The 72,089-nt window shown below is 36.3% G+C and overlaps 1 long non-coding RNA gene across 1 annotated transcript; it reads right to left on the bottom strand.

Annotated features, from left to right (window-relative positions):
• Nucleotides 1-28,412: 28,412 nt before the first annotated feature.
• On the bottom strand, nt 28,413-70,422 carry LOC136026483 (uncharacterized). The gene is made up of 3 exons (XR_010617303.1): nt 70,292-70,422; nt 50,035-50,191; nt 28,413-33,770 (listed from the first exon to the last, which is right to left on the bottom strand). It is a non-coding gene; the product is annotated as an uncharacterized LOC136026483 (long non-coding RNA).
• Nucleotides 70,423-72,089: the final 1,667 nt, after the last annotated feature.

Here is a 72,089-nt window from a genome sequence, read left to right as displayed (position 1 = left end):
TTTTCTAATTTTTCCTCTCCCTTCAGACCCCCAGAGGGTTGAATCAGGGAAAACGACTTTATCAAGTCAATTTGTGCAGTTCCCTGACACGCCTACCAATTTTCATCATCCTAGCATGTCCAGAAGCACCGAATTTGCCAAACCACAGAACCCCCCTAATTCCCCCAAAGTTAACGGATCCAATCCGATTATATCAATCATTTATCTACGTTATTGTCGTATTCTATCCACCAGGTTTCATTCCAATTCCTCCACTCTAAGCGTTTTCCAAGATTTCCGGTTCCCCCCTCTAACTCCCCCCAATGTCACCATATCTGGTCGGGATTTAAAATAAGTGCTCTAAGACATGAATTTCTCTTATTAATCAATTTTTATTAAGATTCGGTCACCTGTTCGTAAGTTAAAAATACCTTTCCAATAACTTTTCCAAATTAACAACCCCTCCCCCAACTCCCCCAAAAAGAGCGGATTCAATCCAGGTATGTCCTTCACGTATGTGGTTATTATATCTAGGACTTGAGCTTATTCTTCCCATCAAGTTTCATCCTGATCTCTCCACTCTAAGCGTTTTCCAAAATTTCCCGTTTCCCCCTCGATCTTCCCCAATATTTCCGGATACGGTTGGGATTTAAAATAAGAGCTATGAGACACAAGATCCTTCTAAATATTAAATTTTATTAGGATCCGATCACTAATTAGTAAGTTAAAAATACCTCTTTTTTCAAAATTTCTCTTCCTCCAGCCCCCTAGATAGTCGAATCGGGGAAACGACTGTTATCAAGTCAATTTGTGCAGGTTCCTGACATGCCTACCAATTTTCATCGTCCCAGCACACCCAGAAGCACCGAACTCAACAAAGCACTGGAAATCCCCCCATCCCCCCAAAGAGAGTGGATTCGTTTCAAGTATGTCTATCACACATCTGAACTTATGCTTATTCTTTCCATCAAGTTTCATCCCGATCTCTCCACTCTAAGCGTTTTCCTAGATTTCCGGTTTTCAAGATTTCTGTTTCCCCCCTCCAGCCCCCTATGTTCCCAGATCCAATTCCAATTGAAAACGGAACAACTAAGACATAAGATCTTTCTATATATCAAGTTTCATTACGGTTCGATCACCCAATCGTAAGATAAAGATATCTCAATTTAAAGTTTTCCAAGATTTCTGGTTTCCCCTCCAACTCATCCCAATGTCACCGGATCTGTTAGAGATTTAAAATAAGAGTTTTGAAGCAAAAGATCTTTTAATATAAAATTTTATAAAGATCTGATCATCCATTCATTTGTTAAAAATACCTCATTTCTTTTAATTTTTCGGAATTATCCCCCCCCCAATTCCCCCAAAAAGAGCTAATTCATTCTAACTATGCCAGCCACGTATCTTGGACTTGTGCTTATTCTTCCCGCCAAGTTTCATCCTGATCTCTCCACTCCAAGCGTTTTCCAAGATTTCCGGTCCCCCCAACTCTCCCCATTGACGCTAGATCAGACCGAGATTTAAAATAATAGATCTGTATTACGGGGTCCTTTAAATATGAAATTTCATTAAAATCAGATCACTCCTTCGTAAGTTAAAAATATCTCATTTTTTCTAATTTTTCAGAACCAACCCTCCCTTCAAATCCCCCAAAGACAGCAAATCTGTTCCAATTATGTCAATCATGTATATAGGACTTGTGCTTATTTTTCCGACCAAGTTTCATCCCGATCCCTCCCCTCTAAGCGTTTTCCAAGATTTTAGGTTTCCCCCTCCATCTCCCTCTAATGTCATCAGATCTGGTCGAGGTTTAAAATAAGATATCTGAGACACGATATCCTTCTTAATATTAAATTTCATTAAGATTCGATCACCCATGCGAGATTTAAAAATACCTCATTTTTTCTAATTTTTTCGAATTAACCGTCCCCCACTCCCCCCTCCAGATGGCCGAATCAAGAAAACGAATATTTCTTATTTAATCTGTTATGGTCCTTGGTGCGCCTGCAAAATTCCATCGTCCTAGCTCATCTGGAAGTGCCTAAACTAGCAAAACCGGGACAGACAGACCGACAGAGTTTGCGATCGCTATATGTCACATGATGTTCCTTATTAATGGCCTTATTATTGGCGGGCAACACACATTTACCCATGGATTTTTCATATTCTGCTCTCTTTCCCATGGTTTTCTTATAATTACTTTATAGTTCGCAATTTTCAGAGGGGCCTTGCCCCTCCCGCTCCCTCCCGACACCCATGTGACAGATTGCCAAAGATTGTCCTTTTTGGCCAACCGTCTAAGGCTAAACGGAAAGCAGGTCGTCCTCGTCTTGGGCGGGAGGATGTCATAAAGAAACATTCAAAGGAAATGGGAATTTCCTGGGGGGTGTAAAGAGGGAGGCTTTGAATAAATTGGGTTGAAGGTGGAGCGTACGTTGCTGTGTTGGCCTCGGGCGGCTTGGTACTGCAGTAAGTTGCAGTAGCAGTAGAACTTTCCTGAAATTACAAAAGTACTAATCTGCAAGAACTTGTCATGGACAGATTGGAACAATATAGGAGAAAAGCAGGTAATATACACTAGGGATTATTTAAAGAGATGCAGTTGCTTATTTGTGACTAGTATGACATACCTGCATACAGGGAAGACATGTAGGAGCAGTCACATTGAGATTTGCCCGACAAAACCCCTCCGAAAATTGAGGCATGAAAATATACGTTTCATGTTTCGCACCATCACCCCCATATGTCAGACCCATGTGCATCAACATAATATTGGATGACAAAATAAATTCAAATGCCTCAAATTATTTATAAGAAGGAGCATAAAGATAGAATAAAGTAAATGCATGAAAGCAAGTATTTACAAAAAGGATATTTGGTTTTGCTCCGCTAAGCGTCTAAACATTATCTTCAAACCATGGGCGGAACCAGGCGGGCTTTAGGCCCCCCAATATTTTCCGTTCCGTTCCAAGATTTTCCACATTCGCATTCCGTTCCTGTTTCTTCTCTTTTTTAAGTAAACTAGTCAATTTGATCAATTATAATTTAATTGACAATCAGGATACAGGCGAAAAAGAGCAAAAAAGGGCTGTAGAATTGCAGTTAAAAACATAGTTGGTGATTTTTTAGTCAAAAAACACTTCCCTATTCAGTATAGATAAAACACTAAGTAACTATGTCTTTAAGTATGCAATGACGTTCTACAGTCTGTGAGAAGAGGCCTCTAAGTTTTAAAATGTGTCCATTAAACATTTATAGTATTGGCTATTGGTAAAAAAAATATTTTTTTCTGTGGGGGGGATGTTCTTAGGGTAAAGATCTATGGGGAGAATCTGCTTAGGGGAGAAAAATTTTTGATGGGACAATTTTCCAGGGGATCTGACACAATGGGAGGATTTGACAGAATTACTAATCGGAATTTTCATTACCTTTTTTTATATTCTCTTTTTTAAGTTTTGCATGTGGCGATTTTCCGGGGGAGCCATTTGGGGGTGCTGTTTTCCTCATGTTTCAATTTCCAAGAAATAATCTCCATGGAAGGATGTATTTCTGGTCTCAATTCAAAGTCTCATTCAAATGAAAGAACGCTAAGGAGAATTTTTCTGGGTGAATCGTTCGAAAGTAATTTTACGGGGATGGGGGATTTTAAGCGAGGGTAGCATTGTCTTGAGGGAATTAAATGGGGGAGTTGTACTATTTTTTCTGCTTAATTGCCTTACATTCGTTTTGCCAAATTGTAAAGGTGGAGAGGTTCCGGGGTCAATATTCGGGGGCTATTTTCTGGGTGGTTTGATTTCCTGGAAATAATTTTGCACGGAAGGGGGCATCTCTGGAGTAATCAAAAAACCGATTATAGACTAAAGTCTTATTCGAATGTAAGAACACTAAGGATAAATTTTCTGGCTGAATCGTCCGTGAGCAATTTTACGGGGAGGGGGATTTTCAGCGTGGGTGGAACTGTTTTGAGGAAATTTGATGGGGGTTGCACTCTACGCTGAATTACATTTCCACGGTGGAGTGTTCCTTTAGGGGGGGGGCACATTTCATAAGGGATGAGACAGATTCAGTGGTATTATTTTTGTAAAACGATCACAAATTAATTTTGAAAAAAAAGTTTTTCTCAACGAAAAGTGAGAAGAAACATTAAATCTAAAAACGAACAGAAATTATTCAATACATGAAGGATTGCCCCTTTCTCAATACCTTGCTCTTTGCGATAAAATTTGACTGATTATCTCAATTTTTATTAGAACAGCTACTTAAACATAGGGGCTGTTTTGTTAGAATAGGAAACAATTTAAAATTGCTAACATCTTTAGTGTAAAGAGCAAGGTATTGAGGATGCGGCAACCCTTCATATACAGTGTAAATCTACCAATTAATGTGCAAATTTTGTTTTAATTTTTATGTACGATGAGCCAAATTTGAACCTGCATTAGTTGAAAAACGTTCAGAAATTACATACAAAACAAGCTTTTTTTTTCACTGAAAGTAAGGAGCGATATTAAAACTTAAAACGAACAGAAATTACTCCCTATATAAAAAGGGCTGTCCCTTCTTTAATGCCTCGCTCTTTACGCTAAACCTTGAATATGTCACAACTCCACTTTTCAGAATAATAAAGAAAACTTTAGAGTAAAGAGAGAGGCTTTGAAAAGGGGACAGCCCCTTTGATATACGAAATAGTTTCAAGTTTTAATGTTGCTTCTCACTTTCAGAGAAAAACTTTTTTTCTTAATGTAATACCAAGAACAATCAGAGCTTTGCACAGGCAAAAATCCTTTGTTTCCGTAATTCGTCTATTTGCTTTTCATATGACTTAAATATGTTTTGAAGAAATTTATCTTGTGTTATTATCGGGTGAAAAACCATTTCCATACATAAATAACAGGGTTTGATATCAAATTACTACTCCGGAGTTCTTTTATTAAGATAAAATACTCGGCGTAAATAAAAAAAATTATGTCATAACAAATATATTCTCGCTGTTGGCTTCCTCCACTTATGAAACCTTAAACGATATGAAACAATTTTTGAATTTCTGATATATCTGAGGAAGTGTGAATTGGATGTTCAGCATATATAATATTGAGTTTGAATACTGTATCAGACTTGTACCAATAATCCTGGGTGTTACACACGAAAGATAGCAATGGATACGCTATCTAATACACACGCTCATAACACGCACCTGAAGCGCTTTGAATATTCAAGAGAATATCACAGCTTTGATTTATAATACAGTTATGAAGACTCGGTTTATTTTTGGGACATATGCGCGGTAGCGATCCTAGCGGCTGAAGACGGAAAAATGGCACTCTGAATCTAAAAGTCGGAGCAATTGGACAGGAATCGTGAATGGAACCGTAAAACTGTGATTCATTGCAATGTGAAAATTGTGCCGGTTGAAAACAAAACAAAATTGCGTTCCCGCCTATGATGTTGTAGTACGATCTGCAAGTCAGAGCACGGGCAAGGAGGAGGCACCGAGTCAAGAGTTCTGTACTAAAAGCTTCTCATGGGCAAGATAGGAGTCTTCATAACTGTATTGTATATCTAAGCTGTGGAGAATATTAATAGTGGTCACGTTTAATCCGATCTAAGCATAGCCAGAAATAATTATAAGGGTGTTGTAGCATAGTTTTAAATCCTGAGATGGAATATTCTGGGCCTTTGGACCTGTTTTTTATTTTACAGTTAAATACATTTTCAGTAATTATTTAAGAATTGGGAAATTGCCTACAAATTTGTGTGGCAGAAAGCTTAAGTGTAAGATTGCCAGTTGTGTCTTTTTATAGTCATTCTGTTCGAGTTACCCTGGATATTTATTATTGTTATAGATTGTCTTAATGCAAAAGGATAATATACAAGGAAAAGTATTTAAATTTTCTTAGGATTGGGAGCGTTTAATTAGGTTAATCTAAGTCCTTAATTAGCCAGGGAGGTGTTTCTAGACTAAAAAATCACCAATTATGTTTTAGCTACAATTCTACAGCCCTGTTTTTTTCTTTCTTTTTTCTCCCTTTCGTCTGTATCCAGTTCCTGATTGCCAATTAAATTATAATTGATCAAATTGACAAGTTTATTTAAAAAAGAGAAGAAAAAGGAACGGAATACGAATGTGGGGGCCAGAAAAATCTTGGGGGGCCTAAAGCCCGCCTGAATCCGCCCCTGGTTTGAAGAATAAGTTTAGACGTAAATACTTTTCGTAAATACTTGTTTTCATCCATTTACTTAATTCTATCGTTATGCTTCTTCTTATAAATAATCTGAGGCATTTCGAGTTTATTTAGCCATCCAATATTATGTTGGTGCACATGAGGGTGATAGTGCGAAACATGAAACGTATATTTTCGTGCCTCTATTTTTGGAGGGATTTTGTCGTGCCAATCTCTATGTGATTGCTCCTACATGTCTTCCCTGTATGCAGGTATGACATACTGGTCACAAATAAGAAACTGCATCTTATTAAATAATCATTAATGTAAATTACCCGTTTTTCTCCTACATTGTTCCAATCCGTCCAGGAAAAGTTCTTGCAAATTAGTACTTTTGTAATTTAGGGAAAGTTCTACTGCTACTACAACTCACTGCAGTAACAAGACAGTGTTTCCCACTGTCTTGAGAAATTCCCTATTGTTTCTTCTTGTTTTTGGTATTTTATGAGGCCATCACAGCTACGTAGGCTCCACCTTCATCCCAATTTATTCAAAACCTTCCTCATTACACCTCCTAGAAAGTTCCCATTTCCTTCAAATCTTTCTTTATGACATCCTTCCGCCTAAGACGAGGCCGATCTGCTTTCCGTTTAGCCCTAGACGGTTGCCCAAAAAGGACAATCTTTGGCAATTTGTCATATGGGTTCCTGGAGGGGGCAGGAGGGACACGCCCCCTCCTGAAAATTGGGAACTGTAAAGTAATTATAAGAAAACCATGGGAAAGAGAGCAGAATAGGCAAAAACCATGAGAAAAATATGTGTTGCCTGCCAATAATAAGGCCATTAATAAGGGAAATAAAAGTTCTAATTTGTGACCCAGTCACTCTTTCAATTTTTCCACAAACTTTCAATTATGTCAATTGAAAACTTAAATTATGTCACCAGATCCGGTCGGGAATAAATCCCGACCGGATCTGGAGACATTGGGGGGGAGTTGGGAGGGGGGAGCCTAAAATCTTGGAAAACACTTAAATTGGAGGGATCGGGATGAAACTTGGTGGGAAAAATAAGCAGAAGTCTTAGATACATGATTTACATAATTGGAACGGATTTGCTCTATTGGGAGGGGATTAATTCTGAAAAAATTAGAAAAATTTTGAAAATTGAAGTATTTGTAACTTACGAAAGGGTGACCAGATCTTAATAAAATTTGATACTTAGAAGGATCTTGTGCTTTAAAGCTCTAATTTTAAATTCCGACCAGATCATGTGACATTTGGGGGAGTTGGAGGGGGAAACCGGAATTCTAGGAAAACGTGAAAATTGGGGTATTTTTATCTTACGAATAGGTGATCGAATCTTAATGAAATTTGATATTTAGAAGAAATTCATGCCTCAGAGCTCTTATTTCAAATCCCGACCAGATCTTTTGACATTGAGGGGAGTTGGAGGGGGAAATCTTGGAAAACACTTGGAGTGGAGGAATTGGGATGAAGCTTGGTGGATAGAATAAGCAAATGTCCTTGATACGTGATTGACGTAACCTTAATGGATTCGCTCTCTTTTTGGAATTTGGGGGAGAGGTTCAGTGATTTGGCAAGTTTGGTGGTTCTGGACGTGCAAGGACGATGAAAATTGGTAGGCGTGTCAGGGAGCTGTAAAAATTGACTTGATAAAGTCGTTTTCCCCGATTTGACCATCTGGGGGGCTAAAGGGAGAGAAAAAATTAGAAAAAATTAGGTATTTATAACTTACGAGTGGGTGATCGGATCTTAATGAATTTAGATATTTAGAAGGACATCGTGACTCTGAGCTCTTATTCTAAATCCTGACCGGCATTAAGCCTCTGATTTTTCTTTTAAATCAATCTATTGATTCTTAGAATTTTGTTAGAGCTCATACCATATGAGCTCTTGGCTCTTAGCTCTTCTTGCCTCGTCACAAGTGCCATATGAGCTCTTAGCTCTTGTTTTCTTTGTGTATTACCAAGAACAAACAGAGCTTTGCATAGGCACAAATCCTTCGTTTCAGCTTTAATTATTCGACTATTTGATTTTTATATGACTCAAATATGCTTTGAAGAACTATATCTTATAATATTATGTAGTGAAAAACATTTTACTCACATGAGTAACAGTACTTGATATTAAATAACTACTCTGGAGCTCTTTTCTTTAGAAAAAATACTAGGCATAAATCTAAAAAAAGATTTACGTTATAGCACATATATTCTTGCTGTTTGTTTCTACATGTTAGCTGTTTAAAATTCAAATCTTTCGAATAATTTTTGAAATGTTGATATATCTGAGGATCGTAACTGTGAATCTGGTATATGAATCTGGTACACAATGTTTAGGTAGTGTTGCTAGATGTAGTAAAATATGTGGAACATAGCATAATTAGGAACAAAAATTATTTAAACATAATTCTCTTTTAGATAGCAAATTTAAATAAAGGGTCGCTTTGCTTTTCTGTTTCTCAAGGATTGGCAAAAAATGTCCGTTCTAAAAAAAAATGAGAAGCCGGCAATGTCATTTGCCTAGGCTTTCTATAAATTGAAAAAAGTGATAAACTACCTTTTCTGGATATCTTATTGATCAAAAGTGAGTTCCATTTACTTTTTTCAGTTTATAGAAAGCCTACCCACAATGATAGGTATTTGAACTTTCACTCTTGCCACCCTATCTCAGTGAAACGAGGGGTTGTGATTGCACTGGTGGATAGAGCTTTCAGAATTTGTTCCCGGGAGTTTTTAGATTCTGAATTGTTATATTTGAGGGATGTTTTATTTTGTAATAGTTACCCGATTAAATTCATTGATAAAATAATAAAAAAATAGACGCACTAAACACAACAATAGGGTTATTGGGGTTTCAAAGTGCACAGAATTAGACTTACCGAAACGTCTCATTTCTTTACCTTATGTACCTACTTTGTGGGAGATGCTTAAAAGAATTTTGGGTAAACATAACATTGATACTTGTTTCCAATCAGTGAGACCATTAGGTAGTTTTCTTAATTTTGGGAAGGATTTAACCCGGGGGGATTTAGTTAGTGGGGTATATAAAATTCCTTGTTCCTGTGGAAAGTTTTATATTGGTAGAACTCACCAACAATTTACTAAAAGATTTATTGAGCATCGCTACTCAATAGAAAAAATCCTACAACTAAGAAAGCCTCCCGAAACTTTTGTTTCGGCTCTAGCTGAACACACATTCTTTTATCCTGAACATTTTATACAATTTGATGAGGCTACAGCTATTCCTAATGATAGAGGTTTTTCTCAGTGGGCGAGGGAGGCTATAGAAATTAAAAAACATATATTTACTAATATTTCAATAAATAGAGACACAGGGAATTTAAATATTGACCCAATTTATGATATTCTTTTAAAAAATGAACCAATAGTCGATGGGGGAATTAAAATTTTACACAATCACCAGGGGACAAGATTACCCACTAGAACAAAAAGAGTTGCTTCAATGTTAGCTTACAAAAGGATAATTTCGCAACAGAATAATTAACTAAGTTTCAATTTTCATAAATTTTCCTCAGTTGCTCTTTGATTCTCATTGAAGTAACTCGCATAGCTGCTTTTCCCTACGCGGATAAGTAGCGACAATTGTATTTATTATATTTGGTGGTGGTTTTTTATTTGTTTTTAGATTAGTTTTCTTTTAATTTTCTATCTTGTGCTGAAGACGCCTTGTTTTATACAGGCGAAATATCCACGTTGTTTTAGTCTTTTAATTCTACTGGCCGTCATCTCGTTTGAAGTTTTCTTTTTTAGAGTTTTATCTCTCTTGATTGTTTATTGGTTGGACTAAAATTTTCTGAGATAGCCATTTTGTTCAGCATAGTCGAAAAACTTAATAATTATGCTTTTCGGGACTACTTAATCCCCCGCAGTCCCCGGGGGAGGGGCTGTAATTTTAAAAAACTTTGAGTATACGGCCTTTGTGATTCATGGGTCATTCTTAGAGATTTGAGACAAAATTCAAGCTGCAGTGTAAAAAGCAAAGTATTGAGGAGGGGGCGAACCCCCTCATGTACGTAATAAAAAATATACAAATATAGAAGTTCAACACGTGAGTTCATTCGTAAAGTTACGTATATTTATTTCTAATAAAAAGGTTCGTAAGAAAAATAAAAAGTTCTTGTTGCCTTCTTAAGTAACCAAAAATCGGAAGGCAGCTAGAACTCCTCCCCCACTCTTTTTTCATCAAAACGAAATATGCAAATTTCGTTTTAATAATTCATATACGTTGAGCCAAAATCAAAACAGACTTAGTTCAAAAACGTTCAGAAATTAAATAAAAAAAGGTTTTTTTTAACTGCAATTAAGGAGTGACACAAAAATATAAAAAGAAAAAAACTATTCCGTATACGTAAGGGTGATCCTCTCCTCAATTTCTCGCTCTTTACGCTAAAATTCTTCATTGTTTTAAGAAGTAGAGTTGAGGGACAGAGTCAAACTTTAGCGTAAAGAGTGGGGCGTTGAGGAGGGGACAACCCCTTTCTTATACGGAATAATTTCAGTCATAAAGAAACATTCAAAATTGTTTTCTTTTTTAATTAGGCATATTCTTAAGGCTATATTTGGTAGCATCCGGTGGAGGGGAGTGCACTGTCAGAAAAGTGGGCATAAGTCCAGAATTAGGGCTAAACGGTGGAAGGTTGAGGGTGGAGCGTACGTTGCTCTGTTGGCCTCGGGCGGCTTGGTACTGCAGTAAGTTGCAGTAGCAGTAGAACTTTCCTGAAATTACAAAAGTACTAATCTGCAAGAACTTGTCATGGACAGATTGGAACAATATAGGAGAAAAGCGGGTAATATACACTAGGGATTATTTAAAGAGATGCAGTTGCTTATTTGTGACTAGTATGACATACCTGCATACAGGGAAGACATGTAGGAGCAGTCACATTGAGATTTGCCCGACAAAACCCCTCCGAAAATTGAGGCATGAAAATATACGTTTCATGTTTCGCACCATCACCCCCATATGTCAGACCCATGTGCATCAACATAATATTGGATGACAAAATAAATTCAAATGCCTCAAATTATTTATAAGAAGGAGCATAAAGATAGAATAAAGTAAATGCATGAAAGCAAGTATTTACAAAAAGGATATTTGGTTTTGCTCCGCTAAGCGTCTAAACATATTCTTCAAACCATGGGCGGAACCAGGCGGGCTTTAGGCCCCCCAATATTTTCCGTTCCGTTCCAAGATTTTCCACATTCGCATTCCGTTCCTGTTTCTTCTCTTTTTTAAGTAAACTAGTCAATTTGATCAATTATAATTTAATTGACAATCAGGATACAGGCGAAAAAGAGCAAAAAAGGGCTGTAGAATTGCAATTAAAAACATAGTTGGTGATTTTTTAGTCAAAAAACACTTCCCTATTCAGTATAGATAAAACACTAAGTAACTATGTCTTTAAGTATGCAATGACGTTCTACAGTCTGTGAGAAGAGGCCTCTAAGTTTAAAAATGTGTCCATTAAACATTTATAGTATTGGCTATTGGTTAAAAAAAATATTTTTTTTGTGTGGGGGGGTGTTCTTAGGGTAAAGATCTATGGGGAGAATCTGCTTAAGGGAGAAAAATTTTTGATGGGACAATTTTCCAGGGGATCTGACACAATGGGAGGATTTGACAGAATTACTAATCGGAATTTTCATTACCTTTTTTTATATTCTCTTTTTTAAGTTTTGCATGTGGCGATTTTCCGGGGGAGCCATTTGGGGTTTCCTCATGTTTCAATTTCCAAGAAATAATCGCCATGGAAGGATGTATTTCTGGTCTCAATTCAAAGTCTCATTCAAATGAAAGAACGCTAAGGAGAATTTTTCTGGGTGAATCGTTCGAAAGTAATTTTACGGGGATGGGGGATTTTAAGCGAGGGTAGCATTGTCTTGAGGGAATTAAATGGGGGAGTTGTACTATTCTTTCTGCTTAATTGCCTTACATTCTTTTTGCCAAATTGTAAAGGTGGAGAGGTTCCGGGGTCAATATTCGGGGGCTATTTTCTGGGTGGTTTGATTTCCTGGAAATAATTTTGCACGGAAGGGGGCATCTCTGGAGTAATCAAAAAACCGATTATAGACTAAAGTCTTATTCGAATGTAAGAACACTAAGGATAAATTTTCTGGCTGAATCGTCCGTGAGCAATTTTACGGGGAGGGGGATTTTCAGCGTGGGTGGAACTGTTTTGAGGAAATTTGATGGGGTTTGCACTCTACGTTGAATTACATTTCCACGGTGGAGTGTTCCTTTAGGGGGGGGGCATATTTCATAAAGGATGAGACAGATTCAATGGCATTATTTTTGTAAAACGATCACAAATTAATTTTGAAAAAAAAGTTTTTCTCAACAAAAAGTGAGAAGAAACATTAAAACTAAAAACGAACAGAAATTATTCAATACATGAAGGATTGCCCCTTTCTCAATACCTTGCTCTTTGCGATAAAGTTTGACTGATTATCTCAATTTTTATTAGAACAGCTACTGAAACATAGGGGCTGTTTTGTTAGAATAGGAAACAATTTAAAATTGCTAACATCTTTAGTGTAAAGAGCAAGGTATTGAGGATGCGGCAACCCTTCATATACAGTGTAAATCAACCAATTAATGTGCAAATTTTGTTTTAATTTTTATGTACGATGAGCCAAATTTGAACCTGCATTAGTTGAAAAACGTTCAGAAATTACATACAAAACAAGCTTTTTTTTTCACTGAAAGTAGGGAGCGATATTAAAACTTAAAACGAACAGAAATTACTCCCTATATAAAAAGGGTTGTCCCTTCTTTAATGCCTCGCTCTTTACGCTAAACCTTGAATATGTCACAACTCCACTTTTCAGAATAATAAAGAAAACTTTAGAATAAAGAGAGAGGCTTTGAAAAGGGGACAGCCCCTTTGATATACGAAATAGTTTCAAGTTTTAATGTTGCTTCTCACTTTCAGAGAAAAACTTTTTTTCTTAATGTAATACCAAGAACAAACAGAGCTTTGCACAGGCAAAAATCCTTTGTTTCGGTAATTCGTCTATTTGCTTTTCATATGACTTAAATATGTTTTGAAGAAATTTATCTTGTGTTATTATCGGGTGAAAAACCATTTCCATACATAAATAACAGGGTTTGATATCAAATTACTACTCCGGAGTTCTTTTATTAAGATAAAATACTCAGCGTAAATAAAAAAAATTATGTCATAACAAATATATTTTCGCTGTTGGTTTCCTCCACTTATGAAACCTTAAGTGATATGAAACAATTTTTGAACTTCTGATATATCTGAGGAAGTGTGAATTGGATGTTCAGCATATATAATATTGAGTTTGAATACTGTATCAGACTTGTACCAATAATCCTGGGTGTTACACACGAAAGATAGCAATGGATACGCTATCTAATACACACGCTCATACGCTTTAATACACAAAAAATAGCTTCCCACGTGTAACCTGAAGCGCTTTGAATATTCAAGAGAATATCACAGCTTTGATTTATAATACAGTTATGAAGACTCGGTTTATTTTTGGGACATATGCGCGGTAGCGATCCTAGCGGCTGAAGACGGAAAAATGGCACTCTGAATCTAAAAGTCGGAGCAATTGGACAGGAATCGTGAATGGAACCGTAAAACTGTGATTCATTGCAATGTGAAAATTGTGCCGGTTGAAAACAAAACAAAATTGCGTTCCCGCCTATGATGTTGTAGTACGATCTGCAAGTCAGAGCACGGGCATGGAGGAGGCACCGAGTCAAGAGTTCTGTACTAAAAGCTTCTCATGGGCAAGATAGGAATCTTCATAACTGTATTGTATATCTAAGCTGTGGAGAATATTAATAGTGGTCACGTTTAATCCGATCTAAGCATAGCCAGAAATAATTATAAGGGTGTTCTAGCATAGTTTTAAATCCTGAGATGGAATATTCTGGGCCTTTGGACCTGTTTTTGATTTTACAGTTAAATACATCTTCAGTAATTATTTAAGAATTGGGAAATTGCCTACAATTTGTGTGGCAGAAAGCTTAAGTGTAAGATTGCCAGTTGTGTCTTTTTATAGTCATTCTGTTCGAGTTACCCTGGATATTTATTATTGTTATAGATTGTCTTAATGCAAAAGGATAATGTACAAGGAAAAGTATTTAAATTTCTTAGGATTGGGAGCGTTTAATTAGGTTAATCTAAGTCCTTAATTAGCCAGGGAGGTGTTTCTAGACTAAAAAATCACCAATTATGTTTTAGCTACAATTCTACAGCCCTGTTTGTTTTTCTTTTTTCTCCCTTTCGTCTGTATCCAGTTCCTGATTGCCAATTAAATTATAATTGATCAAATTGACAAGTTTATTTAAAAAAGAGAAGAAAAAGGAACGGAATACGAATGTGGGGGCCAGAAAAATCTTGGGGGGCCTAAAGCCCGCCTGAATCCGCCCCTGGTCTGAAGAATAAGTTTAGACGTAAATACTTTTCGTAAATACTTGTTTTCATCCATTTACTTAATTCTATCGTTATGCTTCTTCTTATAAATAATCTGAGGCATTTCGAGTTTATTTAGCCATCCAATATTATGTTGGTGCACATGAGGGTGATAGTGCGAAACATGAAACGTATATTTTCGTGCCTCTATTTTTGGAGGGATTTTGTCGTGCCAATCTCTATGTGATTGCTCCTACATGTCTTCCCTGTATGCAGGTATGACATAATGGTCACATATAAGAAACTGCATCTTATTAAATAATCATTAATGTAAATTACCCGTTTTTCTCCTACATTGTTCCAATCCGTCCAGGAAAAGTTCTTGCAAATTAGTCCTTTGGAATTTAGGGAAAGTTCTACTGCTACTACAACTCACTGCAGTACCAAGACAGTGTTTCCCACTGTCTTGAGAAATTCCCTATTGTTTCTTCTTGTTTTTGGTATTTTTTGAGGCCATCACAGCTACGTAGGCTCCACCTTCATCCCAATTTATTCAAAACCTCCCTCATTACACCTCCTAGAAAGTTCCCCATTTCCTTCAAATCTTTCTTTATGACATCCTTCCGCCTAAGACGAGGCCGATCTGCTTTCCGTTTAGCCCTAGACGGTTGCCCAAAAAGGACAATCTTTGGCAATTTGTTATATGGGTGCCTAGAGGGGGCAGGAGGGGCACGCCCCCTCCTGAAAATTGGGAACTGTAAAGTAATTATAGGAAAACCATGGGAAAGAGAGCAGAATAGGGAAAAACCATGAGAAAAATGTGTGTTGCCTGCCAATAATAAGGCCATTAATAAGGGAAATAAAAGTTCTAATTTGTGACCCAGTCACCCCTTTCAATTTTTCCACAAACTTTCAATCGTATTTGATATTTATCAAGTGACATATAGCGATCGCAAATTCTGTCGGTCTTTCCGTCCCGGTTTTGCTAGTTTAGGCACTTCCAGATACGCTAGGACGATGAAATTTGTCAGGCGTACTAGGGACCATACCAGATTAAATTAAAAATAGTCACTTCCGAATTTGACCATCTGAGGGGGAGTGGGGGGACGGTTAATTTGGAAAAATTCGAAAAATGAGGTATTTTTAACTTCCGAACGGGTTATCAAATCTTAATGAAATTTTATATTAAGAAGAATATCGTCTTCCAGAGTTTTTTTTTTAATCTCGACCAGATCTGGTGACATTGGGGGGAGCTGGAGGGGGAAACCAAAAATCTTGGAAAACATTTAGAGTGGAAGAATCGGGATGAAACTTTGCGAGGAAAATAAGCAAAAGTCCTAGATACATAATTGACATAATTGGAACTAATCTTCTCTCTTTTGGAGATTTGGGGATTGGGGGTTAATTCTGAAAATTAGAAAAATGAGGTATTTTTAACTTACGAAGGAGTGATCGAATCTTACTAAAATTTCATATTTAGAAGGACCTCGTAATTCAGATATCTTATTTTAAATCTCTACCGGATCTAGCGTCAATGGGGGAGTTGGGGGGAAGGGGTAAACCGGAAATCTTGGAAAACGGTTAGAGCGGAGAGATCAAGATTAAACTTGGTGGGGAGAATAAATACAAGTCCAAGATACGTGACTGGCATAGTTGGACCGGACTAGTTCTCATTGGAGGAAATGGAGGGGAAATTCCGAAAAATTAGAAAAAATGATGTATTTTAAACGATTGAATGATCAGATCTTTATGAAATTTGAGTTTAGAAGGATTTTTTGCTTCAGATCTTTTATTTTAAATCCCTAACATATCCGGTGACATTAGGGAGAGTTGGAGGAGGAAACCCAAAATCTTTGAAAACATGAAAGTTGAGGTATCTTTATCTTACGAATGGGTGATCGGATCGTAATGAAACTTGATATATAGAAAGATCTTATTTCTCAAATTTGCCATTTTCAATTGGAATTGGACTCAGGAACCTAGGGGTTGGAGGGGGGAAACTTAAATCTTGGAAACCGGAAATGTAGGAAAATGCTTAGAGTGGAGAGATCGGGATGAAACTTGATCCGAAGAATTAACACCTGTTTTATATACTTGATTGACATAATTTGAACGAATCCACTCTCTATGGGGGAGTTTGGGGGGATTTCCAGCGTTTTGGTCAGTTCGGTGCTTCTGGACGTGCTAGGACGATGAAAATTGATAGACGTGTCAGGGAGCTGCACAAATTGACGTGATAAAGTCGTTTTCCCTGATTCAATCAGCAGGGGGGCTGAAGGGGGGGGGCTGAAATTCTTTGACAATAAGTTGTTTAGGTCCAAGATATTAATCGGGTGCTTCATCTGTATTTTCGCTATTTTCAGTTTTGGAGGAGAAATAGTGCCCTTTGACACTCACTTGCGGGTATTTCTGCTCTGTATACAACAGCGCCTTAATAAATTAGCAGTTAGATATGAACCACGGGCCCCAAGATTTGCCCTCTCAAGATTATGGAAACACCTTTTTTTTTTATCTTCATTAGAAAAAAAAGAAAATCCCTGCCCAAAGTTTTCGTGAATTGGCACCATTGCAAGACTGTTTTTGATTTGGTATTTTAAGTAAACCTATGCTCAAACAGTAGGCCAAAACCGGTTTAGTGTTGTGCCTTATACCATTGCTTCCGCTATTCTCCATTTTTAGGCTGTTCTCGAATTTTTCCAAAAGAAAATGCAGTTTTCCAAATCTCTGCGGAAATTAGCGTCATAAGTACTCAAACATTAACAAAAAAAGTAACGTTAATTTTTGGGGATATATCCAAGAAAATAATTTTCTTTTGGAAAAACTGGGGAATAGTCTAAGTCAGGGCTGTATCCAGGGGAGGGATCACGGAGCTTGACCTCCCTCATTATGTTGGTCTGATTCATAAAAACGCATTGAAAATGAATATAAACAAATTTTTCGCGCGTTTTTTACTTTTTTTTTCGATATCTGCCTTAAGAAAGAGAATATAAAGAAAGTTTTTGCGCGTTTTTTAATCCTTTTTGGTATTAACCTTCTCTGAAAAAAAAATCCTTTTGTAACCTCCCCCCTTAAAATAAGAAATGGGTAGGGCTCTAATACAGTCATTGACAAGAGGCCTTTAAAGACTACTCTTTCCTGATATGTTTCCTATCACCGCAGCAACCAGCAGCCTTTGGACAAGGAGTACCCCCCCCTCCCTCGATAATTTCGAAAGTTACCTGTTTTGGGTATTGTCATCGAAAACAACTGTTTGTGACATTCTCGTTTAAAAAAAAAAAACTGTAAATTTTGAAAAACATGTTTTGCAACCCCTCCTTCATTTCCATGACTAGACAACAATGGAAATAACAGTTGGCAAATACACCTACAAGCTTCTTAAGTACGTCAAAACTTAACCTAAAATTGAAATAAAAGTTGACGTAGCTACTTACTAAATTAAATTGTTATTTCAAGAAATATGAGCTTGAAAAATTTATTATGCAATCCAGCGATTTTAAGAAAGGTATTTAAGCATATTTTTGTATATTTTGACATAATTATAAATATGAACATTCCACAAAATTAATTTTTCTTAAACAGCAACCTTATGCATTAGCTTAGGCTATTTTTCAAATTTTCAACTATTATTTACTGCTTAATGAACAGTTAATTATTTTACTGATTTAAGTGCTGCTCAAGGCGGTGAAAAACACGCCTCTCTTCATTCAGATCGTTTTTATTTCAACAAATTTAGTTACTTCTCAGCATTCAAAGACAAAGGATAACAAAAGAGCCGAGAATATTTATGCTCAAAAATGTATATGATCTATCTGTGTTATTTGTTAACTTTATCTTGTGCTTTTAATTTGAAACCCAGGTTAACAATTGTAGAACAAGGTTGAGTTGATTCTTATTTCGGATATTCAATTGCTGATTATCAGGAAGTGGATGGTTTTGGACAAGTGACTGATAAGTGGTAAGGTCTTTTTCTAGTAGGCCTAACCTGTATTTAGAAGAGTGCCAGCTAAGTTGGGTCAAGGGTCAGGAAAATGGAACTATTTGAAGGAAACTACAAAAATCTGAAGACTTTGTGAACTTCGTCCTAAAAGTATATTTCTTTATTATTCACATTAAATTTACACATTTTTATTGACTTTTTAGGCCTGACACTATGACCGGGTGACCTAAAAATAATAATGATCCTCCTTCCAGGAAGGTCTTGGCAAAAATTCTTTAAAAATTAGTAGAATGTATGCTTAACCTGACAGTTTTTAGGGCATCTATTGTACCATTACTTAGGGAAACAGAATCCCCTTAAAGTTTGACCGAAGTAGTATAGAGTAACTGACTCGGAATTCAGCTCTGGCTGCATACCCGAATGTGGTTGTGAAGCTGTCGGAACTTACCTAAGTAATTTTCCGGAATGTAGTTAAGGAATAATCCTGGATTTGTTTGAGCGAATATACCAACATTTTGACAAAGAAATCTACATAATTTTTGCCATGGAATCTAGAGGATTTAATAGCAAAATTTTCGCCGGGAATTTACTTGTATTTGGAAAATGATAGAATTTGCCCTAAGAAAATGTCTCAGAATGTAGCTCAAGGGATTAAACCAGAATGTCGAAACTTACCGGAAAATTAAAGACACGGAACCTACCGCTATGGTTTGGACGTGCATTATAGCAGAATAATTCGTACGGCCAAACTAAAGAGTGTACTTTGATTCAGTTATCTTTAGTGGCTTAACTAATAGATACAACCAAATTAGTTGCTAGACATAAATGCAGAAGCTGCGATTTTTGTCTATATATAGACTTTGGTAAATCTGTAATATACGAAAATGTGGATAATCTTTTTTGGGGGAATGGGCACATGTTTAAGCCTCCTCCCCTATGAACGAGATTTTTTCTACCGTACTTCTAGTTTTAATCTATGTGTAGCCTATTGCCGTGTTTTTATACGTTTCAAACAGTTCCTGGTAACGAACTGTAAGTAAGGAGCGATGCGGCTCAATATTAACCGAAACTCTAGGACACAGAGTCTTGGGTTACATCAAGAGATTCAACTTTTGAGGATTATTTAAAATATTTGAAATTCATCAAGCATAATGTTACCCTTCATAAGTTACGAGCCTCGGAAAATTAGCCCAATTTTCAAAAAAAAGGCAGAAATATCCTCAAAGCATCAAGTGATCTTAATGAAGATCACATCATAGGTTTCACAATATCAGATAACCTAACTGCAGATGTTTCAAGCTCCTAGATACAAAAAAACGGAATTTGTTTTGCCATAAGCAAGTTCACATTTGGTTTTTAGTTTTTCCCAGGGGTGATCGTATTGAGCCAGCTATCCTAGAAGATCAGAAGATGAGTCATTTGATCATAAATTTGAAGCCCTAGTGCCAATTTTAACTGACCAAAAAAATTGGAGGGCAGCTAAAATTATTTATTTTCTCATTCTTGTTCTTTTTTAATAATGCTAGAAAATACTGCGCCCCCTTCATGGAAATTCTCTTCCCTCATGATAAATTATTTCCATGGAAAGATCCTCCTGCGTAACCCGCCTTCCTAGAGGCTATTAGGGGGGGGGGGTACGTCATTTACTAGGATTTATTGTTGTCTTTTCTTCTTTGCACGGCTATTAATTTTGCTCACTCTCTCCTGGCATTTGATGTTTCAAATAAGCGCATTTACGAGGCCCTTTCTTTAATGTTTTGATCCTTCCATAATGTAAATATCATGTTGCAAGTTGGTCAGAATTTGTTAACTATGTTTACATTTGTTACTAGTTTTGCTGCCGAATTTATTTTGTTTGCGTGTACTTAGATGTGAATAATGAAAATGCTACGACTATTAATAACTCACTGTAGCTCTAAGGTGTCTGAGGCCAACACAGATGAACACGCTTCTCTTCCATCTCAATCTGTTCAAAGTCTCCCTCTAAGTCTGTTCAAAGTCTCTATCTCGTCAGGAGGTATGGAAAAAGTTTCAAAAGTGCCGATAGTCCACGGACCACGGTATGAGTAGAAGCAGCAGCATTGGGATGCAAATATTTTCAATTGGTTAATCCTACATCCCCCACAACAAGCTATGTTACTTTCAACTTCACAAACCAAACTTTTCCTAATATATTTCCGTTACGCCTATTTGACAACTTGCATGTAGACGGCGTGTCATGGCTCAGGTCACCAGGCCCCCTAAAATTCCTTGAAAATTTCAACTTCATGCCCTTAGGCATAGTCATAATAGCATTCATAGTAGTAGTATTGATGCTGCTGATGCTACCGCTATTGTACATTGATAATAGCAGCAGTACTAGTAGCAGCAGTAGTGTTAACATATTGCATTTTGGTCTGAATAACATCCCTCTCATGAAAATCACAACATCATATTTAATGTCAGAGAACCCTACAGTAGAATTTTCAAGCTCCTATATACAAGAATATGGAATTTTTGCCAGGAGGCAGATCACGGTTGCGAATCAATTTGTATTTTTTCCAAGGGGTAATTACCTCCCACGCCCAATTCTCCCCAGAATTTTCTGATTAAAATTTTGAGATAGCCATTTTGTTCAGTGTAGGTGAAAGACTAAATAACTTTGTCTTTAAGTATACAATGACCTCCTACAGTCCGTGGGAAGAGGCCTCTAAGTTTTAAAATGTGTCCATTAAAAATTTCTCGACTTTGCTATTCTCAAAAGGGAGAATCTCCCTAGAGGAGAAAAATTTTTGATGGGATAATTTTCATGGAACCGATACAATGGGAGGATTTAACAGAATTACTAATCGGATTTTTCATTACCTTTTTTACGTTCTCTTTTTCAAATTTTCCACGCGGAGATTTTCCGGGGGAATTATTTGGGGTGCTATTTTCCTCATGTTTTGATTTCCAGGAAATAATCACTAAGGAAGGAGGTATTTCTGGAGTGATAGAGAAACCAATTAGAGATTAAAATCTTATTCGAATGAAAGAATTCTAAGGATAATTTTTCGGCTGAATCGTCCGTAAGCAATTTTACGGGAAGGGGGATTTTCAGCGACGGTGGAACTGTTTTTAGGGAATTGACGGGGGCGGCACTTTACGTTGAATTATATTTCCCCGGCGGAGTGTTTGTTGAGGGGGGGCATATTTCATAAAGGTTGAGCCATATTCACCGGCATTATTTTTGTAAAACGACCACAAATGAATCTTAAAAAAGCAAGTTTTTCTTAACCAAAAGTGGGGAGAAACATTAAAACTCGAAACGAGCAGAAGTTATTCAATACATGAAGGGTTGCCCCTTTCTCAATACCTTGCTCTTTACAATAAAGTTTGACGGTTTTTCTCAATTTTTTTTAGAACAGCTACTGAAACAGGGGGCCGTTTTATTAGAATAGGAAATAATTTAAAAGTGTTAACAGCTTTAGCGTAAAGAGCAAGGTATTGAGGATGTGACAGCCCTTCATATACAGTGTAAATCTGCCAAAAGTAATGTGCAAATTTTGTTTTGATTTTTCATCTACGATGAGCCAAATTTGAACCTACATTAGTTGAGAAATGTTCAGAAATTATATACAAAACAAGCTTTTTTTTCACTGAAAGTAAGGACCTATATCAAAACTTAAAACGAACAGAAGTTACTCCCTATATTGAAGGGTCTTCCCCCACCCCTTAATGCCTCGCTCTTTATGCTAAATCTTGAAAATGTCACAACTGTACTTTTCAAAATAATAAAGAAAACTTTAGAGTAAAGAGAGAGTCGTTGAAAAGGGGGCAGCCCCTTTGATATACGGTATCGTTGAAGTTTTAATGTCGCTCCTCACTTTCAGAGAAAAAACTTTATATTCTTTATGTAATACCAAGAACAAACAGAGCTTTGCATAGGCACAAATCCTTTGTTTCAGCTTTAATAATTCGACTATTTGCTTTTCATATGACTCAAATATGCTTTGAATAAATATATATTATGTTATTATCTCGTGAAAAACATTTTACGTACATAAATAACAGTGCTTGATATTAAATTACTACTCTGGAGCTCTTTTTTAGAAAAAATACTCGGCATAAATTTTAAAAAAGATTTACGTTATAGCACATATAGTCTTGCTGTTATCATCTATATTTTGTAGCCAAAAAAATAAATCAAAATAATTTTTGAAATGCTGGTAAATCTGAGGATCGTAACTGTGAATCGGATATACAGCAACAGCATACACAATTTTTAGATTGAATACCTTACTTGATATATCCCTATATTCCTAGGTGTAATCCACGCTGGGCTACCAAAATGATACATTTATGTCATAATGTCGCTATTTGATATTGCGTGACACAATGAGTCATTCAGTCGAAATGATGACACAATCGACGAAAATTACACATCTATATATATAAAAATAAGTTGTCTGTCTGTGTGTCTGTCTTTCAGGTGACGTCATGTTTCTGTGTCGACTGACGTCATGAAGTTAGTTGTCGTCATTTTTGCTATGACGGTAACGTCTTTAAAGATATTTAATCATGAAGTTAGTTGTCGTCATTTTTGCTATGACGGTGACGTCATTAAAGATATTTAAGACATATATGTTCACGTAGAAATCTATTAATGTTTAAGTTTAAAATGACTGATGAACTTACAATGGCAAAAGCCGATGAAGATGCTCAAAGAGTCTATGCCAAAAAACTTGCTGCTGATAGAGAAAGTCAGAAAAGAAAGCGTGCCGAGGAATCAAAAGAACTACCAGAGCAACGCGAAAGCAGACTTGCTGCTAAAAGAGAAAGTGAAAAAAGAAGGCGTGCCGAGGAATCACAAGAACAGCAAGAAATCAGGCTTGCTGATGATAGAGAAAGTAAGAAAAGAAAGCGTGCCGAGGAATCACAAGAACAGCAAGAAATCAGGCTTGAGGCTGATAGAGAAAGAAAGAACAGAAAGCGTGCCGAGGAACTACCAGAGCAACGCGAAAGCAGACTTGCTGCTAAAAGAGAAAGTGAAAAAAGAAGGCGTGCCGAGGAATCACAAGAACAGCAAGAAATCAGGCTTGCTGCTGATAGAGAAAGTAAGAAAAGAAAGCGTGCCGAGGAATCAGAGCAACCTGAAAGTTATCGCCTGGCATTCAGGTACAGCCCAGTCGATGATTATAGCTTGAGTAGATGTGTTCAAATCGGGACAATGTCTAAAATTTGTCTCTATTGCAAGGCCTTGAAATTCAATGGTGAAACAATGGGAATGTGTTGCGCCTCAGGAAAAGTTAAACTTCCTCTCTTGGCTGCACCACCAGAGCCATTGAAGACTTTCCTTACTGGAACTACGTCAGAATCTAAGCGTTTTTTGTCACAAATCATAAAATACAACTCATGTTTCCAAATGACGTCGTTTGGAGCCCAAATCGAAAATCCAGATCAATTTATGTCTACTTTCAAAGTAAAAGGGCAAATTTATCATAGAGCAGGGTCCCTTCTACCATTCTCAGGCGAGAATCATAAATTTTTACAATTGTACTTCATCAGTGATAGAAATTCTGAATTGAATGCACATTGCGAAATTTCTCCCAACGTTGAAAGGACAATCGTTTCCCAATTGCAACATCTTTTCCACGAAAATAATAATTTAGTGCGTCTGTTCAAAACAGCCATCGATTTGATGCCTACTGATACGCATAAAATTGTTATTTCCGCTGACAAAACGCCTCCTGGCCAACATGTGTGTAGATACAATGCTCCAACTATCGACGAAGTGGCAATACAGCCACTGTCCAATCGCCTGGTGCACCTGGTGTCACCTGGTGTCAATCGCCTGGTGTCAGGCTTGCTGCTGATAGAGAAAGTAAGAAAAGAAAGAAAAGAAAAGTAAGAAAAGAAAATATTATTATTCCACCTAATAGAGGCCACAATCTTGACAGGGCCTTTTGAGGGTGAGGCTGTTCTTATTCCTCGCATTCCCATGATTCCAACGGATCTGCCTTTTCCACGAAAATAATAATTTAGTGCGTCTGTTCAAAACAGCCATCGATTTGATGCCTACTGATACGCATAAAATTGTTATTTCCGCTGACAAAACGCCTCCTGGCCAACATGTGCGTAGATACAATGCTCCAACAATCGACGAAGTGGCAATCGTTATGGTCGGTGATCAGTTTTTACCTCGAGATATTATTCTTCATAAGCGAAACGCTCAGTTGGTAAGAATTGCTGAAACTCATCGATGCTACGATGCCCTACAATATCCTATCATTTTTTGGGATGGAGCCGACGGCTATCACTTCAATATTAAATTGATGAATCCAGCCACCAACAAAGAAATGAATAAGAAATGCAGTGCAATGCATTATTATTCCTATAGACTAATGATTCGGCAGGATGAAGAAAATTATATTTTAAAATACCGTGAATTGTTTCACCAATTTGTCGTTGATATGTATGCTAAAATTGAATCAGAACGTTTGCTATATGTCCGCCTGAATCAGACCAAGCTCCGCTCTGAACAATACATTCATTTGCGAGATGCAGTTATAAATGATGGTAATACCACAAACGTTGGAAGATTAACAATTTTACCTTCGTCACATGCTGGCAGTCCCCGTCATATGCATGAATATGCTCAAGATGCTATTGTGTATGTTCGTCTCTATGGTCGTCCAGATTTATTTATTACATTTACATGTAATCAATCTTGGGACGAGATACTGCAGCTTTTACTTCAAGGACAATCGGCGGTTCATAGGCATGACATTACGGCCCGTGTCTTCCGGCAAAAGTTGAAATCACTGATAAACTACATAGTAAAACTTGAAGTGTTCGGGTCAGTGCGATGCTGGATGTACTCAGTGGAATGGCAAAAACGAGGTTTGCCACACGCACATATACTAATCTGGCTACATAAAAAAATTACTTCGAACGAAATTGATGATGTGATTTCCGCTGAAATACCTGATAAAAATGTCGATAAGGGGTTACATGATATTATTGTAAAAAATATGATACATGGACCTTGCGGTGCACTGAACGGAAATTCACCATGCATGGCCAAAGGAAGGTGCACAAAGCAATATCCTCGACTTGAGATTTCAGGCAAACATTACCTATAATGCCTAGATCAACTCCTGCAGACGAAATGAATGCTTGCCTGAAAAATTCTAATTTATGGGCACACGTCAAAATATTAAAATTAACTACAAATATGCGTGTCCGATTGCAAAACGATGACTCTGGTCAAACATTTTCAGATCAATTGCTGGCAATTGGAAACGGAAAGCTCCCAGTAGACTCAATTTCAGGACGTATACAACTACCTGCTGATTTCTGTAATTTTGTGACGTCCAAAAATGAATTGATTGAAAAAGTATTTCCGAATATTCTAAAAAATTATAAAAATAATAAATGGCTAAGTGAAAGAGCGATTCTCGCACCCAAAAATATAGACCTCCACGAAATCAACAATATTGTTTTGACCAAGATTCGAGACCAGGCAGTCCTTTACAAGTCAGTCGACACAGTTTTGGAACCAAATGAAGCGGTTAATTATCCATCTGAATTTTTAAATTCCATAGATCTTTAAGGGTTTCCACCACACGTGCTACAACTAAAAATAAGCGTACCAATAATACTTTTAAGAAATATCAACCCACCAAAGCTTTGCAATGGCACGCGACTTGCCGCAAAAAAAAAACAATGGAAAACCTAATAGAGGCCACAATCTTGACAGGGCCTTTTGAGGGTGAGGCTGTTCTTATTCCTCGCATTCCCATGATTCCAACAGATCTGCCTTTTCAATTTAAAAGATTGCAATTCCCAATTCGATTCGCATTTGCAATCACCATTAACAAAGCTCAAGGTCAATCATTAGAAAAATATGGTATAGATCTTAATACTGATTTTTTTCCCATGGACAATTGTACGTTGCATGTTCGAGGGTCGGTAAACCTGACAATCTATTTATATGCAGCGACAATTGGACAGCGAAGAATGTTGTATATTCGCAAGTTTTACGCAGTTAATTTGTATTGTATCTATCTATCTATCTATCTATATAAAAACGAGTTGTGTGTATGCATGTTTGTTTGTTTGTAAAAAGAGCGTTTGCATATGACGTCATTATTAGTACATACGGCTTTGTATATGCACAGACAATGGGAAAGCCAAGAATGTTGTATATTCGCAATTTTTACGTAGTTTGAAACACATATATAAATCTATCTATATTCACAGGTGGGACACAGGGACACAACTACAATGGCGCGTAACTAATATGGCGCGTAACGACTTACGGGCGCGGGGGGGCTTGGGGGGCGCGAAGCACCCCACCAACTAGGTGTTTGGGTGGCGCGAAGCACCACCCCAACAGCTAGTTTTTAATAAGAAATGACACAATCGACGAAAATGACACATTTTTCAAAAAAAAAAAAATGGATTAGGTAGCGCTATTCCCTTCCATTAATTTTTAGCTTCTCTGGAGGTAGAAAATTGAAATTCCACTTTACTTCTATTACCATTGAAAAAAACAAGACTTGGATGACTAAAATGTGTAATTTTTTTTGAAAATGTGTCAATTTTATCGATTGTGTCATTTTTTATTGAAAAATATGTCATTTTCGTCGACTGTGTCATCATTTCGACTCAATGTGTCATTGTGTTATGCAACATCAAATTGTGTCATTTTGACACAAAATGTGTCAATTTGGCAGCCAAGATCCTATCGGCTGGAGACAGGAAACTGGCAGTTTGAATCTAAAAGTTGGAGCAATTGGACTAACATCGTGAATAAAATCGTAAAGCTGAGATTCATTGTTATGTGAAAATTATGCCGGATGGAAACAAAATTGCGTTCCCGCCTAGGGTGTTTTCGGAGCGCGGGCTTGGAAGTGGCGCCAAGTTCAGAGATTTGAACTAAAAGCTTCTCATGGGCAAGATAGGACTTTTCATAACTGTATTGTATATATTAATAGTGGCGACGTTTAATCCTATCTAAGCATAGCCAGAAGTAATTATAAGGGTGTTCTCAAATAGTTTGAAGTCATGACAAGGAAGATTCTGGGGTTTTGGACCTATTTCTAATTTTACAGGCAAATACATCTTCTGTAACTATTTAAGAATTGGGAAATTGCCTACAATTTGTGTGGCAGAAAGCTTAAGTCTAAGATTGCCTGTTTTTTTTTTTTTAGTCATTCCGTAAGAGTTACCCTGGATATTTTTCGTTGTTATAGATTGTCTTAATGCTCGGTTGTACAAGGAAAAATATTTAAATTGTGAAAGATTGGAGCGTTTAAGTAGGTTAATCTTTTAAGTCCTAAACTAGTTAGGGAAGTGTTTTTCGACTAAAAAATCACCAACTATGGTTTAACTGCAATTCTACAACCCTGTTTTTTTTTCTTCTTCTCTTTAGCCTGTATCCAGTTCCTGATTGCCGAATAGGCAATCAGGAATAGGCAAAAAAGAGTGCCTGGTGTGTCTTTTTTTAGTTATTCCGTTCGAGTTACCCTGCATATTTTACACTGTTATAGATTGTCTTAATGCTCGGCTGTACAAGGAAAAATATTTACATCGTGTAGGATTGAAGCGTTAAAGTATGTTAATCTATTAAGTCCTAAACTAGCCAGGGAAGTGTTTTTCGATTAAAAAATCACCAACTATGTTTTAACAGTAATTCCGCAGTCCTGTTTTTTGTTCCTTTTCGCCTGTATCCAGTTCCTGATTAGTTAGGACCACTGAGTCGATACGATCATCCCTGGCAAAAAAAAGCAACAAAAAGACAAATAAACATGTATCCGTGTTCTGTCTTCAGGCAAAAAAAAAATACAAAAACGTCTGTATACTTCCCAATGATCCTTACTATATGCAAATAATGGTAAAAGTTTGTAACTTACAGCCCCTCCTCCGTAGACTGTAGAGGATTAAGTAGTCCAGAAAGACATAATTATTAAGTATTTCGACTTTGCTGAACAAAATGGCTATCTCAGAAAATTTTGATCCGGTGACTTTGTCACCGGATCGTTTATGCCAGAAATTAATTTTTTCCATCTTAATGAAACGAATATAATCAGAAAGTATGAATATTTTTTTCGGTTGAATTGAGCAGTATTTTTTTTCAAAACAGTCAGCTCAAATGAATTGATAAATTTCAGCTCAAATGAATCGATATTTGATCAGTTTAGCCGCTTTGGGAGGTCCCTACGGTATCACCTGTTTTGATAGACAATCTTGCTGATAAAAGAGACGTAAAATTTCAATGCTTTTTCCGTCGAATTTTTCACTCAAAACACTAATTCTCGATAGATAGATAGTCCCTTTGAGAGAATTTGCTAATGAGTATTTTGTCTTTGGGACAGTCAGACTAAGTTCGCAAAATAATTTTAAGGTGCTGTCTCAACTTAATAGGATATAATTGGCTCTTATAGATTCATTTCTGAACGCTTAATCCATCTAATATAGCAGCTTTCATCCATCGGGTCGTGATAAGAAACCTGGATATTTGATCAAGTCACTAGCTTTGTTACTTTATGACCACAGTTGTGTATAACAATGAGTTTTCACCTTTCGAAAAATTCTTTGACAATAAGTTGTTTAAACATAACATAAAATTAATGTCAATGCCCACCACCAATGTTCTTTCTGAGAGTGGGTGCCAAGCCTGATTAGCTAATCAAATAATTCGTGGTAATAAACTCTACCAAAGGAACAACTCGGCCAAATACCAACCGAAACTCTAAAACACGAAATTTTTGTAGCAATAGAGACAGCAAAAAAATTTACTTTATATGCTGACTCAAGATATATAAAATTTATCAAGTTTCATTTAACCATCAAAAGCTAAAAGCCTGAGAAAATTTATCTATTTTTTGAGAAAGGGTGGGAACGCCACTAGAAGTCAAGCCATCCTAATATTAAAAGCGGCATCTTCCGCCAATGAATACTTGAGTACTTTTTAAATATAAATTTCCCATTTTAACATGGGATTGTCGAGTTCCATCAGTTCACTTAATCACGGCCTTAATAAAAATTATATCATCAGGTTGGGCATATCAGAGAGCCATACTGTAGGGCTTTCTGGCATCCATTTGCAAAAATGTAGAATTTAGTAATTTTTGCTAGAAGAAAGATCACAGATGCGAGTTTATTTGTTCCTTTTTTTCTTTTTCTTTTTTCTTTTTTTGCTAGGGTGATCGTATCGAATCAATGGTCATATAAGATCGAGAGAGGGCTCACTTGAGCTGAAATTAAAGTTCTAGTTCCCCATTTCCTGACCAATACGATTGGAGGGCAACTAGATTTCCCCTTCCCTCCCATGCTTCTTTTTTCCCAAAGTCATCCGATCAAAATTTTGAGATAGCCATTTTGATCATCATAGTTGAAAGTTCAAGTATCATGCCTCTGAGGATGACACGGCCCTGCAAGCTCCAGGATTAAAGGGTTGTAAGTTATGAAATTTGTCTAGTGTTTACACATAGTATCTGTTATTACAAAGTAAACAGACATTTTGGGGGAAAATGAATTTTATGTGGGGGACTTTTCTGCCGGGGGGGGTCCAAGGGGGAGGATTTTCCGTGGTGACGGAAGTTTCTGGGGAAGAATTTCCAAAAGGAAACTATACACGGGGAAACTGTACCACAATTCTTAAAAAAAATTATAACAGGGTGGATTATACAGGGTGAATTTTCTGGCATTATTTGAAAATTGATCAGAAATTAAATAAAAACATTAATTTTTTTCAAAATAAGTAAGTCAAACATCAGTAATCATCTAATATTGGTATGCGTGTAGAGGTAAGCGTGTAGCCGAATTGTTCAGAGCTAAGGGTTCACGTGGGAGGAGAGCAGTGTCTGGCTGCACCTCTGAATTTTCTCAAGATTTCTACATAATAAGTTCCTGTAACAGTTTTTTTACCTTGAAAAAAATCTACAAATACAGTTCCTTCGCACTACTTGGAAACGGCTGCTATTACCTTCTTCACAGAAACTCCTTGTATTTTTTGAATCCCCCTTGTAAATAAATCAAACTAGACCCTTGGGCCCCAAACCTTCAATGGAAATATAGAACTTGTAAAGCTGTTTAGTGTCATCAGTATTTAGCCTATTTGTTTGCTGTTTTTTCACCCTCGTCATCTTTTCTTCAATTTGACGCCCGCTAGAACTGAAAATTGCATATCGATGTATTGTCATGTTTTTCTTCATAAATTGAGGCCTGGATTACACGTTATTATTTTTAACACATAATATCGTTATGTAAGTTTTCACATGACCAATTTAAAAATTATATTTTCGCTTTCACTGTCCTTGGTGTTTGCTATAAACAAATTCTTTTATTCTACTAGGTCTATATACATGGTTTGAAAACAAACTGAAGAGAAGAACTTTATAGAAGTACTGCAGGAGAGGAATTACTTTAAACACTTTAAAAATCCGTATATAAATGACTTCCAAGGTCCCTAGAAACAAGGTATACTATATTAATATTGCCTGAGTTCTATTTTCTGGTATTATAAACCAATTTTTTCTGATTCCCATTTCCATAAGACAAAGCATCACAAATTCTATAAGCCTGTGTTTTACTTAGGGTTCTAGAATCCAGTATACATTCCAAGATAACATTGACCCACATTGCATCAAAATTGGGTGGCATGTTTCCTGTTCCAAGACTTACGTTCAAAAGCTTATACATGTAGAAAACAAACAATTTGGTTTCCATTTCGTCCCCTGAGAGCGGCATTGTCGTATCCGCAACTTTTTCGGGAAGCGGAGTTAAGACGGCCATCTAATGTGAAATTTTTTGCTCTATCCCCTCTAATAATCCCCTCTAAATCTAAGCTACACAATATTTACAGGAATCCAGTACCTCATTTTTTGTGGAATTGACTAATATTTTGCTCCAAGAATACAATATACATTATATCTTATGCTATATATATTACATTATATATACCTGATCAAACACCTGATTTGTTAGGATTTTTGTTGCGTATAAGTGGTCAGAATAAATCTTGGCTCTGATCGTATTTTGGTAGTGCTTCCTTGTAACGCAACAGCCTGTCGGTAAATTTTTCGCAGTTCGTATTATTGACTTAGAAATAAAGTGAATATACCACTCGATGCCTTTTTTTATGTTCTTTACGAATATAATAATCGCTTATATCGCAAATTCAAATTTAAGCCCTTTTTGACCTCACCTAATTAACCCAGCCTAACCTAACTAACCCAACCTAACTATAAACAATTTTGGTACTGAGAAAACATAGTATTATTCTATCAAAAACGACTGAAAACGCATACTTTAATTGAAAATTTGGCCTCAATGGAAGAAGAAAACGGCATAAACGGCAAAATAAAATTTATTTATCCAACTTAATCGTTGGAAATTGGTGCTTGTGGATTATATAACATTAAAAAAAATGGATTTGTAATGAAACAGTAAGTTTCTCAAACAGTCTGAAACAGTAAGAAAATCAATGAGGTATACTGTTGCATTTGGTCAGATTTTCAGGCTGGACGTGGAGTAAACGAAATAGCTAGTGGACTAATGGCCATACTAGAAAAAGTTCTTGATACTTACCCTGACTGATATCTGTCAGTTAATTGCTTGGTCGGACTCCTGCGTGTCCCAGAACCGAAACTCAGTTATAAGCTTCGGCATCCAAAATATTCTAAGAAAATTTCCACGCTTAAGAAATCTGGTTATGAAGTATTGTGAACCAGATCATTCGACTATAAAGGAGGTTGATGCTGTACATAGCCCTATTGAGTGGGGGCTAAAGCACCTTGATTTGTTTTCTCCACTAGATCTGGTGAGGAAGTTACTGAAAGTAAGAAAGACACGTCCTTTGAATGTCTTGCAAGTGACCCAGTCAAAGTTCTTTGACTTTCAAAAGCCAGCAAAGCTGTACAAGTACTCGTTGGTACCGTATTCAAAGGTAAAACAACTTGAGTTCCGTAAGGTTAACACTAAGAGAGTTTGGCTCAAAACTTCCTTCTCTGGAGACTTGCAAATGGCTACTATATCACAAGAATGGACTTCGGTTAAAAACTGTCCTAACGCTTCGGCTGTCCGTGTTGTTGAACGTCTTGTTTTGCCCAAACTTTGTCGCTAAAATATTGATTTACCTGATGCGAAAATCAAAGATGTCAAGTATCTCCTAGAGTTCATCCCCAACCAAGACCAGAAGTATTTTGATATCAAGATTGAACAGGACTACAAGGCCCAGGGGGATACTGAACGTTTGGGAGCCTCTCCTTCTGCGTGAGATCCATGTCTAGAGGAGGATTCCATTGAAGCAAAACGGCGACCAGCAAAGAAACTCAACAAAAATGAACGTTTCTGAGTTTGTTTTTTTTTTATACTTTTTCAAATAGTATTGCTGCATCAGAACTCGTTTGTCGTACCTTCATGATGAAAAGAATAGACAGCCCACTTCACCTTTTCCATCTTATATTCGGGAGGGCCTCCTAGTTATTTTTTCTCTTTTTTTTTGATGTATTTGCGAAGAAAATCGGTTGTACCGTGTAAGTTCCAGCAAAGGTGAAAATTTCAAAGTCGTTTTTCTCGGAATTTTGAAAACCTTAGTTACAACAAAACCGCTCTCAGGGGACGATTTGCATTTGAATGTTGCCCATATTCAAAAATTAAAAAGACGTAAGCTACTGTGTTTCAGCATTTTTATGTGTATCTAACGGCATAGACATATGCCCCCCCCCCGGCACCGTGTATACGTGCCTGCTCATGGAGAGAAGTGAAATTTAACATTTTGTTTATGATTAGAAGTCGTTACATATTCCTAAACTAAGTCACCCCGTCACCATTCAAATTTTACGCGTAGTCTACATAAGCTCCACCACATGAAGAGAGAGTAAACTTGAAAAACACAATTCTCCACATGGCTGTTATTTCTAGTGGAGCATGCCAGAAGAGAGTTTAAGCTTTAACTTGTTGTCTAGCAGTTGACAGGTCATTAATAAAACGTCTCCTAGCTTAATTAGTCTACACTGATTATGGTTTGTAGTTTATAACACTTGGAGAGATTAAACTTAATTTGCAAAACACGGTCTTTTTGGTTCATGGACTCATTCCCGCTGCGTATAAAACAGATTGCAGCATGAAAAATTTATGCAAACCATCAACAATCGTTTAACCTCTAGCGATGACAGACATCTTCTCGTTTCCATATCTCATTTGCTGAAAGTGGACTGACTGATCAGAAGGCTCAACTTTAAATCACGCTGGCCATCATTTATAAGGAGGGGGAGGAAGGGCCATTGGCCACTTGCCTGAAAAATATATGTATGATTTGATCCAAAGTAGGTACTCAGTATAATTAAAAAGCATATCTATTTTTAAGGTTACCGGGTAATGTCACATGGCGTGAATTGTTTTTAGCAAAATTAAAAACCATATTCGTCTTTAGAAATTGAATATGTAACGTTAGATGACGTGCTCAGCCCACCAAAAATCATTTAATCTCGAATGATGACAGATATTGTCTTGTTCAAATGCCGAGTGAAATGACTGATTATAAGCCTCAATAATTTCGACCTTATTGTAATTTTAAAGTCACTTTCTTGCAAAATTGAGTATAGCGATCCATATGCGACGGAGGTATTGCTCAGTATATCTCTTCTTGGACAACGTAGTGCCGGACACATGGAAATTCAATTTGAATTATGTTCAGAAAAGGCAGAGGAAATAGAGCAAGACAGGAGTGCCAAGGTGAAAAATCATGAGGGATAGCGAATAAAATCCTGAAATGAACTTCGAATGAGCTAAAATGAAAACTCTGCCGACATTTTTGATTTTGAGGAGTTTAGTTGGTTTTCACGGCTTAGTTGCCCTTCAACTAAAGAAATTTGTTTGGATTGCGCATTCAGTAAGCATGTTGATGGGGTGACTCTTATAGTGGTATTTTGATGACTGCTGCTATGCAAAAAATTATCTGTGTAAAAATTTAGCATTAATCCATTTTGTGTCCTTCGTTTTTACATAGATTTTCGAGAAAAAAATTCCACCTTTTTATCTATAGCGAACACGAGTTATTATTACATATATGTTACCATGAATGTCCGTAATACCCTTTTTTCTCCTTGGATTTAGTCAGCGTTGCCAGTCAACTCTTTCAGTTTTATGCAAGGTTTGGTGGTGACAGGTTACGTTAGGCTTTTAACCGAATTCTGAGATTTGTGACATAACCAAACCCAACCTAACTTCAACTTTAGTCATCAATGCTTGCGCAAAACTGAAAAAGCTGATTCGCAAAACTAATTGAATTCAAGCAGAGAAAAGGGAATTTTGGACATTCATCGGTGGATGTCGAAATTAATCATATAACGGTAGTATTGGACGATAATTTGATTAAACGATATATCGTTATTTTTACTTTTGATATTCGATAATCGATTTTAATATTTCTGATCAGTTTTTTTGATCAGATTAACTGTAAGGTTTGGTAAAATTGAATAACAACATTTGTAATTGAAGAGTAATTTGCACGATCTTTTTTGATTTTGAATACAATACGAAAAATTTCTATTACATCAACGAGTATTACAAGAACCATGGTTTGGAATTACTCGGGCTCAGAATAAAGAAAATAAGCTGCTGGCTGTTTTGGCTATTCAAATCAGCAGCATGTCAATATATTTTCCCGAGAATTGGTTCAGACTTTCACTGATTAAATAAAAAAAACTTTTTTCTTCTACTAAAAGTAAGGAGCAACACTAAAACTCAAAAGAACAGAAATTGTTCCGCATATAAAGGGGATAACCCCTCCTCAATACCTTGTTCTTCACGCCAAAGTTTTTTTTTTGTTTTTAACAATTTCCTTATTCTAATTAGACGGCTGTTATGTTCTAAAATTGTTCTTAAATAATTAGGACAAAAAGTAAAAATCACCGTAAACAGGGAGGTATTGAGGAGGGGTATTTGCCCTCTTATACTCATTAATTTTGTTCGTTTTAAATATTAATATTGCTGCTTACTTTTTTATTTAATTACTTACTTATTTTAATTACCTTACTTACTTATTTTGAAAAAATTGATGTTTTTATTTAATTTCTGATCAATTTTCAAATAATGCCAGAAAATCCACCCTGCAAAAAATTTCCCAAAAAAGACTTTTGCGAACTTTTTAGCCTGGAAAACCATTTTTAGCCTGCATTCGTTTGAAAAAAGACTTGTTTTCTTTTCATTTCTAATCATTTTTCAAATCAACTCTCTTGGAAGATTTTCCCTGGAAATTCTCCCCTCCCAATTTCTCAATGAAAGTTTCTCCCGCGTGAAATTCCCCAATGGAGAATTCCTCCAGCGAAAAATCCTCCCCTGCGCAAAAATCCCCAGACAATTTTAACTCCTTTGAAAATTTACCCGAAACATCTCCACATGTAAAATTGAATTGACAAAGAGAAAGTAAATCAAATAAAAAGAATTTTGTATAAGAATTGTGGTACAATTCCCCCGTGTATAGTTTCCTTTTGGAAATTCTTCCCCAGAAACTTCCGTCGCCACGGAAAATCTTCCCCCTTGGACCCCCCCACCCCCGCAGAAAAGTCCCCGACATAAAATTCATTTTCCCCCAAAATGTCTGTTTACTTTGTAATAACAGATACTATGTGTAAACACTAGACAAATTTCATAACTTACAACCCTTTAATCCTGGAGCTTGCAGGGCCGTGTCATCCTCAGAGGCATGATACTTGAACTTTCAACTATGATGATCAAAATGGCTATCCCAAAGTTTTGATCAAATGACTTTGGGAAAAAAGAAGCATGGGAGGGAAGGGGAAATCTAGCTGCCCACCAATCGTATTGGTCACGAAATGGAGAACTAGGACTTTAATTTCAGCTCGAGTGAGCCCTCTCGATATTATATGACCATTGATTCGATACGATCACCCTAGCAAAAAAAAAGAAAAAAGAAAAAGAAAAAAGTAACAAATAATCTCGCATCTGTGATCTTTCTTCTAGCAAAAATTACTAAATTCTACATTTTTGCAAATGGACGCCAGAAAGCCCTACAGTATGGCTCTCTGATATGCCCAACCTGATGATATAATTTTTATTAAGGCTGTGATTAAGTGAACTGATGGAACTCGACAATCCCATGTTAAAATGGGAAATTTATATTTAAAAAGTACTCAAGTATTTATTGGCGGAAGGTGTCGCTTTTAATATTAGGATGGATTGACTTCTAGGGGCGTTCCCACCCTTTCTCAAAAAATAGATAAATTTTCTCATGCTTGTAGCTTTTGATGGTTACATGAAACTTGATACATTTTATATATCTTGAGTCAGCATAAAAAGTCAATTTTTTTGCTGTATCTATTGCTACAAAAATTTCATGTTTTAGAGTTTCGGTTGGTATTTGGCCGAGTTGTTCCTTTGGTAGAGTTTATTACCACGAATTATTTGATTAGCTAATCAGGCTTGGCACCCTCTCAGAAAGAACATTGGTGGTGGGCATTAACATTAATTTTATGACAACTTCGTATAGGTATTTCTGAGACCCATGTTAAAAGACTTCCACGATTTGAGTGGATCAATTTTTATTGAAATTAAAGACTCCCTACTGAAAATCTAGAGAGCCGTGATAGATATGGCTGCTGACGAAGCTTGCATTGCATTGACTACTGAAATTTTGTCAGGTCATCCCCACAAACTGGCTTGATTCTGTAGTGGCTGAATCATAATGACTGTTACGGCACTTGAATCTAGTGATAGAAATTCCAGTAAGGCCTAATCCATGTCTCTTGTTATTTGTGTTGCGAGAGCAACACATTGGTTTTGTCCCGTTTTTTTTTTTTTTTTTTTTTTTTTTTTTTTTTTTTTTTTTTTTTTTTTTTTCCATGCCGCCAATCTCAGCTTATTCCTGGAAACTGGTAAGGGTCTAACCTGTGCGGTTTTTACGGAAAGTGTGGACCTCAGCCCGGATTGATGAATATGACATTACATTTTGGAAACCTCCGCAGAACTCTTGCCTGGGGCCAAAAAGGATGGTTTTTGCTTGTCCACGAGCCAGATCCTATGGTGCGCGAAGTGAAGTGGAGTTATATAGCCTATGTCAGAGAGGAGTGTCTGTAGTTGTGCAGCCAAGCTTTCGTTTCATCAAACCATGTTTCTGCTTTCGAGTGGAAAGCTCAGTTCTAACAGACAAGCAGGCAGGCACCACTTTCAAATTGAAGATGGACTAAAATCTAAAAGTGTTAAATATATGCGGCAGTTACCCGGCCCCACAGCCAATATATCTTCTTTGAGTGATAAATAGAAAGATTTACAGAAGCAAAAATGTGGCATTATGCTGCCATCTATTGTTTCTAAACATTTCTGTTCATGATTTCAGCTGAGTTTATCATTCGTTTTTTCGGATTTTATCATTCTGTGTATTTGATAGCAAAACCAATTTGGTTCCAGTGGTTAGATATGTAGGGGACTTGTAAGTAATAATATGCTGTTAGGCTACAGTCAACTTCGGCGATGAGAGGTTTGCAACTATGCTAGTTTGTGTACCCATTTATTTGTTTCTGGTGAACTTGATGACTATCACGGGAGAGGGACTTATAAGTAAGAATCGGTTCACTTTGGGCAAGAAACGGCTGTTAGCCGGGCTGGCAAGGCTCAGTTCTTGGGCCGTCCCTTTTCCTCATATATGTCAAAAACCTCTATCGACTATTTAGCAACCCACGATCTGATTTCTGTTGTCATTTGTGCCAGAAAGGAGATTCTGGGGCTGGAGCTTTGGATACGCCTGGTCAACATGAAGAACTCTTTGCATTCGCCGACGACAGCACCCTGGGGGCTGCAGCACCTGATGAATTGATCCTTATCCTCAAACTACAATTGATGACAGAAAACATATATCATTGGTTTGATGCAAATTTATTAGCTTTGAATGTAAAAAATCGTTTCTTCTTATATTCTCCCGCATAGGCAAAAGCTGCCCTACACTGACAGAGCTTCAAACATCTAAGGGATCCATATCCCGCCCAGCTGACCGGTTTGCTCGATTCCTTGGGGTACTTCTGGATGAAAATCTATCTTTCAAGCAGCTTATCGAGTCAATGAGATTAAAGGTTTCTCGAGGCCTTGGAATTATTCGGAAGCTGATGCGAGTCTTTCCTTTCTCTATCCTTCGTCTATTATAATTATCTCTTGTTTACCCTTATTTATGTTACTGCTCGTCATTGTGGATGTCTACATATCCATCTGTACTTGCACCTTTACATAGTTTCCAGCTGAAATCAGCAAAAGTCCTTCAGTCTACCACCCATATTTCTGCTGAAGATTAAAGATATTCATACATTACACCTCTCTCTCATTGCATTTCAATATTTCCGTGGAAACCTTCTATCAACTTTTCCCAGGCTTCTTGAGATTGTTAGAAATGTCAGTCCTTATGAAACAAGGAACCAGGATGATGTGCCAGTGCCATCCACCCCGGCAGTGCGCTCGGACTTTGGTCTGATAGTTGCTGTCGGACTTGCCTGGAATTCCATTCCTGTTGGGATTCGACGGTCCTGTACCATAGGCTCCTTCAAGAAACGGTTGAAGAATTTTTTAATTAAAAAAATAAATTAAATTATAATATTGATCAGTTATTTATATTGTTTATTTATTTAGATTTAATTTATTTAATTAATTATTTAGATTGAATTTAATTATTTAGATTTGGGTGGTGTGAGTGTTGGATCCTCGATGTATATTTTTTATTATTTTATTTTTATTTTTCTTAAGTAGGTGGTGTGGAGACCGCTTGTACTCGGGTGAGGATTGGTGAGTAGACTCTAAATATATTTTAACTTTGAATGTATTTAATAGTGATTTATATTTTGTTTTGTTGTTGTTTTTTTTCCAAATAACGGGCCATTGAGCCCTTTGGGATATTTTTATTTATAAATGGATGGATATTGATAATAAAGGAACTTGAACTTCAACTTGAAAGCTCATAATCATCTTCGGCAATGAGGGGTTTGCCGCTTTTGCTAGTTGGTGTACCTTTTATTTTTTTTCGGTGTATTTGATGGTTAAGCCAATTTGGTTCCAGTGGTAAGACATGTAGGGGACTTGTAAGTAATAATCGGCTGTTGGGCTACAATCATCTTCAGCGATAAGGGGTTTGCAAATTTTGCTAGTTGGTGTACTCATTTATTTGTTTCCAGTGAACTTGATGTCTATCACGGGAGAGGGGCTTGTAAGTAAGAATCTATTCACTTTGGGCTAGAAATTTTTGCAAATTGGTGCACATTGTATTCGATCTCTTTAAATCTAACAGAATATAGTGATTACGCAACGGGTACAAACGATAACGTAAAACAATGGGGTAGTTTCGTAATAATTAATGTCACCTATGGTAATTTAATCCTGAAAAGTTACGGATAGCTTAATAATACCAACTAGATTATATAAGATATTGTTCCAATTTTTCATCCGTCACCATGTTTACAATTGAAAAGGATAAAGTTCAACTGGCTGCAAAGTCACTTTAGTCCCTTCTTTCGATATTATTTTGGAGTTGTTGTTTTTTTTCAACGATGAGGAATAGCCTTTGGTCATGTGATAACTGATTGCGTTCTTGTTTGAACATACCGTTTTAAAAACTTCGATAGGCTGACAACTTCATCATTTAACCGATAGTGAAAAAACGAGCACAAACGAGAATGTAAAACAATGAGATAGTTTCGTAATAATTAATAGAAGGTCATCTATGGTATTTTGATCCTGAAAAGTTAGGGATAGCTTTATAATACCAACTAGATTATATAAGATATTGTTCCGAGTTTTCATCCGTCACGATGTCTACGATTGAAAAGGATAAAGTTCAACTGGCTGCAAAGTTAATTTAGTCCCTTCTTTCGATATTATTTTGTTGTTGTTTTTTCAACGCTGAGGAATAGCCTTTGATCATGTGATTACTGATCGAAAGCGAAGAAACAAAACCAAAGTGTTGCTCTCGCAACACTTTAGTCGGCGAAGCCAGACAAAGGTTGCCGTAATACTTCATGTTGCCCGGGCAACGTAGGTCTAGTTCACTCTCAACTTGGAGAAGATCGGGAGTAATGTACAATTTCTAGATACAGATTGAGATATGTGGCAATCGTGATAAGTGTGATCTGAACAAGGCCTATAAGCCTAGCCGGTATTTTATCTAATACTAACTCTGCCTTAGTAAGATTAACGTTCAGAAAGATTAATCACGTTTCAATCTAATTAAACATGTTATTATACTAAATTAAACATGTCATAATTAATAGAATGTCATCTATGGTATTTTGATCTTGAAAAGTTAAATTAAGAAAAAACAAGTTTGTTCAACAGAAAGTAAGGAGCAACATTAAAACTTAAAATGAACAGAAATTATTCTGTGTATGAGGGGGTTACCCACCTTCTCAATGCCTCGCTCTTCACACGAAAGTTTTAGAATACTTTTAAAAACCTTCTTATTCTGATTCAATGGCCTTTGTGTTTCAGGAGTTGTTCTCAAGAAATTGGGACAATCAGTGAAACTTTAGCTTAAAGAGTGAGGTATTGAGGAGGGGTGTAACCCCCTCATATACGGAATAATTTCTGTTTGTTTGAAGTTTTAATGTTGCTCCTTACTTTTAGTTGAAAAACTTTTTATTTAATTTCTGATCGTTGTTCAAATAATAACGGGAAATCTGGTTCTCCCTCCACTTAAAATTCCCTCTCCTCACAAGAAACTCCTCCTTGGAAATTTCTTCCCGCGAAAAATACTCCCCCCGGACAATTCCATCCTCGCTGAAAAGTCCCCCGTAAAATTCCTTGCCGACGATTCCGCCAGAAAAATTCTCCATAGTATACTTTCAATTGGAGAAGAATTTAATTTTTAATCGTTTCTCAAATCATGCCGGAAATCCCCCTTACGTGGAAATTTTTTCATTAAGTTTCCTTGACTTTAAGGGCTTTTTCTTTCTTTTTCAAAAATTGGGCGCATTTTCTCAGGCTCGTAGCTTTTCATGGGTAACGCTAAACTTAAAGAATCTTATATATTTGGAATCAGCATAATAAGCCAAGTCTTTTGATATATCTATTAATATAAACATTCCGTTCTTAGAATTTCAGTTATCATTGGGCCGAGTCGCTTCTTACTTACAGTTTGTCACCACGAATTGTTTGATTAAGCACGTTTTCAGTCAAATTAAAGAAACCAAGATTGAACAAAATTATTAAACTAGATTAGACACACTTCAGTCTCGAATTTGTAAGTTCTGTAAAGATATTTCTCAAAGTAAGGATTCGTATAAAAATATAAATGAATACCAAGTGCTGTATGTTTCTTTAAAAAACTGATGTGACTATGTTCAGACTTAAAACATCTTATTGATAATTTAAACACGTGTTAACTTAAATGTTCACAAGGATTAAACCCTTTTCAATGTGGTTATTTATTTTTCTTTAGTCTAATTATAAGTTTCAATCTTAATGTTTTGCGTTACCAACGATAAAACACGTTTAAGGTTTGAATGGTCTAAACATGTATGGGAGTTGACGTCACGAGCCTTAGGAGTTGAACTAGCAATAACTAGCTAAAGCCTTTGTCTGTAGACCATCCAGCATAGTAGGATTTTTTATTTTTGTGCCATCTTATTGTAGACCTAACCGATCAAAGTCAATCAGTCTTATAAATAAACTGAAAATAGTAATTTGCGGGTAATAGAACAGTTTCTCTAGAGAGCAAAGATCAGATCAGTGAATATTGTTTTTGAATTTTCACATTTTTCACAAAAAAAAATTATTTTCAAAAGAGTACATGCTACTTTTCTTTATGTCTGTCATTTGACAGGCTCTTGATTTTATAAAGCTTCGTTGTAATATAATATTATTCATTTGAAAATAAAAAAAATTCCTACTTTTAGGAATACCTTCTCTACTTTTAAGATTCAAAGATGAAATGAGTGAAGAGATGTGGTGGAATAGACCAAGATCCTCCAAGGACCGTTGCGGAGGATGTGGAAGATGTAGCTAGACGGCATAATAATAAAATGTTGTACTGGCATCCGGACTTGTCCCAGTTAAATATAGGAACAGGGTCACAATTAGTGATAAGGAAAGAATTAAAGAGAGATGGGTGGAACATTTTGAAAATGTGCTAAACCGAGATACAGTTGCAAGAAAAGATAAAGAGGAAAATGAAAAAGTTTGTGATACCTTGGATGTGAAGGAAGATTTGCTATGTGAGGGAGAATTAGCGACAGTACTCGAAGAATTAAAAAATAATAAGGCCCTAAGTGCTGTTAGTGTGGTAAATGGGTATCTTAAATATGGTGGCTCTGAGGTTAGAAATAAGTTACTGATGATTATGATTATGTTTGTTGAAAAAGGTAAAGTACCTAATGATTTTAGGAAAACCCTAATTAAACCACTGTATAAGAAAGTTGATAAGAGCGAGTGTTATAATTATCGAGGAATTAGTCTGGTCTCTGTAGGTAGCAATTATTTAGTAATATGATACTTTTTAGACTGAGAGATGCTCTAGACAAAATTATAAGAGAAGAACAGTGCGGTTTTTAAAAAGGTAGAGGATGCATCGACCAAATCTTCACTCCTAGGCTAATAATTGAGAAGTGCCTTGGTTGCTAAACACCTTTGTTCCTCAGTTTTATAGATTATGAGAAAGCGTTCGATTCTGTTGATAGAAGAGCTTTAGCAAATGTCTTATCAGTATTGATTGAGAGTTCGTTGCTTGAAAACCGTGTTTTTGTACTAACATTTTAATATAGTAAGGTTCAACTTGTGGGATTTCCCCAGAAACATTTATGATCGGGTCAATTTATTTACTCGCTTTTGACATTTTTGCTACTTATTATAGTTTCCCTCGGGACTTAGTGACTTATTAACTGCGGATACTTGGACTAACAGATCTAATTAACTTTGGATTGAACTCGACTAAACTCTTTGTGCATGGTATCAGATTCTATTATGGATCCGGAATACTGCGACATCTACTTAAAAAGAATAATTGGCAAGACAGGTGGCGCGCAGTGTATATAAATGTAATAAATAGTCTCATTTTAGCTGTGGAAAAACTGAGTACTCAAATGACTTGATGAAAACCTTTGTGTTGAACATGTGCACAAAATGATTCTCCAAAAAATTGTGGCCTCTGCTGTAATTGATGCATACACAGTTCTTTCTCTGCAGAAGCCCTCGGGACGATTCTTTCTTTTTACGTGTGAAAAGTGCTTAAACCAGCGTATTTGAGTGGGTCAAAATGTCCCAGTACTATGTATCTGTTCAATGCAGTAGCTTTGTTACCAGCCAAGTCACGCAGACTCAACAAGAGTATCCTTAGTCCATCCATACACATTAAGAGACTCACACAACTGATCATACTTCCGAGTGACGTGTTTGCAGATTTCACATAGGTGGAGGCTGCAGAAAGGCGGAGAATTGCACGTTTCTTCATATTCGACTGTATTTTTTTAAAGGTAGCTGCCATGACGAGTATTGTCTTCTATCTTTGTGTAAAAAGTTCTGTCATGGATTTTGTTTCATGAATTGTTATCCTAATGTGCATCTCACTTTCCATAGAAAGAGAAAGCTACATTTTAAGACTGAATTGCAAATTCCAAAAAACGGGATGCGAAGAAATGCATCTCTGTTGATGCAGGGCAGCCAAAGACGGCCGTGTCTAGTCACTCTTATGAGTTTGAATCTCTTGCCGCCTCTCTTAAATCAGCCAATGCCTTCCTTTATTTTACAGCCCCCTTCTTTTGTTGAAAACCTGGAAAACGGGCAAGAACTAACATTAGCCAGCCTTTTGACAATTTGTCCAAACAACCAACGGAGTTGGACTTTTAAAGAACTCAAAGATTCACCCACCAATCAAACCATGTTTTCCGAGTTTTCCACTCGGAACCGATTCAGTGGCCTGCCAAGTAAAGTCGAGACCGCAGTGTAAAGCCCTTAATTCATCCCTGTTCATTTCCAAAAATACTAGTGTCATATGTCAGGCCACTTATGAACAAAATGGAAGAGGTCAAACTATGCTTGAAAATGAACTTATTGATATTGCTTTTATCTGTGAATTGTGGTCTGCGACTGAAGAGTATGATGCATTTAATGGATGTTATACCTATTTTAAGCCAAGAATGACACCCGATAAAATTACAGTAACACATGTTGGAGGTGTTGGTATTATTTGCGATCATTTATAAAAACTAGAGTTCCCAATTTCAACAATATACCAAGTAAGCACGGTTTCAAAGTCTTATGGTTGTGGTACAGGCCTAAAAGGCTACCTAAGGAAGTGGCATCACTGGTGATATGTGTTGTTTACTCTCTGCCCTATGGCCCCTATCGTAAAGACCTTGTGAATTACTTACTGAGTTGCACTGACAATGTAAGATCCTTGTATCCTAACACTGGTTTCATAATGACTGGCGACTTTAATGACTTGTATCCCAAAATGGATAAGCAATTCACTGTCACTTAGGCAGATTGTTAATGTGCCAACAGGAGGTAAGCGCATGTTAGATCTGATCTTTAGCAACTGTACGGAATATTACATTACCCCAGTTACATTACCCCCACTAGATATGGGCGACCACCTGTGTGTTGCTTCGGTAACTAATCATTTTATCCCAAATGGACAAAAAATAGTGTGGAGTACTGGCCCTACACACCACGAGCTAGTAAATATCTACAAGAAATTGCTCAAAAATAGTGACTGGCGTGATATCCTCTCATTGTCTGATGGTGACAAAATGGCACGTATATTTGTAGGGAACTCTTCGAAAAATACTCTGAAATTTTCGCACAAAAAAGCAAAATATGTGAAATCTAGTGAAAAACCATGAATTACTCAAGATATACTGGATCTGATGAAATTGAGGAATGAATTCCATTTAACTGGACCTGAAGAAGATTTCAAAAGGCTAAAAAAATACAATGTGTATAAAATAAGATGTTCACGTAAGCAATATGGTTCAAAAATAGTAAGCAATATATATCAATCCAATCCAAGGAAGTTCCATCACATAGTCAAAAATGTTATCGGTAAAAAGTGACCAAAGTGGAAGTTAGAGATAATGATGGTAAGCCCCTGCAACTTAAGAATATCAATTAATTTTTTGCATCAATTTTTGAAATCCATCTCTGACTAACAGGATTACCATCTAATGACTCAGTTTCAAATATCCCTGTCCTAAAGATTATTTCAGCGGTTAAAAAATTGAAGGCACTTGATCCTCGTAAATCTAGTTACCCAAGTGAAACAATTTTTTGCATCAATTTGTAAAATCCATCTGCGATAACAGCATTACCATCTAATGACTCAGTTTCAAATATCTAGTTAACCGAGTGAGATACCAATTAAACTGATTGTTGAGAGTGCTTATTTTTTATCTACTCGTTTAACGGCAATTTATAACCAAAGTTTTATTGATAGTGTTCTCCCTAGTATTTTTAAACAGGGGTATGTTACCCCAATCCCCAAACGTAAGGCCCCTAAGGATATTAATAATATGAGGCCGATTTAAAAAACACTGTCTCTTTCAAAAGTGTTTGAAAGTTTTATTTTTAGTTGTTTATTTGAAGACATAAAAGATAACATAGATTCCCAACAATTTGGATTTAGACCTGGATACACTTAACACAGTGTTGATCCTTGAAGACATAGAAAAAAATGGGCTTATGTTGATGCATTATTTGCTAATATAATAAAGGCTTTTGATAGTCTTGACCATAATGTAGTAGTGGAATAAGCTAAGGTTAAGGGTGCCCGTCTATTTGTTGCACGTATGCTTGCTAGTTTTCTTTTTAAAAGAAAACACTCTCAGTGTGTCCAACTCCCTTTTCATAAGCCATTTGGATTCATAGATATTGTCTGCGGTTCGCTACAAGGGACTAAATTAGGCCCACTTTCTTTTCTAGTAGTTTTTAATCGTATTTTAGCAACAGTTCGAGAGTGTTTTAAATTTGCTGATGATTTGACTGTTTTATTACTGCAACTAAGCCCTCCGACTACCGAACAGTCTGACTTGACAAGAAGTTTTAATGACCTAAAAACTGAATTAAGAAATGTCAGCGGAACTAAGAGCTCTTATATGACTTTTTCCTTCCTAAAGGTTGGCAACCATTCTTTTATTTCCCTACTGTCGATAAAGAAAACTACTCAAATATTTGAAATACTTTTGGAAGAAGATTTAAGATGGAACTCGCACGTTGACTATCTGACTAAAAAAGGCGCCTCACTTTTACAATTCACTAACTATACACTAACACAATTCACTAATTCACTAACACAATTCACTTTCACTAACTATAAAAATAAAACATGAATTCGAGTCAAATTTAAATATTACTGCACTAAATATAGTTGTCGTTGCTATGACAAGTCTTAGTGCAGTAATTGTTTTCTTCTGCTTGCGTTTTTATTTTGTTGTTTGCTTTTTTCTTCTTTTTCTTTTTCCCCTACTCCGTCTTATCATGTTTGTAAATGATGGGTATTCAATAAATAAATAAATTATAGCTACTGACCACTAAAGAAAGAAGACATTATTTGACGATGAACTTTGCTTTCAAATGTCTTCAAATGGTTTCGATAGTCTTGAAAAGGTCAGCCTGCCACCTGTTAAGCCAGAGTCAGCCTGCCTTGTCAGCTAAAAATTCCGCTCCAGCATACAAGAGTTAGGGGTATATAGAGGCGTGGACGTTGGATTTGACCTGCTAGTAACCAAATTCTCGCTGAAGTTGAAGAGGAATGAGAAAAAGGTACCCAATTCAGAACCCCAATTTGATTCTAACAAGCTCTGAGATCGAATGACCTGGCACGAGTTCGTTACAGAACTTAGCAACAAGTTCGAAGCACTCTACATCAGTGACCAAGACGACCAGGAGGTGATATGGGACCAGATAAAGAACCTCTACATTGAGTAAGCAAGCAAGACCCTTGGACACCGCAAGAAATTGAAGGACCAGTGGCTATTGGACCGCATTTGGCAGCTCATATAGGAGAGAAAAGTCGCAAAACCTTAGATCCTTGCCTGCCACGAGCAAATCAGATCTACAAGACCGAGAATTACAGACGGATTGATAAAGCTGTCAAAAAGAGCGCGCGATAAGACAGACGCCATTTCTACAAAGCAAAGGCCGTGAAAGCTGAAGAAGCTGCCAAGAACGGAGACAGCAGGTAGCTGTACAAGATAATGAACAAGATCATCGGGAAGAAGAGAGCCAGCGATGGTCCAGTGAAGAACGAAAACGGCATACTGGTTACCGGTCCCAAAGAGAAGAAGGAGGTGTGGGCCAACCATTTTGACAAAATCCTGAACATACCACCCCTGGACGGACCAATCTCCATCCCTGGAGATCCTCAGATCTCACTAAACATCAACACTGAGCCCCCGACTGAAGATGAAATTCTGAAGGCAGTCAAAAAGCTGAAAAACGGCAGATAACCAGGAGACGACCAAATCACGGCAGAAATGCTGAAATGCTCCATGGACACCTGTGTCACCTATTGGACGGACTTCTTCGGAACCACCTGGACAACAGCAAAATTACCTTCAGAATGGTGCCACAGTACGCTCGTGAAGCTCTTCAAGAAGGGCGATACCACGCTCTGTAACAACTGGCGAGCTATCAACCTGCTCTCGATTCCTGGCAAATATTATCCTGTCCCGAATACAACGTCACCTAGATGAATAACTGCGTAGTGAACAGCATGGCTTCCTCCCAAATCTCTCATGCACGGGCCTCATATTCACCCTACAAAATCTCACCGAGGAGAGCTGCGAATGGCACAATAAACTCTACATGATCTTCATAGACTTCGAAAAGGCGTTCGACTCATTAGACCGCCAGTCACTCTCGAAGCTCTTTCACCACTATGGTATCCCTGATATCATAGTAAATCTCATCATGGCGATGTATGAAGATACAACCTGTTGTGTGAAGACAGCAGAGGGAAATTCACGCAAATATCCCATCCTCTCCGGGGTGAAACGAGGGTGCGTGCTATCCCCGCTACTGTCCGCAATCGTCATCGATTTCGTTCTGAGGAGCGTCGACTCAACTGGGCTACGCCTAAATGATCGCCTGCTGAGCGACCTAGATTTTGCTGACGATATTGCCATCCTCGAAATTTGCAAATAACGGCTTCAAGCGCCGCTCTCGAGTGTCCAAAATAAACAGAAGGTTTTGGACTTAATATCAATGCCAGTAAAACCAAAGGCATGGCAACTAGTGGATCACCTATGAACATCAAATATGGTGATAGCGACGTGGAACAAGTGGTCCATTTCAAATATCTTGGCAGCACCATCGAGAACACAGGATCCACAGCCCAAGAAGTCATCGCCCGAATTGGACAGGCTAGCAGCATCTTTAACAGACTCAAAAAGTTTGGAGATCGAGTACTTTCTCTCTATGGCTTAAGCTCCGCCTATTCAACAGCAACGTCCTGCCCGTCCTCCTATGTGTACCTGAAACATAGCATCTCAGTCAAAAACAAGAGTGGAGAATTCAATAGTTTGGAAACATGTGCCTACGTAGACTTCTCGGCATCCATTGGACCCAGAAGATAAGGAATGAGCACATTAGAAACATCACAGGTCAACCTTCCCTCATCGAGACCATACGAAGGCGCAGATTGAGCTACCTCGGACATGTGCTGCACATGGACGATTTTGGAATTCCCAAGTCTACTTTTTTCTGGTTACCCATAGGCACTCACTACAGAGGAAGACCCAAAAATACTATCCGTCGTACCTACAACAACAACCTGCAGTGCCTTCACGCCTCAGTACAGCCGGAGTGGGAAGACATCGTCGTAGCCGCAAGTCTCAGAGACGACAGGAGACTCTTCTTGGACGTCTTGGGCGCCTCTGGAGGTAGAGGAGGATTTAAGGTCTAAGGTAAGGTTTGCACGTTAGGGGTAAGGTTTGAACCTTACAGAACTCTAGATAGAGGGTGCTTCGACCGCAAACAATGTTCTGTTTGCTCCAAGATTATTCTTTTGCCTCGAACTACCATGGTAAAAACATAGCCACTGCCAGGAGAAAAAACTATGATGAGTCTGCCCTACATTATTAGAGCCCTTCAAATAGAAATTTGAGCCAAGACCATTATCGATCTGCTCCAAATGTGGTGTCGCATTTTACATACATGAACGGAAGAGCTGAAATTCTAAAATTATCCTGAATCCTAAATATAATAATAGTAGTCACATATTTTGAGCATTTTTACGAGAAATAATTTAATAGAAGGATAGTAATGAAATTATTCCAAAAAAAGTTCCTGAAAGATCTTAGAACCATAATGAGAGCTAACTTAAAGTTACTGTTGTTGCTCTTTACCATGTGACATTTGAGATAACCTTAAAAATTTTTTCCTTGGTGTTCGAGTTTCAAAGGTAAGAGTGTGTAAGCCTCTTAAGAGACTTTCAAATCTTATCAAATAAAAGGTATTAAAACCAAGAACAGTATTTATTTTGTCTTCAGTTCTAGGCATACAAATCAGAACTAATTTAATAGCGACTTTTTTTTATAAAACATCTCCGTTTACAGCACCAAAAAAAGAACTTACAATACCAATCCATGCATTGTTGGCGGACCGAAAAGTGTGTCTCTTGATCTCCATACACTTGGTCTGAAACTGATCTAAATAAACAGGTACCGTCGGTATGCACCACTTAAATTAGAAAGCCACGTTTGATCATCTTCTTCTCAAAGCGGCGCTCTTTCTGAAAGAATAGAATCAACCGTTAAATTTTCATAACTCCGATTTACGAAGATTCTCCTGATATTGCTTATCAGCACTTGTCTGTTAAACAGATCACATTCGAAAATCATGACTACTAATACTACTAAAAACTCACCGCAGCATCACACCACTTGAGGTCAACACAGCTACGCACGCTCCTCCTCCATCCCATTCTATCCAAAGCCTACCTCTTTACGCCCTCTTAGGAAGTTCTCATTTCCTTTAAATCTTTCTTTATGACATCCTCCCACCACAGAAATTTCTCTGGAAAACATCTAGTAAATCTTCATTCACTTTTTGGAGCACCAATACTTCAAAGCCATATTTAACCACTGTCATCACTGCACTTTACAATATCTTGGTTTGCAATCTTGTCTTCCTACTCTTCCAGATTTTTTTTTTAACTGTGAAAAAACACCCTGAGCCTTCGCTATTCAACTGTTATCATCTTGACTTCTCCCACTATCCTTACTAATAATACTACCAAGGTAAGTGAAGCTGCCCACCCACTCAATCTTTTTGACACCAAATGTCACCCTTTCATCTTCACTTACTCCTAGCCATGCCGCATCAAAAAGAAAATATGATCAGATAGAGTGACACCCTGCCACGGTGCCCCTCCTAGCCACAGTACCAGGGACAGCTTCCCCCGATTGCCCTTCCCTTTGAACAGTTCTTGATAGCGGTAAGTGTAAAATTGTAATCACCTTCTGATGATTAGCTTAATAAAAAAAATGTTAGAAAAAAATAGCAATACATTAATGTATAAATATTATTTCTTTCTATTTTCTTTATCCTTGTCTTTTCTACTCTTTCTGCTGTTTCGATTAAAAGCAAAACAGCATAATATAAATCCGGTGACAATTTGGTGACGTGACTTAATTAAAGCTGATTTTAATGGAAGGGGTGGCAGCAAAATACGTCCTATGAGGTCCCTATCCCTTCAAATCCCAGTCCAGACACTTTTTTTAAACTTATTGAAGAAGCGGGTGTTTATTACGTTATAGGTAATGATTTCAAAGAGAAGCAGATGCCTGTTACTCTAAAAGATGCAGGTGTCTGTTACATAATAGGTCTTGTTTACTTTTGGTTGTTGCGCAATAGATTTTGGGATGCTACGTAATTGGACTTGTTAGATACCGTTAGTCAAGTGGGGAAGTCCTTGTTGCAACTGAGGAGGACACGCATGGGGTGGCTTTCGTCATACCAGTATAAACGTGGGATTTGACGCAATCTTGCATGACTTGATAGATTTATTGGGAGTGAGGTAATCTTACGTGACTTGGTAGATTTATTGGGAATGATGGAATGGTAGGGGACATGTGGGTGTTACGTAATGACAATTTACTTGTGGGATTGTACATTATATTTTAAGACATTTTATTTTCTTTTACAAAATTTTTCTCAGGGGACCTCTATATTCCAAAAAATTATTGTCCAGGACTCGAAAGGGATTCCCTCTCAATGGAATGGAACGCTAACCAGTTGCACTATGAAAGTTTTTCTAATATTTTGATTTGGCTGATATATTATATATAATAGCCTAGTGCACTCAAGGAGAATCCCCTGTTCGTGCATACTAGAATGATTAAATGAATTGTGTTTTCTTATATAGTGGCAATAATTTACACGCAGAGGGGAAAATAAATTACTAGAAATTGCTTACACTTGGTTAAGTAATGCTTTAGAGAGTGTTATCAGATGATATTGCGGGATGTTCCAAGCGAATTTTATTAGTAATAGAGTCTTTTACTCCTTTGAAACTTGAATGTGCTTTCAGAGATGAAATAAAAGCGAGAGTATCGTTATGGCTAGAATTTGACATCCTTCATTCGTGATCAAAATTCTTTCTTTTCCTCTTCACTACACATAATTTAACGCTTATATTAGAGACTTATCTTGAACGTGCATACCTATGTACACAAGCTACAAGATGCTTAAATTGCATTAGTGAAATATATTGAAGATTTGTCATGGATCAATAAATCTAAAACATATAAACTTGTATTATACATGCAAATTTCATTAATAAAAACAAATGTAAAGGCATTATTAAAACAAATAAAAAACAATTCCAATTAAAAAAAAGGAAAAGACAAAACATGAAGAAAGCTTATAATGGATAAAATATAAACAAACGAAGCATAAATTAAAGAAAGGCCAGGATCCTACCAACCAAATCCAGGGAGGGGGCTTGTTATTAGAGGGAAAGTTAAAGCAAAGTAAGATATATTTAAGGGCTTTTAATGAAAATGTCTTGTTTCTTTGAACCAAGACTAGGCGTTCCCTGTTGACAAGCGCACATTTGAATAAAAATTTCTCTTCAAATTCTACATAATCTTGTTAGAGGCATTCACGGCACCATATCAATGTATGGCTGGCCCGTGGCATCCTAATCATGCGTATTGTCGTTCCTCAGGTATTTTTCAAAAATTTTCTTGATAAAATTAGGCTTTAAAGTCCATTGATTCGGGTTTTGAAATTCACTACCCAACGTGATGCCATCCACGGCAATTCACACCACTATAGTGTGTGGCCACCTACGATGTGTGGCTGGCCCGTGGCATCCTTATAATACGTATTATCATTCTCAAGACATTTCAGGATATGCTCTTGTTAAAAATCATACATTAAATCCATTGGTTAATGATTTGCAAGCCAAAACCAACGGGATATGCTGCCGCAATTCTCACCACCATGCCACACTGTTACTGACCCCCTGGAACGCTCTAGCGCCCCTCATGATTCCTAAGACATTTACAGATATGTTCTTGTTAAAAATCATACATTAAATCCATTGGTTCATGTTTTCGCAAGCCAACCCATCGTGATACACCATCTCAATTAACGCCACTTTATCACACCATGACTGCCCCCTAGGGCACCCTTTAGCACCCCATCATTAATAAGACACTTTTCAGATATTTTCGTGATAAAATAATCCGTTAAATCAAATTTTTCGTTTTTTGGCAGCTCAACACTCCGTGACACACCATCTAAGTTCACTTCCCCACTCACACTATCACTGTACCTCTGGCACCCCTTATCATTCATAAGACATTTTGTAGCAATTTTCTTCTTAAGAATTGTGCATTAAATCCCTTGGCTCTTGTTTTTGTAAGCAAACCCTCTTTTATATACCCTGTCATTTCACGCCCCCATGCCACACTATGACTAGCCCTCTGGCACCCTTTAACACCCCTTATCATTCCTAAAGGTTTTTTTTCAACAAGGTGATATCTAATTCTGCTTCCTCTATTCTGAATCCCGGTTACAATGGCTCTACCTCTGACTCTGCTGGCTTTTATCCTAGTTCAACGGATTCCAGTTCCCACTCCGCTCAGACCCCAACTCTAAATCTGGGTCCGGGTGCGTCACTTCTAGTTCCACATCATGCACCCGATTCTACAATTCCGATTCCACCGATTTCACGCCAACCTCCGCCAATTCGAAGATTTTGTATGCGGCTGCTTCCATGGTAATCCATGGCTGGTCATCGCCATTAGATAGTTTATTGTATTTTTTCGATATTTTCACATTGGAAGGATAAACACTCGTATTTTATTTTAAAAAGTGAGGAGTTAAATTCATGTGGAATGCCCAGGAATTTCCATAGTGCAAATGGTCGATATGCGAGGGTAAAATTTTTAGGGATAATGTTGCTCAAAAAGAAAGAAAGAAGAAAACTTTTAGTTGATAACGAAGGTCATTTTTTTGCTACTGCTGGTGGTAACATGTTACCCACACAGGCGTACAGGCGTACTCTTTGGTCAATATTATATTTCATATCTTATCCAGGTGCCAAAACTGCAAAATATATAAAACGAATGTGGTAATAGACAGGGAAATCGAAAGCAAAATAAAAAAAGCACTAGCAGACATTATCAGCAATGAAATTTAAAATGAATTGACGAAAAACAGTCTTCATGAAATTGTTGCTGTTGCCACCTTGGAAAATGTGAAGATGAAGCATTCCAAGAAGGTGTTTGTTCATGATAAATTTATCATAGTATTCAATTCCTGCAAAGAGAAATATTTGAACTATGAAACAGGTATTAGTGGGGATTTTGTGGGAAATGTACGCTTGCGTTGCCATGAAAGTAAGGAGTTAAATTCGTTTGGAGTGCCCAAGAATTTTATGGATATGCCAGAGTGACACTTCCAGAGATGATAGTGTTAAAAAAGAATGCAAGCATAAAACTTTTAATTGATGACGAAGGCCAACTTTTTGCTACTGTTGCTGGTAACATGTTACCCTTTAATAGATACTATCATCATATTTCTGGTATTACTTAAAAAAACAAGAAGAAGACAGGGTATGCCTGTAACTATATCATAATTTAACTATATCAAACTACAATCTATGCGTATTAGCATATACAGTCCGTAAACCTGTTAATTTCAGAGATGAAATATATAACGAGATTGTTAAGAGCTATACTCGATCACAAGATAAAATGCATTACATCTCAATAGAACACACAATGAAGTATTTCACGAGATGGATTCAAAACAATCATTTTTTTGTTTTGTTTTTTTTACAATGATATTCCACATACGATTATTTCAATAAAAATATTGTCATTGCATTACTTCGTTATGTTTCTGTTATTTCTAGGGCGTGCTAACAACTCCACAATGTCATGACAACGTATGTGTATATTTCTAATAAGATCTCCATTAATGCTTCTTTCATAGTTCAAATATTTCTCATTGTCAGCACTCAAAGCAACGATAACCTTACCATGTCCCCAAAGTTTTTTTTGGCATATTTCATATTCACTTTTGGAAATAAGATGTGAGTAATTATCCTTCTAATGTGAAAATTACACTGATAAAAAGATACGATAAGCTATCTATTGTCGATGACCAGCCATACCGAGACAGTCGCACGAATAATCTTGGAATTGGTGAGGCGTGGAGTGAAATTGGTGAGATCAGAATTGAGGAATTGGGGACAGAAGTGGGTAACTGGAAGTGACGCACCCGGAGCCAGATTTGGAGTAGGGGTCAGAGTGGGCATAGTTGGAACTGGAAATTGTTGAACCAGGGTGGAAGCCAGTAGAATGAGTGGTGGAGCCGTTATAATCGAGGGTCAGAAGCGGGGGAAGTGGAGTTGGATATCACTTTATTTTAAAAAATTGTCTAAGGAGTGACAATGGGTGCTAGAGGGTTCAAGAGGGTCAGTCATAGTTTGGCATGGTGGCGTGAAATGGCATGGTATATAACAGATGGTTGGCATGCAAAAAAACATAAACCATTGAATATAATGCATGATTTTCAAAAAGAAAACATCTGGAAAATGTCTTATGAATCTTGAGGGAGTGCCTGAGGTGCAGTGATATGACAGGACGTTGTGAATTGAGACTATGTATCACGGAGTATAGAGTTGAAAAACACAAACCGCTGCATTTAATGCATGATTTTATCATGAAAATAACTGGAAATTTTCTTAGGAATGATGAACGGTGCTAACAAGTGGCAAAAGGGGGCAGTGATAGCGTGATATGGTGGTGTGAACTGATATGGTGTATCACGGTGGTGTGGCTGGAACCAAAGCTTTTAACATACGATTTTTAACAAGAACATACCTGGAAATGTCTTACGAACTGTGAGGAGTGCTAGAGCATGTCAGAGGGCCAGTAGTAGTGTGGCATGTTGGTGAGAATTACGACATTATATTGCGTTGTGGTTGGCTTTCAAAACATGAACCAATGAATTTAATGCAAGATTTTTAACAAGAACATATCTGGAAATGTCTTATAAATAGTAATATGTATCTTGGGTGCTGTGACCCAGCCACATATTGCCACGATGGCGTGAATTGACGTGGAGGGTATTACGTCGGGTGCTGGCTCGCAAAAAAACGAATCAATGGGCTTTAAACATAATTTTACCAAGAAAAGTTTTGATAAATGCCTTAAGAATGATAATACATACCATTGGAATGCCAGGTGCCATCCACACATTGCCATGGTGGTATGAATTGTTTAGAATAACTTTTTCTTAAGCTTTTCTGAAGCTGGGAGGTATTAAAAGAATTTATTCAAATAAGGGGGAGTGGAATCTAATTCTCAGTCGAAGAAACGAAGTATTTTCATTAATAACCATCAAAAACATCTTAATAGGACTTCAATTTACCTCTAATGGGATTATGTGAAATTTGAAGAGAAAGTATTATCTAAATGTACACTTTTCAACCGGTAATGCATAGTGTTGGCTCAAAGAAACGATGCTTTTCATTAAAAACCCTCAAAAACATGTTAGTGTGGTTTAAATGTACCTCTAATAACAACTCCCCCCCTCCCCCTGAAATTGGCTGGACTCTAGAATCTATTCTTTATATACTTTTTTCACGTTTTCTTTTTTTCAATTTTTTTAGTTTTAATTGCTTTTTCTGTGTTTAAATAATGCTTGTAAATTTGTTTTCATTAATAAATATGTATGTACAATAAAAGTTTTTATCTTTTAGATTTATTGATCCAGTCCTTTTATTTAAGATCGAAATAACAAATACAATATCTGGATATGTTGGTATCATCAGCAGATGAACTAAAATAAAACAAATAAAACATCGACATTTATAAAATATAACAAATTAATTACTTATTGTTTAACGTTCTAGTTTTCTTCAAGTCAGCTAGAGATGCTAATTTCTTTGATTTCCCAGTTTTCGATCCACTGACTTGATTTTTAGGTGAAGTTTCATCATTAGGTAAACAAAGGTGATTGGTATTGAGAAAAATTCACTTGTATCTCTGTTCAAAACCAGGTTTTTGAATAAGATTTTTAAATTTCAATGGTTCCCTAAAATTTTTCCGAATCCCATTCCCTAGAAATCAGATAGACATTTTCGAACATATTAAAATGGTCCAGGAAATATTAATGTGAAATTTTCAGGTTTGGATTTTTGCATAAGCATTGACGAAATAGATTCTTGATGTTTCAGTAAATTAATTTTCAAACTCCGGCTTGTACGGAACTTTTGCCTTCATCCCCTTGTGGACAAATATATACTCAATGAATTTTCCATGGGCCGAATCTTTACTTCATATTGAATTAACGGCAAACAGGCAATACAACGGTAGCAAGTGGTGGGAAGAAATGAGTTGGCCTGCAGGATATTCGTTGAGTGTAAATAGTTTGAGCTATATCTTTGTTCATTAGAGGGTTGGGGGGGGCTGAATTTTATAATTATGCCTTAAAGAATAATGCAAGTAGGCATGTTCGAACTTTTATACTAGTTTTTACAATTTTGTAGTTTTTCCTAGTGGAGAATTGGATTGTTAAAATGATACCGCTACTTTTATATCCATGACGTCACATTTCCAGTTTGTAAATGTATATATGTATATATCTATCTATATATATAAAAATAAGTTGTCTGTGGATCTGTGGATCTGTGGATCAGGTGACGTCATGTTTCGGCTGACGTCATGAAATTAGTTGCCGTCATTTTTGCTTTGACGATGCTTAGTATATTGTAAAACACATTAATTTGGTTAATAATATACCATTTAAAACACCAAAATGAACATGCTGGAGTAGTCACTCGGTGAGAGAGGGTGTCAGAACAGAGAATGAAGGTCCCAGGTTCAAATCCTGGTTAGGCTAAAAAAGGTAAAAAACTAAAAACTAAAAAAAAAACTGAAAAAACTAAAAAACTAAAAAAACTAAAAACTAAAAAAAAAACTTAAAAAAAAGGGAAAAACTGAAAAATAGAAGAGAAAAAGAAAACTAATAAAATTAAGAATAAAAATAAAAAAAAATAAAAAAAGATAAAAACTAAAAAAAAAAGTAAAAAGAAAAAACGAAAAAAAACTAAAAAAGCTAAAAAAAAGGTAAAAACCAATAAAAAACTAAAAAGAAAAAAAACTAAAAAAAATTTTCATCTAAAAAACTAAAAAAAACTAAAAAAGGTAAAAACTAAAAGAACTAAAAAAGAAAAACAACTAAAAAAGGAAGAAAACTGAAAAATAAAGGAGAAAAAGAAAACTAAAAAAATATAAATAAAAATAAAAAAACTAAAAAGATAAAAACTTCAAAAAAAAACTAAAAAGAAAAAAGAAAAAAACTACAAAACCTAAAAAAAGGTCAAAACCAATAAAAAAAACTAAAAGGGGAACACTGGGACACAAATGACGACCGGGATACTGGGAATATAAATGACGACCGGGACACAGGGAATGTTCAATTAGCAATCACCATCAACAAAGCTCAAGGGCAATCATTAGAATCATGAGGTATAGATCTGAATATGGATTGTTTTTCCCATGGACAATTATATGTTGCATGTTCAAGAGTCGGTAAACCTGACAATCTAAATAAATGACGACACTCAAAGAGAAAGCGACCGGGACAAAAGGAATGTTCGATTAGCAATCAACAAAGCACCGGGGCACAGGGAGTATAAATGACGACGACCGGGACACAGGGACATAACTACAAAGGGGACGCCGGGGTGCACAGGGGGATATATAAATGACGATGGCGACTCAGGGAATGGTCGATTAGCAATCACCATCAACAAAGCTCAAGGGCAATCATTAGAATCATGAGGTATAGATCTGAATACGGATTGTTTTCCCATGGACCATTATATGTTGCATGTTCAAGAGTCGGTAAACCTGACAATCTATTTATATGCACAGACAATGGGACAGCAAAGAATGTTGTATATTCGCAAGTTTTACGTAGTTAAAAACATATATATATATATATATATATATATATATATATATATATATATATATATATATATATATATATATATATATATATATATATATATATATATATATATATATATATATATCTATCTATATTCGAAGGTGGGACATAGGGACACAACTACAATGGCGCGTAACTAATATGGCGCGTAACGACTTACGCGCGCGGGGGGGCTTGGGGGGCGCGAAGTGCCCCCACCAACTAGGTGTTGGGGTGGCGCGAAGCGCCACCCCAACAGCTAGTATATATATATATATATATATATATATATATATATATATATATATATATATATATATATATATATATATATATATATATATATATATATATATATTTAGTTTCCCTTTTTTATATATATATATATATAGCTACTTTACTCTCTTTAAACGAGCAATAGTGTATGCACTTATTTTCATCTATGTTGATCGTATTTTTTTTTTTTTTTTTTTGAAAACAGCCCCATGATTTTTTTTTTATCGGCACTTTTAGATTTTCTGGCCTGGAAAAAGATTCAGATAGGTCACGAGCTTATGAAAATTTGTTTAGAGTCTTAATTTTGAATAAAAAAAGGTCAAATGAGTGACGTCGTAGTTTATATACATTTAAAGAGCAAAAGTTTGACAATTCCCAGCTAGATTTTCGAAAATGCCTTTGCTATTATAATCTTTATTCAAGTCAAAAATTGCCTACCTCTAAGGTTTGAAAAATAACTTTTTTGGATCTCCGTAAAAAATCGGTAAAAATCCTATCTCCTACGAATCGTGAATTGGCGCATCTGTCAAAACTAAGGTCTTGTTTCACTCTTTAAGCACATAAAATAATGGGGCCTCCAACAATCCTGATTCAGGATATCTTCCTGATTTTGGAAGCTTTTTTTTATCGATTTTAGTTTAAGCTAGGTTTTGGCTTGCTAAACAAGCGGATTGGCGCCGAAGTTAACTGAGTGTGGCATCGAATTAATGTGGAATACATATTATAGTCTAGGCGCTTTGACTCAACGAAAACCCTAAAAGACCTTCTTTATTTTTCATGAAAACACCTGTCAGAGTTTGATGGGAACTGAAGTAAATAGGGAACTGAGAACGGTGGCTGTGTCTCCCTTTTACCCCTTGAAACAATCAGATTACATTCACATTGTCCTTAGTACTTCTAGTCTGTATACTCTTCCATCTAAAGCATCTTTTTTTCAAACAGTTGATAAAAATGAACTGTAAGTAAGAAACGACTCGGCTCAATAGTAACGTAAATTCTAAAAACTGGAATTTTGATATCAAAGATACATCAAAATAATCAATTCATAATAATGAATTCCAATTATACAAGATTCGGGAAAATTCTAGTTAATTGACTTCTTGCTATCTCGGAAAGGGTTTAGGTTGGGAAAATGAAAGTTTCAGGGATGGGTCTACAGGCTAAAGTATGTCCTGGGAAGTTATTTTAAAGTACCCACCTCTACTCCTTCTCCCTCTAGAGGGCCCTGAAATTTGCCTGCATGACAGGTCTGTACCTATTGAAATTTTGACAAAACATTTTACCTTAATTTTCAGTTACTAGTTGCTTTTTCTCTGCCTTTAGTTCTAAAAAGGCAATTTCTGTTATTTGAGTAGAATTTTGAACCATATCAATATTTGTTTTTTTTTCAAAATTTAGGAAATGTATTTGCATATCTTTAAAACCTTATAAAATGGAATTGATCAAAGTTATGAAGCTGAAAACAATTTTGTTGTACTTCAAATAAGCAGAAGATTTATTTTGCAAGGTTTCACTTTTATAACACACATATTTCTAAAGGTCATCAAAGGTCAGGGCCCTCTAGAGGGAGAAGGAGTGGAGGTAGTTACTTCAAAATACCATCCCGGGACATACTTTAGCCTGTAGACCCATCCCTGAAAGTTTCATTTTCCTAACCTAAACCCTTTCCGAGATAGCAATAAGTCAATTAACTAGAATTTTACCCAAGATTCATCAGATTTAGTGTTAGCCATCAAAAGATACGAGTGTGAGAAAATTTGTCTGGTTTTTTAGATAGTGGGAAAATTCTCCTGAAATTCAAAGAATCTTAGGAAAATCTCACCGTCAGATTCAGCGTACAAGAGAACCCTAATGTAGAAGTTTCAAGCTCCTATATACAAAAATGTGGAATTTTGCTATTTTTGCCTAAAGAAAGATCACGAATGCGCCTTTATCTGTTTCTTTTATCCTTTTGTTTTTCTTTCCCCATGGGTGACCGGGTCAAAATAATAGTCCTAAAAGAACGGGAGAGGGTTTATTCAAAGTGACAATAAAAGGTCTAGTGCCGTTTTTAAGTGATCGAAAAATTGGAGGGAAACGGGCCCCTCTCCCACGCTCTTTTCCCCCAAAGTTATTTGATCAAAATTTTTAGACGACCATTTTGTTTAATATAGCTGAAAAATCAAATAACTATTTCGTTGGGGTACAATGACACTCCAGAGTCTGTGGAAAGAGGCCAGTAAGTTATTAAATTTGCCCATTGCTTACCCATAGTATTTGTTCCTAAGAAGCATACAGGCATTTTTCAAGGGGGATTTTGTGCTTGGGTGGATATCCAGAGAGAGGATCTTCCTTTGGGAGGGAAATTTACTGGAGGTGAATTATTCAGAGGAAATTTGACAGAATTCCTACATGACATTCTTTTAATTGTATTACATTATCTTCGTCAACTCAATTTTGCATGTGGAGATGTTCCAGGGGGATTATCTGGGGACTATTTCCCGCGTGTTTTGATCTCAAGGGAATATTCCCAACGAAGGGGTATTTCCAAAGTGTTAGAGAAACCAATTAAAATTAGTTTTTTAAAATGAAAGTATCTTAAGGAGAATTTTGAGGATAAATTGTCCACGAGAGATTTTACGTGGGAGGAGCTTTTCAGTGAGGATGGAACTGCCTGGAAGGAATTTGACAGGGGGGTGCACTTTACATTGGACGACATTCCCATGGAGGAGTTTCTTATGAGGGGGGTACATTTCCTGAAGGGGGAGCCAGATTTACCAGCACAATTCGAAAGACTATCAGAAACTAAATAAAACAGCAATTTTTTTTTTATCTGAAACTTAAATGAGCAGAAATTGTTGCGTATATGAAGGGTTGTCCCTCCTCAATATCTTACTCTTTACGCTAAAGTTTGACTGTTTGTCCGAATACCTTAAGAACAGCTGCTGAAACACAGGAGACCATCTAATTAGGATTGGAAGCTTTTTTAAAAGTTCCAACAGCTTTGGTGTGAAGAGCATGGTATTGAGGAGGGGACAACTTTTCATATACAGAACAATTTCTTTTCGGTTTGAGTTTAATGTTGCACCTTAGTTTCAGTTAAAAAAAACTTTTTTTTCAAATTAATCATTTGTTATAATCCTAAGCTTATTATACCTCGAACTAGGCTAAAACTACACCACAACGAACAACGAATTACAACACAATATTCTATAATGCATATCCCAATACAATAATCTAAACATTTATCGTCTATCCTCACCCAATAAAAATAACGACACCAAAAAGACACAAAACTATAAATTAATGTCCTTTATTTTCCACTTCGTTAGCATATTTATAGACCTGAATGATTATCAATTTTAAGCTTTCTGAAAGATCTCAAGAACTTAAGGATATTACCCCTAAACGAATTGCTTTTTAAATGAGATTAAATAAAAAAAAAGTTTTTTTTAACTGAAATTAAGGAGCAACATTAAAACTTAAAACGAACAGAAACTACTCCCTGTATGAAAGGGGCTGTTCCCCAGCCCCCAACGCCCCGCGCTAAAGTTTGACTCTTTCTATCAAACCTACTTTTTAGAATAGTGAAAAACTTTAGCGTAAAGAGCGGGGCGTTGAGGAGGGAACAGCCCCTTTCATATACAGAGTAATTTCTGTTCGTTTTAAGTTTTAATGTCGCTCCTTACTTTTACTTGAAAAAACTTGTTTCTTTATTTAATTTCTGAACGTTTTTAAATTAACGCATGTTTTGATTTTGGCTCCCTGTACATTAATACTTAGAACGAAATTTACAATTTTTTTTATGGCTAAATGGCTTTTTCGCAGTTTTGATCGGACGATTTTGAGAAAAAATGAGTGGGGGAGGAGTCTTAGTTGCCCTTCAATCTTTTGGTTACTTAAAAAGGCAACTAGAACTTTTAATTTCTTACGAACATTTTTATTAATAAAAATATATGAACATCCGAATTAACTTTCATAACGAACGTCTATATTCGAATATTTTTATTACGTATATATGAGGGGGAACGCCCCCGCTTTAATACCTTGCTCTATACGCTAAGCTTAAATTTTGTCCCAATTCTTTAAGAATGACCCCTGAATCACAAAGGCTGCAGAAGAAATAGTTGTAATTACTAAAAGTACTTTAGCGCAAAGTGCAGGTATTTAGAAGGAGATGAACCCCTCATATGCGTAATAATTTCCGTTCGTTTTGTTTTAATGCTGCTCCTTAATTTCAGTTATAAAAAAAAAATTTATATTTATCTTTTCATTGTTTTTTGTTTGAAATAACATTAGAAAATCATGCGCCCCTTCATGGAAATTCTCATCTCCCATGACAAATTCCTCCATGGAAAGATCCTCCCATGTAGCCCCCTCCCCTCAACCCCCTCTTAGATAACTTCGAAGACCACACTGCCTTTCCATGACGAAAGAAAAACAGTTCAAAATAGGGATGATACCTTTTTATTGACAGCGAAATATAAAATTATTTAACTGGATATTTCGAACACATATACAGTGTTCATCATCAGCAGTAAAACACTGTATATGTGTTCGAAATATCCAGCTAAATAATTTTATATTTCACTGTTAATAAAAAGGTATCATCCCTATTTTGAACTGTTTTACTTTCCTCAGCCCCCTCCCTATCCAATTAAAAATTCCCCTAAAAAAGTCTGTACACTTCCCATATATGTAAACCCTGGTCAAAGTTTGTAACTTGTAGTCCCTCCCTCGGGGACTGTAAGTGAGTAAGTCGTCCCCAAAGACATAGTTATTAGTTTTTCGACTATGCTGAACAAAATGGCTATCTCAGAATTTTGACCCGTTGACTTTAGGAAGAAAATGAGCTCCAATCTTTTTGGTCACTTAAGAAGGGCACTAGAACTTTTCATTTCCGTTAGAATGAGCCTCCTCGCAACATTTTAGGACCATTGGGTCGATACAATCACCCCTGGGAAAAAAACAAATAAACACGCTCCCGTGTTCGGTCTTCTGGCAAAAAAAACGATCCACATTTTTGTAGATAGGAGCTTGAAAATTCTACACTAGGGTTCTCTGATACGCTGTATACGAGGGTGTCATTTTCGTTAAAATTCTATGACTTTTAGGGGGTGTTTCCCCCTATTTTCCAAAATAAGGCAAATTTTCTCAGGCTCGTTACTTTTGATAAGTAAGACTAAATTTGATGAAACTTATATACCTTAAATCAGCATAAAAATCCAATTCTTTTGATGTATCTATTAGAATCAAAATCCCATTTTTTAAAGTGTCGTTTACTATTGAGCCGGATTGCTCCTCACTACAGTTTGTAACCATGAACTGTTTGATAAACTTCATTAATCATATATTTAATATATCCTATATGGTCGTTAGGAAGTGGTTAGGAAGGCTGGTTTTCATCAGATTGGTCCGAGTTTTTAATTTGTGGTACAATGCTGAAATGTGTGCTACATTCTCAACTCCTAAATTACAGATTGGGGAAGAGAATTTCAGATCTTAGGTCAGCCTTTTTTCTTTCAATAGTCCCCTTTCTAACACTGGTGAACCCAGAGGGCGAGGGAACCTCCCCAAAAACTTTTTCCGGTGTCAACTTTCCATGTTTTTACACTTTTTTTAGAATAAATTTGTCAATTAGGTCAATTATTGGCACCTTTGTCTCATTATCCCCCCACCCAAGATTTTGCTCATTGGCACCCTTGTCACATTCCCCCTTCAAGATACTTCTTTAGATCCACCCCTGTTTTCTATTTTTAGAGGTAAACAATTCGCTCAATTATTCAACAGTTCTGGATACTCTTCGTTCTCCGGACTGTTTATTGTTATTTATTCGAACTTTTTTACAGATTAAATAAAAAAAAACTAATTTTTTTAGCTGAAAGTAAGGAGCGACATTAAAATTTAAAACGAACAGAAATTACTCCGTATATGAAATGAGTTGTCCCCTCCGCAATCCCTCGCTCTTTACGCTAAAGCTTTAAATTGTTTTAAAAAGTAGAATTGTGGCAAAGAGTCAAACTTTAGCGTAAAGAGCGAGGGATTGCGGAGGGGACAGCTCATTTCATATACGGAGTAATTTCTGTTCGTTTTAAGTTTTAATGTCGCTCCTTACTTTCAGCTAAAAAAATTAGTTTTTTTTATTTAATTTCTGAACGTTTTTGAATTAATGCATGAATGGTTTTGGCTCTCCGCACATAAATTATTAAAATGAAATTTGTATATTAATTATTTTTTTGGCTAAATGGCTTTCTATTAGTTTTGATCAGATGATTTTGAGAAATAAGGGGTGGAGAAGGAGGCCTAGTTGCCCTCCAATTTTTCGGTTACTTAAAAAGGCATCTAGAACTTTTAATTTTTAACGAACGTTTTTATTAGTAAAAAATATACGTAACTTAAGAATTAACTTACGTAACAAACTTTCATAACCTTATATTTTTATTATGTATACGAGGGGATTTGTACACTCGTTAATACCTCGCTCTTTACACTAAATCGTAAGTTTTGTCCCAATTCTTTAAGAATGACCCCTGAATCAGAAAGGCCGTAGAATAAATAGTTGAAATTACTAAAAAATACCTTAGCATAAAGAGCAAGTTATTTATCTCCTCCTAAATACCTCGCTCTTTATGCTAAAGTATTTTTAGAACCCCTCATATGCGTAATAATCTCTGTTCGTTTTAAGTTTCAATGCTACTTCTTCCTTTCATTTGAAAAAACGTTTTCATGTTTATTTTTCATTGTTTTCTTATAGTAATGCTAGAGAATCCTGCGCCCTTGTCATTGAATTTTTCTTCCCCCATGACAGATTCCTCCAAGGAAAGATCCTCCAACATAGCCCCCTCTCCTGAGCCCCACCCCCAAACAAAATAAAATCCCCCTGAAAACGTCTGTACACTTCCCAATAACCATTACTATATGTAAACAATGGTCAAAGTTTGTAACTTGCAGCCCCTCCCCCAGGGATTGCGGGGGAGTAAATCATCCCCAAAGACATAGTTATTATGGTTTTTGACTATGCTGAACATAATGGCTATCTCAAAATTTTGATCCGTTGACTTTGGGAAAAAAATGAGCGTGGGAGGGGGCCTAGATGCCCTCCAATTTTTTTGGTCACTTAAAAAGGGCACTAGAACTTTTCATTTCCGTTAGAATGAGCCATCTTGCGACATTCTAGGACCACTTGGTCGATACGATATCCCCTGGGGAAAAGAAAAAAAAAAAAAAAAAAAAAAAAAAACAAATAAACACGCACCCGTGATTTGTCTTCTGGCAAAAAATACAAAATTCCACATTTTTGTAGATAGGAGCTTGAAACTTCTACGGTATGGTTCTCTGATACGCTGAATCTGATGGTGTCATTTTCGTTAAGATCCTACGACTTTTAGGGGGTGTTTGCCCCTATTTTCCTAAATAAGGCAAATTTTCTCAGGCTCGTAACTTTTGATGGGTAAGACTAAACTTGATGAAACTTATATATTTAAAATCAACATTAAAATGCGATTCTTTTGATGTAGCTATTGATATCAAAATTCAATTTTTTATAGTTTTGGTTACTATTGAGCCGGGTCGCTCCTTACTACAGTTCGTTACCACGAACTGTTTGATTGGGTTCTCGCTGTACATAGTTTTGTTGCCGTGTGTGTATATAGTTTTTGTTTCTTCAAATTATTCATTTGTCTGGCGACCCGTGGATATTCCACCCGAGTATAATTGAGAGCTATTCCAACATTTGGTGTTTATGAAGTTTATGGTGTTTATAAGTATTATAACATTTGGTGTTTATTAAGTACAAGCATTTTCTCAGATAAACAGAAATCACAACATAAAACTTGTAAAATGTATTCACTTGCATGTATTAGGTCATCGTAATGTAAAAAAATTGACCAGCTCGAAAAAACATAGTAAATTAGTATGTAATAAATTTTTTGTGCATTTTTTAGTTTTTATAACCCCTCTCCCAAATAAAAATGCTAGAGACAGCCTTGCAGGGAATCCAGTACCTTCCTCTTGGCTGTGTAGTACAAATTTTAGGATTGATAGATATTTTTAATAAATAGTGTGTGGTACCAATCCATCATTATTTGATTTATTAGAGAATTACTTGTTTGGTTTTATATCTAGAGGTTTTATTAGACATTCTAATAATATAATTATGAGAATTTTTTATTTTGAATTTAGTTACACTTTAAACCAAGTTTTACCTGCAATAAACTTTCATTATTTGCATTTTATGGTCTTACCCTTTTTATTTTTTATTTTTAAAATCCGGCATCAAAAACGAAAAGCAGTTATACTACACATGAAAGGGGAATACCGGCCATTCTACCTAAAAGTTCAACTTACAATATTTTATTATTCCGCTTATTTTGGTCACCTTTTGTGCCAACCGGCATGGAGAGAACTAGATAAATATGAACTATTGGGTAGGTTTAATAATACATAATATGTTGCCAAGTCCAACAACGCCCCTCACACAAATAATAATTTTTATTCGTTTTAAATTTAAAGTCGATCTATTTTCATATAAAAACCTTATATTTACTTAGTTAATTAATTAAGAAGGTAGAAGGGTTCAACAGTTTAATTTAGGAAAACAAAAAACCTAATCTGAACTTGAAGAAATTGGCTGCAGTAACTCCAAAGGCTGTTTAATGCACAACATAATTTTTGGAGGAGAAAATTAATATTGATATTTTGCTATTAAGGACTGACTGTTTGTGCCAAGATATCCTGAATGGGAAAAGCAGTTTTGATATCAAAATCTCTATTTCATTCCCATCTATTCCTTCAAATGGGTAAGAGAAGAAGATATCACACATTGGAAAAAACTAAAACTTCTAAATATGTGGGGTAGCTTTAGTAGAACTAAGGGGTAGTTTTAAGAACTAATACAAAGGGGAAAGGGACGAAAGTCGTTAACATCTATTTCTTACTTTAAGGATGTGAGCAATAAGTGAGGTAAAAAACAAGTAGTCAACAGCATTGTCTAAATTACCCGGACTCAAATTTACATTTTAAATATTAAGCATATGCTACTTTATTACACATGCATTCAGAAAAAAGAAATCATAATAATATTAAATAATATATGCGATTCCTATAATAAAAGAACGCATAAATCATGTATAAAAACAACGATACTTTTAACCCGATGGAAAAGAAAACTTTCAGTAGGTAGCCTGACTTGGAAAGTCAATTAAATTGTCCAACTACAATTTAAATATTACCTGTATTGTGAAATAGCTGTTTATTCCTTCTTCTCTCCTTCTTAAGAATGATTAAATAAAAAAAAACAAGTTTTTTCAGCTGAAAGTAAGGAGCGCCATTAAAACAAACAGAAATTACTTCGTATATGAAAGGGGATGCTTCCTCATCAACGCCCCGCTCTTCGCGCTAAAGTTTGACTCTTTCTCTCAACTCTTCTTTTTAAAACAGTAAAACAGTCATAGCTCTTTTTAAAACAGTCATAGCTCTTCTTGATACAGATAAAATTTTCTTTCTGACATAAAAGATAATATTGTTCTTATTGTTCTTTAGTGAATGAAACTTTCGACAATGGATCTCCAGTTTAAATAATTTCCTGAGAGGAAGTTTGCGTTCCTAGCCCAACACCTCCCTTCACTGTACGTAGTGCAGCCAACTAAATGTTAATGAAGCGTTTACAGCACCCTTTTTTGTACTATGGTATATGGCCTATATTTCGATTTTATTTTATTTAAGTAAAAAAAGCCATTATTTAGAATTTGGGAGAGGGGACACGAGAAATGTATTTCTCAAAATCTAAGAAAAGGGAATATAATTTTTGTATTTCTAATAAAATTACCAAAAACGATAAATTTTCAAAATACTGGGGGCAATTGTCCCCTCTCCTCAATTGGTGTTCCTGGCTTTTTGGTACCATCCCCAGAATTGAAGTATTGAAAGTTTTCATCAACATTAAAGTCACCATCTAATCGTTATTTTAAAAGAGAAACAAAAAAGGAGTTTTCTTTTTGTAAGATCCCTTACTATTTGGAATATCTGACAAGGTAATAATTTTTTCCTATAATTATCAGAAGCCGGTGAAAAAATTTTATCCTTGAAAATAATGAACTTAATTGTTGTCAGTAAATTATCAAAACCCATGTTTAGTGAAAATCCCAGCGTGGAATTCAGACACCCAAGATTCACCCATGTATAATTATGAAGCCGAAGATGTATTTTTTTCTGAATTTTAATGAGCACTGTTTAAGACCGACAGACCTATAACTACAATCATGTAGGTAGAACCGTTCTCAAAATATAGCTTTCGCTCGAGATTGTGGGGATTAATTCTATATTTTTTTGCTTCCTAAAATCGCTTGATTATGCAATGAAGAACCGATACTTTATTTTGGAAAAATATAGTTATTTTATCACTGAATTAATACAATTTTTTTTGTCTTTCAGGATAGACTACACAAAGAGCGTGATGGCCAATAGTTGTAATTGACAAGAATGAAATTAAAGAACAAGTTTTATAATCTTTTTTTAGCTAGAAAAAAGGTTTGTGGGGTGTCACCTCTTGTGGTGAACGTAAAATATGTGCACTCTTATTGTAAAAGTACTTCAAATCAATATTAGGCTCAACTACCCTTTGTATAACCCAACAAGATTGGCTTAGTGTTAAGGACTTGTATTTTAGTTTGAGGTATTTCAGATAAATATTGGCTTCAGCTATCCTCGATATAATCTTACTTGACTGGCTTAGAGTTAAGGACTCCAGTGCTTCAACTTAAAGTAATCCCGTGAAACATTGGCTTCAACTACCCTTTGTATAACACTACATGACTAGTTAAGTTGTAAGGACTCGAATACTCTAATTTTCTGTACTTCAGAGAAACATTGACTTCAACTATCCTTCAAATGATCTTATTTGACTGGCTTAGAATCAGGGACTCCCGTAGTTCAATTTCAAATAATTTTAAGAATCTGTGATTTCAAATACCCTTGCGTAACCTTTGCATGTGCATAAAAGCCTTCAACTACCCTTTGTATGACAACACATGATTGCCTTTGCGTTAAGGACTTCAGTCTTCCAATTTTATCCACCCCACAGAACCGTTGGCCTCAGGGACCATTTATGCAATCTTACCTGACTCGCTTAGTGTTAAGGACTACAGTGCTCTGATGTGAAGTCCTCCAGAGGACACTTGTCTTCAACTACCCGTTGTGTGACACCATATGATTGGTCTAGTGTTAAGAACTTCAGTACTCCAAGTTAAAGTGCTCTATAAAAACATTGGTTCTAACTACTCTCGAATAGCCCCGAGTCATTAGCTTAGTATTAAAGTACAGTATATATTAAACAGTAGCGAAAATTTGGTCCAGAAATGGGACACATCAAAGCACGCGGAAAGGGATCTTTCCCTTTGAATCACGACAATAGCTTCAGTTGCTACCCCAGCATAAAGAAAGGAGAGTCATGAAGAAAGATGTTCGACTGACGTGTCCCAAAGATCGTTAATGAAGAGTATAAGAAGTTTCGCTACTGTTTAATATCTATGCCCTGGTGTTCAGGTATATTTATGCTCTTGGAGTCTATGTTGGTTTAATATTAAGACACTAATCTTATAAAGAGGATATGATTTGAGGAGCCTAGATGGTGATCCGAAAATTCTGAGTTGGTCAAGCAGAAGCCATAGTGGAACCAAGATTTGACAAAGGGGTTGGTTGGTTTGAATTTTGAGAATATTAATTTTATTATTTCCTTCTATTTGCTTGAAAGATTCATGTGAATGTTAGTGAGAACTAAATTAAACAGTTCCCACAGAGGTTGGTGCCTCCCCTGTCAATTGGGTTTTAACTTTTACTTTAACTCTTTAGTCTTTTTTATTTGCTCTTTTTTTTACATTAACTTTTACTCTTTTTTCTAAAACCACCTTTGCCATCTGTTATAAAAATAACAACAATGGGTCTGTGGAGAAATATACAAAAGATCTAAAAATATTTTAATTTAATACATAAAGTAAACAGTTACAAATTCTTGGTTTAATTATATCCCTGGGAATTACTAGGAACTAACACCAAGATGTTTTGTTGCAAATGAAGGTATGCATACACCCGAACGTATTGTAAAGAGTTAGGAAAAACGATAGATAAAGCTTGCTCCGGGAGAAAATAAACGCAAATAGAAAAGGCAAAAACGTGGAAACTGCAGAGCTTACGTCAGGGGGGCTAATTCAGGAAAATCTTGGAGGCAAATATTTTTCCGCTATTTTTTTAGTGACAAACAAAAGTGTTCTTAAACAAAACAAAGGTATTTTTTATAAATCCAAGTCTGTGTAATCATGTAAGTTCGGCAAAATGTGAGGGAAAGGAAGCATGTTGATTTTAATTAATGTATTAAAAGGCATTTTTCAAGTCTGGAGGGCTACACCTTTATTTCTGTCGCTATTTCTCACAAAAGGCCCATTTTTTTTTTTTTAATCTACGAGGAGAACATGCCGCCCACTGTCCCCTTCTAATTGATACCCCTGCTTGATATTTCTTTTCAGTTTTTACAATACATACTTGATGATGACAAGAAAATTCACCGAATATAGAACAAATTTTTCAAACCATAGAGAAACCACAGAAAACCATAGAGATACCGAATAATTACTTTTAAGAAGCTTGTGATACAGAACTGCATGTTATTTCTATTGGATTAAACTTTAACGCAGGAGATTTCAAAACTCTTTTTAAATATACTTTTATGTACTATTAATGTGAATGGCATTGAGGCATAGTGGATTGAAATTGCGAATTGTAAATGAATATGCAGGAGAATTTAACGACAAACTAAATTCATGAATCAAATCGACAAGTCGATTCACGAAATTATTAGACTGAGAAGCCTCAGCTTTGGCTTTTTGATAGATGTAGCTGAACTTGTATCCACGTTATTTCAA

This window comes from Artemia franciscana, chromosome 4 (assembly GCF_032884065.1).
Source record: "Artemia franciscana chromosome 4, ASM3288406v1, whole genome shotgun sequence".
NCBI lineage: Eukaryota > Metazoa > Arthropoda > Branchiopoda > Anostraca > Artemiidae > Artemia > Artemia franciscana.
Note: the sequence above shows the minus strand (reverse complement) of the source record. Positions and strands in the feature narration are given on the sequence as shown.